Consider the following 70,380-nt stretch of genomic DNA (forward strand, 5'->3'; position numbering starts at 1 on the left):
AGAAGACCTCAATAAGATTGTAGCTGATCTGGCTACTGCTAAAACAGCTTGCCTACCTAGTATGACTCCTACCACGCAGAAGGCTAAAAGTACTTTCCCTTGGCCCTTTCATCCTCAAGGTAAAGCGTACCCAAGGTCAGGCATACCCAAAGCAAGCTCATGCTTCCAGACCTGCCAAGCCCAGACTGAAGCAAGCCTGGGCTGCCCATCAGCCTGCTTCCAAAACAGACAAGCCTGCCGCATGACGGTGCAGGCCTCCCTCTGGGGGATCCCAGGGTGGGGGGCCCGACTTCTAGGTTTGGCATAATTCTAAGCTAGAGAATTCTGTTTGGAGCTCACCTTGTACTTTGTGAAGAAATAATCAGCATTGTGGCTGAGCAGATACATGTAGTGTGTGGCTGCAAACTGCATGGATCTGCTGCGTTGTAATGCTGATACTTTTTTTTTCAAAGTACCAATAGCTTTATATAATGTTCACAATTTTTACGCAGGATCAAATAGCTCAATAGGTAGGGGGTTTGATTAGAATTCAACAGGTTATAGGTTTGAATCCTGGGTATGGTAGTTTGAGATGTGTTATTTAATAAAGTATGTTGTTCTGACTGCTGGCATCCTATCACCTGGGATATCATACTAAATAAATGGAGTTGATCAATTTTTTTTTTAATTTTTTTTTAAACTAGGGACAATTTCCAGATACTTTTCTTTATAACTGAGATTGCCCCCTGGAACTTCACATCAGTTGACAACTATGCATGAGTGGGCAGTGCTTGCTCTGGATCTGCCCACCCATTTATGTGCCGTCATAAAAGAAAGCACAACTGACAGTTATCCTGGGCGTACACTACACAATTATCTGTCAGGCTATCTATCCAGTCTGGATGGATGGAATGAAAATCTGGTAATGTATAGGAGCAAATGTCAATTAACCATTTGCTCCCAAACACTAGAAAAGTGGTCAAAAATGGTCATTACACAAATTGGTTAAACCCAAAATTTAACCAATTTGTTTAGGGGACCATTTTTGTCCATTTTCTAGTGTTTGAGAGTAAATCGTTGATGGTCATTTGCTCACATAGATAACCGGATTTCTATTCCAACCAGCCAGTGTTGGAGATATGGTCTGCCAGATTACATAATGCATACCAGAGCCATAACTAGACTTTTTGGTGCCCTGTGACAGATAATTATATGCCCCCCCCCCCCTCCCCATTTTTGCAATATGGACAAAAGGCGCATGCCTTGTGGGGAAGGGGCATAACAAGATTGGTCTCAGAGAAAGCACATGAGATATGAAGATATATCTAGTATACTTGACACTCAATGGTTTGTGGTATTGCCGGGGTGCCCTCCTTAAATGCATATACAGTCACACATGGCGTGTTTGTGCAAATGGCATATCAGCAGTCAGCACTAACTGGTGACATGCCATTTGTACAAGTAAGCCATGTGTGACTAATATATAAACATACTTTATTAAATAACACCTCAAACTATCATACCCAGGATTCAAACCTATAACCTGTTGAATTCTAATCAAATACCCTACCCATTGAGCTACTTGATCCTGCATCTATTCTAACCTCCAAAAACAGATTCAGTTGCATTTTCCAGCGTGTTTTGTTTGCGCCTTTGCAAATGTCTTACATCGACAAACTTATTTAGTACTATTTTGCAAATAGGGTTACATTGTCGCAACATTGTGTTCCCTAATTGCTTGATTTTTTTAAATGCAACAATTGATAAAGACACCTGATAATTGCTCTGTGGCGTCTTATTTTGTGTCTACTTCTTATCTATATTTAATTCCCTACCTCTAATCAAGGCATTTTTAAATGCTGGGGGCTGCCAGGACGTGAGGCCTACCTAGACTTTAGATCTGAATTTGAATGTACTTGTGAACTAACTTAATTTCCTACTTCTAAATTCATTCCTAAATTCACTACTTACATTAATCCTGTAGTTGGGCATTTTGAGCCTTCAATTGTGGGCATTGTTTTGTGTCCAGACCAGCAGCTGGTGGTGTGCATTTGCTGGAAAGGCATCGAAGACCTCCGATATGCTGCATCTCCTGATGTGTGTCTCCCTCAAGTGGCTGTCAGCAAATGCATGCTAGACACCCCATTCCAAGCTGATTGTGACATCACGGAACATGCATCATAGAACAGGCATGCTAGAATATGGGTCTTCAACCTGCGACCCTCCAGCTGCTGTGGAACTACATATACCAGCACGCCCTGCCTCAGTTTTAGCATACCTTAATAGCAAAACTGTGGCAGGGCATGCTGGGATGTGTAGTTTCACAGCAGCTGGAGGGCCACAGGATGAAGACCCATGTGCTAGAGCCAAGCCGCAGCTACATTGAATGCTAGCAAGCTGAATGTTTAAATCATTTTTGTTCCGCAGCATTCCAATGCGGAAGATTCCATGGAACCAGAGATTATTCCATTGAGAAGGACATGCTGCCTGGATGACTGCACTGTGCAAATTAAATCACGGAGCCAGTTGGCTTGTGGGTGGCTCTGGTGACTGGGTGGTTGGGTGGGCGGTGTGTCGGAGGTGAAGCACATGCAAATGTATGTGTATCATCCAGCTAGTGAGAGTGAAAACTCATGCAGGAGTGTGCCTGCTTGTCAGTGGGTTATGCACCTTGCCAGGCGTCAAATCTACATGGAGCAGCTGGAGGGGACAAGAGCAGGTTTGCAAAATATAGATAGAAGAGCATATATGCTGGCGCATTCTCCATGATTGCGTCAGCTTATGTTTTGGTGCACTGCACTTTCCTTCACTAAGTTTTAGCCATTTTGGTTAAACGCAAGTGTAGTGGCTTCTCGCCCTTTTGGCTGTGATCTTGTATCGTGGTTGAAGAGTCTGCTGGAGGGATTGTTTTCTTCATTGGCGAGAGACTGAAGATATTCCAGGATGGAAGGCTTGGGAACACTATCCGTTTTTCAGTTGTGGAAGAGTTGAAAGACCGGATTGGACTACATTCTATAGTAAAGGATATCTTTGTATTTATTAATCCTCCCTTTATATGTGTCTGTCTTTCAATAAAGCTTTGGGCTTGTGATTCCCTCACCCTCTTACACTCCACACCCATAGCCTTATTAACTGTTGTATTATTGTATTGTTTAAATGTATAGTGCAGTTCATGATTTATAGTGTAGGCTGGCCTGTGCTGTAGTTCTTGAACTGTACTATACCGACAGCATTTGTATTGTGTTTTGGCTGTGCTGCAACACGGTACTTATGTGTGTAATGTTTATGTATGTTTTTTTGCTTCTTTATGTCAATAAAGACTGCTTTTTCAATCCAATATCTGAAAACAATTAATGTTTATCTTTGATGGCAATAGAAGTGGTATGATATTTGCTGCTTTTGAAAGGCAATATCTGATATGTCCCCTATCTGGGAACCATATATTAAATGGCTTTTCAGAAAAGGGAGATGGGAGAAGAGCTTTCAGTACTTGTAGGACCGATGCTCATTTCCTATTCTAGCCTCCAAAAACAGATTCAGTTGCATTTTCCAGCGTGTTTTGGATGCGCCTTTGCAAATGTCTTACATCGACAAACTTATTTAGTACTATTTTGCAAATAGGGTTACATTGTTGCAACATTGTGTTCCCTAATTGCTTGATTTTTTAAATGCAACAATTGATAAAGACACCTGATAACTGCTCTGTGGAGTCTTATTTTGTGTCTACTTCTTATCTACATTTAATTCTCTACCTCTAATCAAGGCATTTTTAAATGCTGGGGGCTGCCAGGACGTGAGGCCTACCTAGACTTTAGATCTGAATTTGAATGTACTTGTGAACTAACTTAATTTCCTACTTCTAAATTCATTCCTAAATTCACTACTTACATGAATCCTGTAGTTGGGCATTTTGGGACTTCGATTGTGGGCATTGTTTTGTGTCCAGACCAGCAGCAGGTGGTGTGCATTTGCTGGAAAGGCATCGAAGACCTCCGATATGCTGCATCTCCTGATGTGTGTCTCCCTCAAGTGTCTGTCAGCAAATGCCTGCTAGACACCCCATTCCAAGCTGATTGTGACATCACGGTACATGCATCATAGAACAGGCATGCTAGAACATGGGTCTTCAACCTGCGACCCTCCAGCTGCTGTGGAACTACACATCCCAGCATGCCCTGCCTCAGTTTTAGCATACCTTAATAGCAAAACTGTGGCAGGGCATGCTGGGATGTGTAGTTTCACAGCAGCTGGAGGGCCACAGGATGAAGACCCATGTGCTAAAGCCAAGCCGCAGGTACATTGAATGCTAGCAAGCTGAATATTTAAATCCTTTTTGTTCCGCAGCATTCCAATGTGGAAGATTCCATGGAACCAGAGATCCTTCCATTGAGAAGGACATGCTGCCTGGATGACTACACTGTGCAAATTAAATCACGGAGCCAGTTGGTTTGTGGGTGGCTCTGGTGACTGGGTGGTTGGGTGGGTGGTGTGTCGGAGGTGGAGCACATGCAAATGATTGCGTATCATCCAGCTAGTGAGAGAGAAAACTCATGCAGGAGTGTGCCTGCTTGTCAGTGGGTTATGCACCTTGCCAGACGTCAAATCTACATAGAGCAGCTGGAGGGGACAAGAGCAGGTTTGCAAAATATAGATAGAAGAGCATATATGCTGGCACATTCTCCATGATTGTGACAGCTTATGTTTTGGTGCACTGCACTTTCCTCCACTAAGTTTTAGCCATTTTTGTTAAGCTCAAGTGTAGTTGCTTCTCTGCCTTTTGGCTGTGATCTTGTATCGTGGTTGAAGGGTCTGCTGGAGGGAGGGATTGTTTTCTTCATTGGCGAAAGACCAAAGATATTCCAGGATGGAAGGCTTGGGAACACTATCCGTTTTTCAGTTGTGGAAGAGCACAGAGGTCGGATTGGACTACATTCTATAGTAAAGGATACCTTTCTATTTATTGCCCCTCCCCTTATATGTGTCTGTGTTACAATAAAGCTTCGGTCTTGTGATTCCCTCACCCTCTTACACTCCACACACATAGCCTTATTAACTGTTGTATTATTGTATAGTTTAAATGTATAGTGCAGTTCATGATTTATAGTGTAGGCCATAGTTGCCAATTCAGTTTATAACAAGCGGAATTGGGCTTGTTTTTTCTTCTGGTTGCTTATTTTTTGGGGTGGTTGCTTGTTGCTTGTTTTTGGGCTTATAATTTTTTTTGCTGCTTGTTTTTGGGCTTCTTTTGTTTTTAGGTATCACTGATACCGACTTCCAGAGATAATTAGTCATTCATCCATATAACACAGATCCTCACACAGACATACTGTAGGTGAGACGTTGTGGATGAATAGAGTCTTAAAGAAATGATGAGTCATTCATTATGTCTATTGTTGCCGACTGCCGGTTGTGTGTATTCAGTAGGGCTAATTTGTTTTTAACAATGACAACAACAAAGACACTGACCAGACACACAACAGTGAAGCAATTTAGGACCACTTTATGTGGTATTCTTTATGTCAGATATGGTTTAAGACGCTTGGGTATTTGTTGCAAGGATTTTTAAACCAACTACCAATATGCTTCAGCGCTTCAACTCAGGAATATATAACATGGAAGCTTCTATAGACGATGGAGACAGCTCAGATGAATTTGCTTATATCCATTTTACATAAAACCTTTGTAATTCAGTGTGCTATGTACTTTACCTCGCAGTATGCCATCTGCAATGCACTTTACTTCACACAGTGTGCCATGCACTTTACCTCACACAGTGGGGGTCATTCCGAGTTCGCTCGCTAGCTGCTTTTAGCAGCATTGCACACGCTAGACCGCCGCCCTCTGGGAGTGTATCTTTGCTTAGCAGAATTGCGAACGAAAGATTAGCAGAATTGCGAATAAATAATTATTTTCAGTTTCTGAGTAGCTCGAGACTTACTCCTACACTGCGATCAGCTCAGCCCGTTTCGTTCCTGGTTTGAAGTCACAAACACGCCCTGCGTTCGGACAGCCACTCCCCCGTTTCTCCAGACACTCCTGCGTTTTATCCTGCACACTCCCAGAAAACGGTAAATTTCCGCCCAGAAACACCCACTTCCTGTCAATCACACTCCGATCACTTCAATGATGAAAATTCTTCGTTCGGACGTGAGTAAATCTACTAAGTTTTGTTCTAAATTACTTAGCGCATGCGCACTGCGTACCATACGCATGCGCATTTTTGCCTTAATCGTTCCGTTGCAAAAATCGGCAACGAGCGAACAACTCGGAATGACCCCCAGTGTGCTATCTGCAATACACTATACTTCACACAGTGTGCCATGCACTTTACCTCACATAGTATGCCATCTGCAATGCACTTTACTTCACACAGTGTACCATGCACTTTACCTCACAGTGTGCCATCTGCAATGCACTTTACCTCTCAGTAATTCCTTTGTTATTTATTGAATTGAGTTACTATTTAATATTTATATATGCATTTATTATTTTGAATTGTCTTAATAATCTTTTGTTTTGTTACCTTGATTTGGCCTCTTAATTTATTTAATAGAAGTACAAAGTTGGATGTTGTAAGATTATTTGTTTTATCTTTCCATAGAATAAATATTTCACAGTGAATACAAATGACCACAGATACAGTATATACAGTTGGCAATTTTCACTTGAGATTTTTCTTTAGAGGAAACATGAAAGCATAGTATCTTAAATTCACAACTCTAACTATAATATTTATAAAAATTCCAGTATTCTTTAAAAGCCAGTTTTGTGCTGATAAATATCATTGTAAAGACCTTAAAGGCAGATTATATAAATAATTATATGTATTTTAATAAGACAAACAATAATGTCTGTTTATATATATATATATATATATATATATAAAAAAACAACAACCTTGAGTTGGGCTTTTTTTGGGGCTTTTTAGGATTGGTTTGGGCTTGTTTTGGGCTTATTTTTCAGTCATCGGTTGCTTGTTTTCCATTTCAGAGTTGGCAACACTGGTGTAGGCTTGCCTGTGCTGTAGTTCTTGAACTGTACTATACCGACAGCATTTGTATTGTGTTTTGGCTGTGCTGCAACACAGTACTTATGTGTGTAATGTTTATGTATGTTTTTTTGCTTCTTTATGTCAATAAAGACTGCTTTTTCAATCCAATATCTGAAAACAATCAATGTTTATCTTTGATGGCAATAGAAGTGGTATGATATTTGCTGCTTTTGAAAGGCAATATCTGATATGTCCCCTATCTGGGAACCATATATTAAATGGCTTTTCAGAAAAGGAAGATGGTAGAAGAGCTTTCAGTACTCGTTGGACCGATGCACATTTCCTATTCTAGCCTCCAAAAACAGATTCAGTTGCATTTTCCAGTGTGTTTTAAATGCGCCTTTGCAAATGTCTTACATCGACAAACTTATTTAGTACTATTTTGCAAATAGGGTTACATTGTTGCAACATTGTGTTCCCTAATTGCTTGATTTTTTAAATGCAACAATTGATAAAGACACCTGATAACTGCTCTGTGGAGTCTTATTTTGCGTCTACTTCTTATCTACATTTAATTCCCTACCTCTAATCAAGGCATTTTTAAATGCTGGGGGCTGCCAGGACGTGAGGCCTACCTAGACTTTAGATCTGAATTTGAATGTACTTGTGTACTAACTTAATTTCCTACTTCTAAATTCATTCTTAAATTCACTACTTACATGAATCCTGTAGTTGGGCATTTTGGGACTTCGATTGTGGGCATTGTTTTGTGTCCAGACCAGCAGCAGGTGGTGTGCATTTGCTGGAAAGGCATCGAAGACCTCCGATATGCTGCATCTCCTGATGTGTGTCTCCCTCAAGTGGCTGTCAGCAAATGCCTGCTAGATACCCCATTCCAAGCTGATTGTGACTTCACGGAACATGCATCATAGAACAGGCATGCTAGAACATGGGTCTTCAACCTGCGACCCTCCAGCTGCTGTGGAACTACACATCCCAGCATGCCCTGCCTCAGTTTTAGCATACCTTAATAGCAAAACTGTGGCAGGGCATGCTGGGATGTGTAGTTTCACAGCAGCTGGAGGGCCACAGGATGAAGACCCATGTGCTAGAGCCAAGCCGCAGGTACATTGAATGCTAGCAAGCTGAATGTTTAAATCCTTTTTGTTCCGCAGCATTCCAATGCGGAAGATTCCATGGAACCAGAGATTATTCCATTGAGAAGGACATGCTGCCTGGATGACTGCACTGTGCAAATTAAGTTACGGAGCCAGTTGGCTTGTGGGTAGCTCTGGTGACTGGGTGGTTGGGTGGGCGGTGTGTCGGAGGTGGAGCACATGCAAATGAATGTGTATCATCCAGCTAGTGAGAGTGAAAACTCATGCAGGAGTGTGCCTGCTTGTCAGTGGGTTATGCACCTTGCCAGACGTCAAATCTACATGGAGCAGCTGGAGGGGACAAGAGCAGGTTTGCAAAATATAGATAGAAGAGCATATATGCTGGCGCATTCTCCATGATTGTGTCAGCTTATGTTTTGGTGCACTGCACTTTCCTCCACTAAGTTTTAGCTGTTTTGGTTAAACGCAAGTGTAGTTGCTTCTCGCCCTTTTGGCTGTGATCTTGTATCGTGGTTGAAGAGTCTGCTGGAGGGATTGTTTTCTTCATTGGCGAGAGACTGAAGATATTCCAGGATGGAAGGCTTGGGAACACTATCCGTTTTTAAGTTGTGGAAGAGTTGAAAGACCGGATTGGACTACATTCTATAGTAAAGGATATCTTTGTATTTATTAATCCTCCCTTTATATGTGTCTGTCTTTCAATAAAGCTTCGGGCTTGTGATTCCCTCACCCTCTTACACTCCACACCCATAGCCTTATTAACTGTTGTATTATTGTATTGTTTAAATGTATAGTGCAGTTCATGATTTATAGTGTAGGCTGGCCTGTGCTGTAGTTCTTGAACTGTACTATACCGACAGCATTTGTATTGTGTTTTATCTGTGCTGCAACACAGTACTTATGTGTGTAATGTTTATGTATGTTTTTTTGCTTCTTTATGTCAATAAAGACTGCTTTTTCAATCCAATATCTGAAAACAATCAATGTTTATCTTTGATGGCAATAGAAGTGGTATGATATTTGCTGCTTTTGAAAGGCAATATCTGATATGTCCCCTATCTGGGAACCATATATTAAATGGCTTTTCAGAAAAGGGAGATGGTAGAAGAGCTTTCAGTACTTGTAGGACCGATGCACATTTCCTATTCTAGCCTCCAAAAACAGATTCAGTTGCATTTTCCAGCGTGTTTTGGATGCGCCTTTGCAAATGTCTTACATTGACAAACTTATTTAGTACTATTTTGCAAATAGGGTTACATTGTTGCAACATTGTGTTCCCTAATTGCTTGATTTTTTAAATGCAACAATTGATAAAGACACCTGATAACTGCTCTGTGGAGTCTTATTTTGTGTCTACTTTTTATCTACATTTAATTCTCTACCTCTAATCAAGGCATTTATAAGTGCTGGGGGCTGCCAGGACGTGAGGCCTACCTAGACTTTAGATCTGAATTTGAATGTACTTGTGAACTAACTTCATTTCCTACTTCTAAATTCATTCCTAAATTCACTACTTACATGAATCCTGTAGTTGGGCATTTTGGGACTTCGATTGTGGGCATTGTTTTGTGTCCAGACCAGCAGCAGGTGGTGTGCATTTGCTGGAAAGGCATCGAAGACCTCCGATATGCTGCATCTCCTGATGTGTGTCTCCCTCAAGTGGCTGTCAGCAAATGCCTGCTAGACACCCCATTCCAAGCTGATTGTGACACCACGGTACATGCATCATAGAACAGGCATGCTAGAACATGGGTCTTCAACCTGCGACCCTCCAGCTGCTGTGGAACTACACATCCCAGCATGCCCTGCCTCAGTTTTAGCATACCTTAATAGCAAAACTGTGGCAGGGCATGCTGGGATGTGTAGTTTCACAGCAGCTGGAGGGCAACAGGATGAAGACCCATGTGCTAAAGCCAAGCCGCAGGTACATTGAATGCTAGCAAGCTGAATATTTAAATCCTTTTTATTCCGCAGCATTCCAATGTGGAAGATTCCATGGAACCAGAGATCCTTCCATTGAGAAGGACATGCTGCCTGGATGACTACACTGTGCAAATTAAATCAAGGAGCCAGTTGGCTTGTGGGTGGCTCTGGTCACTGGGTGGTTGGGTGGGTGGTGTGTCGGAGGTGGAGCACATGCAAATGATTGTGTATCATCCAGCTAGTGAGAGAGAAAACTCATGCAGGAGTGTGCCTGCTTGTCAGTGGGTTATGCACCTTTCCAGACGTCAAATCTACATGGAGCAGCTGGAGAGGACAAGAGCAGGTTTGCAAAATATAGACAGAAGAGCTCTCCAGCCTAGTTTGCTGTCTGTTTCCACTTCTCTTTTCTTGAGCCGCTCCCTTCTATGCCCTTGCGCACTATCCTGACTTCTCCCATCTGCTTACTTTGTGCCTTCCAACGCACAATGCGAACTACAGGTAGTGCTGCAGGGCCCACACCCTTTTACTTGCCATACAGAGCAGCTCTGGAGCTGTTACAGTGCCCAGCTTCTGCAAGAAATCAGCTTGAATGCTTCAGGGGCTGGGGCATAGCCAACATGAGCCCCACACCGAAGGAGGGTGGAGGTGTTTAATGCGAACTAGGGGTCATCCAAGCGCCGCAAAAGGCCGCCATGCCCTGCACGCCCCTTTTCTCTTTTCATATGCAGACGAGGGTTGAAGCCAAATTTGACCCACTGCTTGGATGACATCACCATATGCAAATCCATCTGCTGCAGGCCTTCCCCCAGGAATGCTTGCACTAGTTGTTGCATTTGGTTTGTTGTTTGGGGGTGCTTCAGTATTAGGCAGCCTTCTGCCCTCCCATGTTCATCTGAAAATATGTGTTCTCCCTGCAGTTGTTGTCCCCAGATGAGAGTTCCCTTGTGCTGCCTCAGTTGAATCTTCTTTACTTGACAGAGATGTGCCTGAGCAGCGGCCCTCCCCAGCCCTATCCCAAATCATACTTATTTTGCATAGGAGATACCATGGTCATGAAGATCGTTCTCCCAGGGTGAGGTTCATTCATTGCATTCTGGGTATGCTGACCCCTGTGATTTCCCCAAATGTGGGAAACTTGACTGCATTATTTGTGGTAGTGGGGGACTGTGTTTGTGCTTTCCTCTGGTCAGCTCTGGTAAAAGTCAGATTTCTTTATCTCAGATCTTCCTCTAGCCTTGTTCTTCTTTCGAGAGTTCCCTTGTGCTGCCTCAGTTGGATCTCCTTTACTTGACAGGGGGGTGCCCAAGCAGCGACCCTCCCCAGCTCTAGCCCAACTCCTACTTACCTGCCAGGTGAGATACTATGATCATGAAGGTGCTTCTCCCAGGGCAAGGCTCACCCATTGCACTCTGGGTGTGCTGCCCCTGTGATTTCCCCAAATATGGGAAACTTGACTGCATAATTTGTGTTTCCACTGGTCGGCTTTTATATAATTCAGATCTCTTTGTCTCAGGTCTCTCTCCAGCCTAGTTTGCAGTCTGTTTCCACTTCTTCTTTTTTTGAGCCCCTCCCTTCTATACCCTTGTGCACTATCCTGACTTCTCCTCCTGTCTGCTTACTTTGTGCCTTCCAATGCACAATGCAAACTACAGGTAGTGCTGCAGGGCCCACAAACTTTTACTTGCATTACAGAGCAGCTCTGGAGCTGTTACAGTGCCAAGCTGCTGCAAGAAATCAGCTTGAATGCTTCAGGGGCTGGGGCATTGCCAACATGAGCCCCACACCGAAGGAGGGTGGGGGTGTTTAATGCGAACTAAGGGTCATCCAAGCGCCGCAAAAGGCCGCCATTCCCTGCATACCCCTTTTCTCTTTTCATATGCAGATGAGGGTTCCAGCCAACTTTGGCCCACTGCTTGGATGACATCACTGTATGCAAATCCGTCTTCTGCTGACCTTCCCCCAGGAATGCTTGTACTAGTTGTTGCATTTGGTTTGTTGTTTGGGGGTGCTTCAGTATTAGGCAGCCTTCTGCCCTCCCATGTTCATCTGAAAATATGTGTTCTCCCTGCAGTTGTTGTCCCCAGATGAGAGTTCCCTTGTGCTGCCTCAGTTGAATCTCCTTTACTTGACAGAGATGTGCCTGAGCAGCGGCCCTCCCCAGCCCTATCCCAAATCATACTTATTTTGCATAGGAGATATCATGGTAATGAAGACTGTTATCCCAGGGTGAGGTTCATTCATTGCATTTTGGGTATGCTGACCCCTGTGATTTCCCCAAATGTGGGAAACTCGACTTCATTATTTGTGGTAGTGGGGGACTGTGTTTGTGCTTTCCTCTGGTCAGCTCTGGTAAAAGTCAGATTTATTTGTCTCAGATCTTCCTCTAGCCTTGTTCTTCTTTCGAGAGTTCCCTTGTGCTGACTCACTTGGATCTCCTTCACTTGACAGGGAAGTGCCCGAGCAGTGACCCTACCCAGCTCTAGCCCAACTCCTACTTACCTGCCAGGTGAGATACTATGATCATGAAGGTGCTTCTCCCAGGGCAAGGCTCACCCATTGCACTCTGGGTGTGCTGCTCTTGCGATTTCCCCAAATGTGGGAAACTTGACTGCATAATTTGTGTTTCCCCTGGTCGGCTCTCGTATAATTCAGATCTCTTTGTCTCAGGTCTCTCTCCAGCCTAGTTTGCTGTCTGTTTCCACTTCTCTTTTCTTGAGCCGCTCCCTTCTATGCCCTTGCGCACTATTATGACCTCTCCTGTCTGCTTACTTTGTGCCTTCCAACGTCAATGCAAACTACAGGTAGTGCTGCAGGGCCCTCACCCTTTTACATGCTTTACAGAGCAGCTCTGGAGCTGTTACAGTGCCCAGCTGCTGCAAGAAATCAGCTTGAATGCTTCAGGGGCTGGGGCATAGCCAACATGAGCCCCACACCGAAGGAGGGTGGAGGTGTTTAATGTGAATTAGGGGTCATCCAAGCGCCGCAAAAGGCCGCCATGCCCAGCACATACCTTTTTTCTTTTCATATGCAGACGAGGGTTGAAGCCAACTTTGACCCACTGCTTGGATGACATCACCATATGCAAATCCATCTGCTGCAGGCCTTCCCCCAGGAATGCTTGCACTAGTTGTTGCATTTGGTTTATTGTTTGGGGGTGCTTCAGTATTAGGCAGCCTTCTGCCCTCCCATGTTCATCTGAAAATATGTGTTCTCCCTGCAGTTGTTGTCCCCAGATGAGAGTTCCCTTGTGCTGCCTCAGTTGAATCTCCTTTACTTGACAGAGATGTGCCTGAGCAGCGGCCCTCCCCAGCTCTATCCCAAATCATACTTATTTTGCATAGGAGATACCATGCTCATGAAGATTGTTCTCCCAGGTTGAGGTTCATTCATTGCATTCTGGGTATGCTGACCCCTGTGATTTCCCCAAATGTGGGAAACTTGACTGCATTATTTGTGGTAGTGGGGGACTGTGTTTGTGCTTTCCTCTGGTCAGCTCTGGTAAAAGTCAGATTTCTTTGTCTCAGATCTTCCTCTAGCCTTGTTCTTCTTTCGAGAGTTCCCTTGTGCTGCCTCAGTTGGATCTCCTTCACTTGACAGGGGGGTGCCCGAGCTGCGACCCTCCCCAGCTCTAGCCCAACTCCTACTTACCTGCCAGGTGAGATACTATGATCATGTAGGTGCTTCTCCCAGGGCAAGGCTCACCCATTGCACTCTGGGTGTGCTGCCCCTGTGATTTCCCCAAATGTGGGAAACTTGACTGCATAATTTGTGTTTCCCCTGGTCGGCTCTCGTATAATTCAGATCTCTTTGTCTCAGGTCTCTCTCCAGCCTAGTTTGCTGTCTGTTTCCACTTCTCTTTTCTTGAGCCGCTCCCTTCTATGCCCTTGCGCACTATTCTGACCTCTCCTGTCTGTATACTTTGTGCCTTCCAACGCACAATGCAAACTACAGGTAGTGCTGCAGAGCCCACACCCTTTTACATGCTTTACAGAGCAGCTCTGGAGCTGTTACAGTGCCCAGCTGCTGCAAGAAATCAGCTTGAATGCTTCAGGGGCTGGGGCATAGCCATCATGAGCCCCACACCGAAGGAGGGTGGAGATGTTTAATGCGAATTAGGGGTCATCCAAGCGCCGCAAAAGGCCGCTATTCCCTGCACATCCCTTTTTTCTTTTCATATGCAGACGAGGGTTGAAGCCAACTTTGACCCACTGCTTGGATGACATCACCATATGCAAATCCATCTGCTGCAGGCCTTCCCCAGGAATGCTTGCACTAGTTGTTGCATTTGGTTTGTTGTTTGGGGGTGCTTCAGTATTAGGCAGCCTTCTGCCCTCCCATGTTCATCTGAAAATATGTGTTCTCCCTGCAGTTGTTGTCCCAAGATGAGAGTTCCCTTGTGCTGCCTCAGTTGAATCGCCTTTACTAGACAGAGATGTGCCTGAGCAGCGGCCCTCCCCAGCCCTATCCCAAATCATACTTATTTTGCATAGGAGATACCATGGTCATGAAGATTGTTCTCCCATGGTGAGGTTCATTCATTGCATTCTGTTTATGCTGACCCCTGTGATTTCCCCAAATGTTGGAAACTCGACTGCATTATTTGTGGTAGTGGGGGGCTGTGTTTGTGCTTTCCTCTGGTCAGCTCTGGTAAAAGTCAGATTTCTTTGTCTCAGATCTTCCTCTAGCCTTGTTCTTCTTTCGAGAGTTCCCTTGTGCTGCCTCAGTTGGATCTCCTTCACTTGACAGGGGGGTGCCCGAGCAGCGACCCTCCCCAGCTCTAGCCCAACTCCTACTTACCTGCCAGGTGAGATCCTATGATCATGTAGGTGCTTCTCCCAGGGCAAGGCTCACCCATCGCACTCTGGGTGTGCTGCCCCTGTGATTTCCCCAAATGTGGGAAACTTGACTGCATAATTTGTGTTTCCCCTGGTCGGCTCTCGTATAATTCAGATGTATTTGTCTCAGGTCTCTCTCCAGCCTAGTTTGCTGTCTGTTTCCACTTCTCTTTTCTTGAGCCGCTCCCTTCTATGCCCTTGCGCACTATCCTGACTTCTCCCGTCTGCTAACTTTGTGCCTTCCAACGCACAATGCGAACTACAGGTAGTGCTGCAGGGCCCACACCCTTTTACTTGCCTTACAGAGCAGCTCTGGAGCTGTTACAGTGCCCAGCTGCTGCAAGAAATCAGCTTGAATGCTTCAGGGGCTGGGGCATAGCCAACATGAGCCCCACACCGAAGGAGGGTGGAGGTGTTTAATAGAGATGAGCGGGTTCGGTTTCTCTGAAACCGAACCCGCACGAACTTCATGTTTTTTTCACGGGTCCGAGCAGACTCGGATCCTCCCGCCTTGCTCGGTTAACCCGAGCGCGCCCGAACGTCATCATGACGCTGTCGGATTCTCGCGAGACTCGGATTCTATATAAGGAGCCGCGCGTCGCCGCCATTTTCACACGTGCATTGAGATTGATAGGGAGAGGACGTGGCTGGCGTCCTCTCCATTAGAAATTAGATTAGAAGAGAGAGAGAGATTGTGCTGAGTCAGACAGAGTTTACCACAGTGACCAGTGCAGTTGTTGTTAGTTAACTTTTATTTATTTTAATATATATCCGTTCTCTGCTATATCCGTTCTCTGCCTGAAAAAAAACGATACACAGCAGCAGCCAGTCACACAGTGTGACTCAGTCTGTGTGCACTCAGCTCAGCCCAGTGTGCTGCACATCAATGTATAAAAGGCAAAGCTTATAATAATTGTGGGGGAGACTGGGGAGCACTGCAGGTTGTTATAGCAGGAGCCCCCAGGAGTACATAATATTATATTAATTTAAAATTAAACAGTGCACACTTTTGCTGCAGGAGTGCCACTGCCAGTGTGACTAGTGGTGACCAGTGCCTGACCACCAGTATAGTAGTATATTCATTGTTGTATGTATTGTATACTATCTCTTTATCAACCAGTCTATATTAGCAGCAGACACAGTACAGTGCGGTAGTTCACGGCTGTGGCTACCTCTGTGTCGGCAGTCGGAACTCGGCAGGCAGTCCGTCCATCCATAATTGTATTACAATATATACCACCTAACCGTGGTATTTTTTTTTCTTTCTTTATACCGTCATAGTGTCATACTAGTTGTTACGAGTATACTACTATCTCTTTATCAACCAGTGTACAGTGCGGTAGTTCACGGCTGTGGCTACCTCTGTGTCGGCAGTCGGCAGGCAGTCCGTCCATCCATAATTGTATTATTATTATAATATATACCACCTAACCGTGGTTTTTTTTCCATTCTTTATACCGTCGTCATAGTGTCATACTAGTTGTTACGAGTATACTACTATCTCTTTATCAACCAGTGTACAGTGCGGTAGTTCACGGCTGTGGCTACCTCTGTGTCGGCAGTCGGCAGGCAGTCCGTCCATCCATAATTGTATTATTATTATAATATATACCACCTAACCGTGGTTTTTTTTCCATTCTTTATACCGTCGTCATAGTGTCATACTAGTTGTTACGAGTATACTACTATCTCTTTATCAACCAGTGTACAGTGCGGTAGTTCACGGCTGTGGCTACCTCTGTGTCGGCAGTCGGCAGGCAGTCCGTCCATCCATAATTGTATTATTATTATAATATATACCACCTAACCGTGGTTTTTTTTCCATTCTTTATACCGTCGTCATAGTGTCATACTAGTTGTTACGAGTATACTACTATCTCTTTATCAACCAGTGTACAGTGCGGTAGTTCACGGCTGTGGCTACCTCTGTGTCGGCAGTCGGCAGGCAGTCCGTCCATCCATAATTGTATTATTATTATAATATATACCACCTAACCGTGGTTTTTTTTTCATTCTTTATACCGTCGTCATAGTGTCATACTAGTTGTTACGAGTATACTACTATCTCTTTATCAACCAGTGTACAGTGCGGTAGTTCACGGCTGTGGCTACCTCTGTGTCGGCAGTCGGCAGGCAGTCCGTCCATCCATAATTGTATTATTATTATAATATATACCACCTAACCGTGGTTTTTTTTCCATTCTTTATACCGTCGTCATAGTGTCATACTAGTTGTTACGAGTATACTACTATCTCTTTATCAACCAGTGTACAGTGCGGTAGTTCACGGCTGTGGCTACCTCTGTGTCGGCAGTCGGCAGGCAGTCCGTCCATCCATAATTGTATTATTATTATAATATATACCACCTAACCGTGGTTTTTTTTCCATTCTTTATACCGTCGTCATAGTGTCATACTAGTTGTTACGAGTATACTACTATCTCTTTATCAACCAGTGTACAGTGCGGTAGTTCACGGCTGTGGCTACCTCTGTGTCGGCAGTCGGCAGGCAGTCCGTCCATCCATAATTGTATTATTATTATAATATATACCACCTAACCGTGGTTTTTTTATACCACCTAACCATGGCAGTCCGTCCATAATTGTATACTAGTAAACTATCCAATCCATCCATCTCCATTGTTTACCTGAGGTGCCTTTTAGTTCTGCCTATAAAATATGGAGAACAAAAAAGTTGAGGTTCCAAAATTAGGGAAAGATCAAGATCCACTTCCACCTCGTGCTGAAGCTGCTGCCACTAGTCATGGCCGAGACGATGAAATGCCAGCAACGTCGTCTGCCAAGGCCGATGCCCAATGTCATAGTACAGAGCATGTCAAATCCAAAACACCAAATATCAGAAAAAAAAGGACTCCAAAACCTAAAATAAAATTGTCGGAGGAGAAGCGTAAACTTGCCAATATGCCATTTACCACACGGAGTGGCAAGGAACGGCTGAGGCCCTGGCCTATGTTCATGGCTAGTGGTTCAGCTTCACATGAGGATGGAAGCACTCAGCCTCTCGCTAGAAAACTGAAAAGACTCAAGCTGGCAAAAGCACCGCAAAGAACTGTGCGTTCTTTGAAATCCCAAATCCACAAGGAGAGTCCAATTGTGTCGTTTGCGATGCCTGACCTTCCCAACACTGGACGTGAAGAGCATGCGCCTTCCACTATTTGCATGCCCCCTGCAAGTGCTGGAAGGAGCACCCGCAGTCCAGTTCCTGATAGTCAGATTGAAGATGTCAGTGTTGAAGTACACCAGGATGAGGAGGATATGGGTGTTGCTGGCGCTGGGGAGGAAATTGACCAGGAGGATTCTGATGGTGAGGTGGTTTGTTTAAGTCAGGCACCCGGGGAGACACCTGTTGTCCGTGGGAGGAATATGGCCGTTGACATGCCAGGTGAAAATACCCAAAAATTCAGCTCTTCGGTGTGGAGGTATTTCACCAGAAATGCGGACAACAGGTGTCAAGCCGTGTGTTCCCTTTGTCAAGCTGTAATAAGTAGGGGTAAGGACGTTAACCACCTCGGAACATCCTCCCTTATACGTCACCTGCAGCGCATTCATAATAAGTCAGTGACAAGTTCAAAAACTTTGGGTGACAGCGGAAGCAGTCCACTGACCAGTAAATCCCTTCCTCTTGTAACCAAGCTCACGCAAACCACCCCACCAACTCCCTCAGTGTCAATTTCCTCCTTCCCCAGGAATGCCAATAGTCCTGCAGGCCATGTCACTGGCAAGTCTGACGAGTCCTTTCCTGCCTGGGATTCCTCCGATGCATCCTTGCGTGTAACGCCTACTGCTGCTGGCGCTGCTGTTGTTGCCGCTGGGAGTCGATGGTCATCCCAGAGGGGAAGTCGTAAGCCCACTTGTACTACTTCCAGTAAGCAATTGACTGTTCAACAGTCCTTTGCGAGGAAGATGAAATATCACAGCAGTCATCCTACTGCAAAGCGGATAACTGAGTCCTTGACAACTATGTTGGTGTTAGACGTGCGTCCGGTATCCGCCGTTAGTTCACAGGGAACTAGACAATTTATTGAGGCAGTGTGCCCCCGTTACCAAATACCATCTAGGTTCCACTTCTCTAGGCAGGCGATACCGAGAATGTACACGGACGTCAGAAAAAGACTCACCAGTGTCCTAAAAAATGCAGTTGTACCCAATGTCCACTTAACCACGGACATGTGGACAAGTGGAGCAGGGCAGGGTCAGGACTATATGACTGTGACAGCCCACTGGGTAGATGTATGGACTCCCGCCGCAAGAACAGCAGCGGCGGCACCAGTAGCAGCATCTCGCAAACGCCAACTCTTTCCTAGGCAGGCTACGCTTTGTATCACCGCTTTCCAGAATACGCACACAGCTGAAAACCTCTTACGGCAACTGAGGAAGATCATCGCGGAATGGCTTACCCCAATTGGACTCTCCTGTGGATTTGTGGCATCGGACAACGCCAGCAATATTGTGTGTGCATTAAATATGGGCAAATTCCAGCACGTCCCATGTTTTGCACATACCTTGAATTTGGTGGTGCAGAATTTTTTAAAAAACGACAGGGGCGTGCAAGAGATGCTGTCGGTGGCCAGAAAAATTGCGGGACACTTTCGGCGTACAGGCACCACGTACAGAAGACTGGAGCACCACCAAAAACTACTGAACCTGCCCTGCCATCATCTGAAGCAAGAAGTGGTAACGAGGTGGAATTCAACCCTCTATATGCTTCAGAGGTTGGAGGAGCAGCAAAAGGCCATTCAAGCCTATACAATTGAGCACGATATAGGAGATGGAATGCACCTGTCTCAAGTGCAGTGGAGAATGATTTCAACGTTGTGCAAGGTTCTGATGCCCTTTGAACTTGCCACACGTGAAGTCAGTTCAGACACTGCCAGCCTGAGTCAGGTCATTCCCCTCATCAGGCTTTTGCAGAAGAAGCTGGAGGCATTGAAGAAGGAGCTAACACGGAGCGATTCCGCTAGGCATGTGGGACTTGTGGATGCAGCCCTTAATTCGCTTAACAAGGATTCACGGGTGGTCAATCTGTTGAAATCAGAGCACTACATTTTGGCCACCGTGCTCGATCCTAGATTTAAAGCCTACCTTGGATCTCTCTTTCCGGCAGACACAGGTCTGCTGGGGTTGAAAGACCTGCTGGTGACAAAATTGTCAAGTCAAGCGGAACGCGACCTGTCAACATCTCCTCCTTCACATTCTCCCGCAACTGGGGGTGCGAGGAAAAGGCTCAGAATTCCGAGCCCACCCGCTGGCGGTGATGCAGGGCAGTCTGGAGCGACTGCTGATGCTGACATCTGGTCCGGACTGAAGGACCTGACAACGATTACGGACATGTCGTCTACTGTCACTGCATATGATTCTCTCAACATTGATAGAATGGTGGAGGATTATATGAGTGACCGCATCCAAGTAGGCACGTCACACAGTCCGTACTTATACTGGCAGGAAAAAGAGGCAATTTGGAGGCCCTTGCACAAACTGGCTTTATTCTACCTAAGTTGCCCTCCCACAAGTGTGTACTCCGAAAGAGTGTTTAGTGCCGCCGCTCACCTTGTCAGCAATCGGCGTACGAGGTTACATCCAGAAAATGTGGAGAAGATGATGTTCATTAAAATGAATTATAATCAATTCCTCCGCGGAGACATTGACCAGCAGCAATTGCCTCCACAAAGTACACAGGGAGCTGAGATGGTGGATTCCAGTGGGGACGAATTGATAATCTGTGAGGAGGGGGATGTACACGGTGATATATCGGAGGGTGAAGATGAGGTGGACATCTTGCCTCTGTAGAGCCAGTTTGTGCAAGGAGAGATTAATTGCTTCTTTTTTGGGGGGGGGTCCAAACCAACCCGTCATATCAGTCACAGTCGTGTGGCAGACCCTGTCACTGAAATGATGGGTTGGTTAAAGTGTGCATGTCCTGTTTTGTTTATACAACATAAGGGTGGGTGGGAGGGCCCAAGGATAATTCCATCTTGCACCTCTTTTTTCTTTTCTTTTTCTTTGCATCATGTGCTGATTGGGGAGGGTTTTTTGGAAGGGACATCCTGCGTGACACTGCAGTGCCACTCCTAGATGGGCCCGGTGTTTGTGTCGGCCACTAGGGTCGCTAATCTTACTCACACAGCTACCTCATTGCGCCTCTTTTTTTCTTTGCGTCATGTACTGTTTGGGGAGGGTTTTTTGGAAGGGACATCCTGCGTGACACTGCAGTGCCACTCCTAGATGTGCCCGGTGTTTGTGTCGGCCACTAGGGTCGCTAATCTTACTCACACAGTCAGCTACCTCATTGCGCCTCTTTTTTTCTTTGCGTCATGTGCTGCTTGGGGAGGGTTTTTTGGAAGGGCCATCCTGCGTGACACTGCAGTGCCACTCCTAGATGGGCCCGGTGTTTGTGTCGGCCACTAGGGTCGCTAATCTTACTCACACAGCTACCTCATTGCGCCTCTTTTTTTCTTTGCGTCATGTGCTGTTTGGGGAGGGTTTTTTGGAAGGGCCATCCTGCGTGACACTGCAGTGCCACTCCTAGATGGGCCCGGTGTTTGTGTCGGCCACTAGGGTCGCTAATCTTACTCACACAGCTACCTCATTGCGCCTCTTTTTTTCTTTGCGTCATGTGCTGTTTGGGGAGGGTTTTTTGGAAGGGACATCCTGCGTGACACTGCAGTGCCACTCCTAGATGGGCCCGGTGTTTGTGTCGGCCACTAGGGTCGCTTATCTTACTCACACAGCGACCTCGGTGCAAATTTTAGGACTAAAAATAATATTGTGAGGTGTGATGTGTTCAGAATAAGCTGAAAATGAGTGTAAATTATGTTTTTTGAGGTTAATAATACTTTGGGATCAAAATTACCCCCAAATTCTATGATTTAAGCTGTTTTTTAGGGTTTTTTGAAAAAAACACCCGAATCCAAAACACACCCGAATCCGACAAAAATAATTCGGTGAGGTTTTGCCAAAACGCGTTCGAACCCAAAACACGGCCGCGGAACCGAACCCAAAACCAAAACACAAAACCCGAAAAATTTCAGGCGCTCATCTCTAGTGTTTAATGCGAACTAGGGGTCATCCAAGCGCCGCAAAAGGCCGCCATGCCCTGCACGCCCCTCTTCTCTATTCATATGCAGATGAGTGTTGAAGCCAACTTTGACCCACTGCTTGGATGACATCACCATATGCAAATCCATCTGCTGCAGGCCTTCCCCCAGGAATGCTAGCACTAGTTGTTGCATTTGGTTTGTTGTTTGGGGGTGCTTCAGTATTAGGCAGCCTTCTGCCCTCCCATGTTCATCTGAAAATATGTGTTCTCCCTGCAGTTGTTGTCCCCCGATGAGAGTTCCCTTGTGCTGCCTCAGTTGAATCTCCTTTACTTGACAGAGATGTGCCTGAGCAGCGGCCCTCCCCAGCTCTATCCCAAATCATACTTATTTTGCATAGGAGATACCATGGTCATGAAGATTGTTTTCCCAGGGTGAGGTTCATTCATTGCATTCTGGGTATGCTGACCCCTGTGATTTCCCCAAATGTGGGAAACTGGACTGCATTATTTGTGGTAGTGAGGGACTGTGTTTGTGCTTTCCTCTGGTCAGCTCTGGTAAAAGTCAGATTTCTTTGTCTCAGATCTTCCTCTAGCCTTGTTCTTCTTTTGAGAGTTCCCTTGTGCTGCCTCAGTTGGATCTCCTTCACTTGACAGGGGGGTGCCCGAGCAGCGACCCTCCCCAGCTCTAGCCCAGCTCCTACTTACCTGCCAGGTGAGATACTATGATCATGAAGGTGCTTCTCCCAGGGCAAGGCTCACCCATTGCACTCTGGGTGTGCTACTCCTGCGGTTTCCCCAAATGTTGGACACTTGACTGCATAATTTGTGTTTCACCTGGTCGGCTCTCGTATAATTCAGATCTCTTTGTCTCAGGTCTCTCTCCAGCCTAATTTGCAGTCTGTTTCCACTTCTCTTTTCTTGAGTTGCTCCCTTCTATGCCCTTGCGCACTATCCTGACTTCTCCCGTCTGCTTACTTTGTGCCTTCCAACACACAATGCAAACTACAGGTAGTGCTGCAGGGCCCACACCCTTTTACTTGCCTTACAGAGCAGCTCTGGAGCTGTTACAGTGCCCAGCTGCTGCAAGAAATCAGCTTGAATGCTTCAGGGGCTGGGGCATAGCCATCATGAGCCCCACACCGAAGGAGGGTGGAGGTGTTTAATGCGAACTAGGGGTCATCCAAGCACCGCAAAAGGCCGCCATGCCCTGCATGCCAATTTTATCTTTTCATATGCAGACGAGGGTTGAAGCCAACTTTGACCCACTGTTTGGATGACATCACCATATGCAAATCCATATGCTGCAGGCCTTCCCCCAGGAATGCTTGCACTAGTTGTTGCATTTGGTTTGTTGTTTGGGGGTGCTTCAGTATTAGGCAGCCTTCTGCCCTCCCATGTTCATCTGAAAATATGTGTACCTCCTGCAGTTGTTGTCCCCAGATGAGAGTTCCCTTGTGCTGCCTCAGTTGAATCTCCTTTACTTGACAGAGATGTGCCTGAGCAGCGGCCCTCTCCAGCCCTATCCCAAATCATACTTATTTTGCATAGGAGATACCATGGTCATGAAGATTGTTCTCCCAGGGTGAGGTTCATTCATTGCATTCTGGGTATGCTGACCCCTGTTATTTTCCCAAATGTGGTAAACTTGACAGCATTATTTGTGGTAGTGGGGGACTGTGTTTGTGCTTTCCTCTGGTCAGCTCTGGTAAAAGTCAGATTTCTTTGTCTCAGATCTTCCTCTAGCCTTGTTCTTCTTTCGAGAGTTCCCTTGTGCTGCCTCAGTTGGATCTCCTTCACTTGACAGGGGGGTGCCCGAGCAGCGACCCTCCCCAGCTCTAGCCCAACTTCTACTTACCTGCTAGGTGAGATACTATGATCATGAAGGTGCTTCTCCCAGGGCAAGGCTCACCAATTGCACTCTGGGTGTGCTGCTCCTGCGATATCCCCAAATGTGGGAAACTTGACTGCATAATTTGTGTTTCCCCTGGTCGGCTCTCGTATAATTCAGATCTCTTTGTCTCATGTCTTTCTCCAGCCTAGTTTGCTGTCTGTTTACACTTCTCTTTTCTTGAGCCACTCCCTTCTATGCCCTTGCGCACTATCTTGACTTCTCCCGTCTGCTTACTTTGTGCCTTCCAACGCACAATGCGAACTACAGGTAGTGCTGCAGGGCCCACACCCTTTTAGTTGCCTTACAGAGCAGCTCTGGAGCTATTACAGTGCCCAGCTGCTGCAAGTAATCAGCTTTTTACACTTTCTCTTGGTTCTATATATATATTTTTTTATTTTTATTTTATTTTTTCCCCCTCCTTCTCCCAAAAGGCCCCCCTCCCTCCCCCCCCCCTCCCTGTTTTAAATTTTAAAATCTTTAAATATTTAAATCTTCGAATCCTTAAATTGTCTGTTTAATATTTATTTTTTCTTCAATTCTTTTTGTTGTTTAAACAGCAATGTAGTTATTCCAGGGGTTAAAATAATGAAATATAGAAATAATATTAACAAAAATTAAAGGTAAAAATGAATTGATAGAATGATCCCATTAAAAGTAAATAAATAATATGGATGTTAAGCTGAGCGGGTTGGATTCGAACATGGGACTAGCTGCATAGAGTGCATTTGATGTTTCCCCTGCGCCACAAGAACTGCTTTAGTAGTGGCATGGATTTATGTTACCCTAAAAGGTTTTATATAAGTAAATGGGGATCCTTAGTGCTGAGTCTCTGAATTATGTATATGTGATTATAGATATGAGGTATTGATTGAAAGATTATAGGTTAATCTGTATATAGATTATATATTTTCTGTTATTTTTTAAACCACCTTGTTGCTTATTTTATTATTATTTTTAATCACCATGTTGCTTATTTTTATATTATGAAATGCCTTTATATGTGCAATTGCAATTAGAAAGTTGTTCCATATGTGAGTCATTACATGTATGCATCCAATTAGTACATGTATGTATCCAATCAACTAATTAGTAATGCTATTGGTCCGGTGCATTTTAAAAAGAGCCTGCTAGGCTGCTGATGTATCCTCTGACGAAACCGCTCTTGGATAACAGCGGAGAAACGCGTAAGAAAGGTGATTACCGGACACTCTGATTGCTGAGATATAAGCCCGTTCATGAACGAGCTACATCACGGCGGACGTCTGATGTAAAGACAGCGGTGAAGGGGAAAAAGCAATTTGAGACCGAGCAAAAGGAGGTCTCTACCCCACGGCAGGGAGAAATATCCCGACCGCGAGTGCCAATAAGATCCAGCCACGGTTAACGGGGGTCGTAGCATACCGCTGTGTTTCACCAACCATCACAGCGCTCTCCCCCTGTTTTCTTTCATTACTCACGTGAGTTACATATGAACTTTAACTGCAGTAAATAATAAGAATTTACTTACCGATAATTCTATTTCTCATAGTCCGTAGTGGATGCTGGGGACTCCGTAAGGACCATGGGGAATAGCGGCTCCGCAGGAGACTGGGCACATCTAAAGAAAGCTTTAGGACTATGTGGTGTGCACTGGCTCCTCCCCCTATGACCCTCCTCCAAGCCTCAGTTAGGATACTTTGCCCGGACGAGCGTACACAATAAGGAAGGATTTTGAATCCCGGGTAAGACTCATACCAGCCACACCAATCACACCGTACAACCTGTGATCTGAACCCAGTTAACAGCATGATAACAGAGGAGCCTCTGAAAAGATGGCTCCCAACAATAATAACCCGATTTTTGTAACAATAACTATGTACAAGTATTGCAGACAATCCGCACTTGGGATGGGCGCCCAGCATCCACTACGGACTATGAGAAATAGAATTATCGGTAAGTAAATTCTTATTTTCTCTGACGTCCTAAGTGGATGCTGGGGACTCCGTAAGGACCATGGGGATTATACCAAAGCTCCCAAACGGGCGGGAGAGTGCGGATGACTCTGCAGCACCGAATGAGAGAACTCCAGGTCCTCCTCAGCCAGGGTATCAAATTTGTAGAATTTAGCAAACGTGTTTGCCCCTGACCAAGTAGCTGCTCGGCAAAGTTGTAAAGCCGAGACCCCTCGGGCAGCCGCCCAAGATGAGCCCACTTTCCTTGTGGAACGGGCTTTTACAGATTTTAGCTGTGGCAGGCCTGCCACAGAATGTGCAAGCTGAATTGTACTACAAATCCAACGAGCAATAGTCTGCTTAGAAGCAGGAGCACCCAGCTTGTTGGGTGCATACAGGATAAACAGCGAGTCAGATTTCCTGACTCCAGCCGTCCTGGAAACATATTTTCAGGGCCCTGACAACATCCAGCAACTTGGATTCCTCCAAGTCCCTAGTAGCCGCAGGCACCACAATAGGTTGGTTCAGGTGAAAACGCTGGAACCACCTTAGGGAGAAACTGAGGACGAGTCCTCAATTCCGCCCTGTCCGAATGGAAAATCAGATAAGGGCTTTTACAGGATAAAGCCGCCAATTCTGACACGCGCCTGGCCCAGGCCAGGGCCAACAGCATGACCACTTTCCATGTGAGATATTTTAACTCCACAGATTTAAGTGGTTCAAACCAATGTGACTTTTGGAACCCAAACTACATTGAGATCCCAAATTGCCACTGGAGGCACAAAAGGAGGCTGTATATGCAGTACCCCTTTTACAAACGTCTAAACTTCAGGGACTGAAGCTAGTTCTTTTTTGGAAGAAAATTGACAGGGCCGAAATCTGAACCTTAATGGACCCCAATTTCAGGCCCATAGACACTCCTGTTTGCAGGAAATGTAGGAATCGACCCAGTTGAATTTCCTCCATCGGGCCTTACTGGCCTCGCACTACGCAACATATTTTCGCCAATTGCGGTGATAATGTTTTTGCGGTTACATCCTTCCTGGCTTTAGATCAGGATATGGATGACTTCATCCGGAATGCCCTTTTTCCTTCAGGATCCGGTGTTCAACCGGCATGCCGTCAAACGCAGCCGCGGTAAGTCTTGGAACAGACAGGGTCCTTGCTGGAGCAGGTCCCTTCTTAGAGGTAGAGGCCACGGATCCTCCGTGAGCATCTCTTGAAGTTCCGGTTACCAAGTCCTTCTTGGCCAATCCGGAGCCACGAATATAGTGCTTTCTCCTCTCCATCTTATCAATCTCAGTACCTTGGGTATGAGAGGCAGAGGAGGGAACACATACACTGACTGGTACACCCACGGTGTTACCAGAGCGTCTACAACTATTGCCTGAGGGTCTCTTGACCTGGCGCAATACCTGTCGAGTTTTTTAATCATGTGGACGACTTCTGGGTGAAGTCCCCACTCTCCCGGGTGGAGGTCGTGCTGAGGAAGTCTGCTTCCCAGTTGTCCACTCCCGGAATGAATACTGTTGACAGTGCTATCACATGATTTTCCGCCCAGCGAAGAATCCCTGCAGCTTCTGCCATTGCCCTCCTGCTTCTTGTGCCACCCTGTCTGTTTACGTGGGTGACTGCCATGATGTTGTCCGACTGGATCAACACCGGCTGACCTTGAAGCAGAGGTCTTGCTAAGCTTAGAGCATTGTAAATGGCCCTTAGCTTCAGGATATTTATGTGAAGTGATGTATCCAGGCTTGACCCTAAGCCCTGGATATTCCTTCCCTGTGTGACTGCTCACCAGCCTCGCAGGCTGGCATCCGTGGTCACCAGGACCCAGTTCTGAATGCCGAATCTGCGGCCCTCTAGAAGATGAGCACTCTGCAACCACCACAGGATGGATACCCTTGTCCTTGGTGACAGGGTTATCCGCTGATGCATCTGAAAATGCGACCCGGACCATTTGTCCAGTAGGTTCCACTGGAAAGTTCTTGCGTGGAATCTAACGAATGGGATTGCTTCGTAGGAAGCCACCATTTTTACCCAGAACCCTTGTGCATTGATGCACTGAGACTTGGTTCGGTTTTAGGAGGTTCCTGACTAGCTCGGATAACTCCCTGGCTTTCTCTTCCGGGAGAAACACCTTTTTTCTGGACTGTGTCCAGGAACATCCCTAGGAAACAGAAGACAAGTCGTCGGAACCAGCTGCGATTTTGGAATATTGAGAATCCAATCGTGCTGCCGCAACACTACCTGAGATAGTGCTACACCGACTTCCAACTGTTCCCTGGATCTTACCCTTATCAGGGAATCGTCCAAGTAAGGGATAACTAAAATTCCCTTCCTTCGAAGGGATATCATTTCGGCCATTACCTTGGTAAAGACCCGGGGTGCCGTAGACCATCCCTACGGCAGCGTCTGAACTGATAGTGACAGTTCTGTACCATAACCTGAGGTACCCTTGGTGAGAAGGGTAAATTTTGACATGAAGGTAAGCATCCTTGATGTCCCGAGACATCATGTAGTCCCCTTCTTCCAGGTTCGCAATCACTGCTCTGAGTGACTCAATCTTGAATTTGAACCTCTGTATGTAAGTGTTCAAAGATTTTAGATTTTAGATTTAGAATCGGTCTCACCGAGCCGTCTGGCTTCGGTACCACAATAGTGTGGAATAATACCCCGTTCCCTGTTGCAGGAGGGGTACCTTGATTATCACCTGCTGGGAATACAGCTTGTGAATGGCTTCCAAAACTGCCTCCCTGTCAGAGGGAGACGTCGGTAAAGCCGACTTTTGGAAACGGCGAGGGGGAGACGTCTCGAATTCCAATATGTACCCTTGAGATATTACCTGAAGGATCCAGGGGTCTACTTGCGAGTGAGCCCACTGCGCACTGAAATTCATTGAGAACGGGCCCCCACCGTGCCTGAGCTTGTAAGGCCCTAGCGTCATACTGAGGGCTTGGCAGAGGCGGGAAAGGGTTTCTGTTCCTGGGAACTGGCTAATCTCTTCAGCCTTTTTCCTCTCCCTCTGTCACGAGCAGAAAAGAGGAATCTTTTGTCCGCTTGCCAACAAAGGACTGCGCCTGATAATACGGCGTCTTATTTTGAGAGGCGACCTGGGGTACAAACGTGGATTTCCCAGTTGTTGCCGTGGCCACCAGGTCTAAAATACCGACCCCAAATGTCCCCTTTCAAAGGCAATACTTCCAAATGCCGTTTGGAATCCGCATCACCTGACCATTTTACTGGTAGAATTGGACAACGCACTTATACTTGATGCCAGTCGGCAAATATTCCGCTGTGCATCATGCATATATAGAAATGCATCTTTTAAATGCTCTATAGGCAATAATATACTATCCTTATCTAGGATATCAATATTTCCAGTCAGGGAATCCGACCATGCCAACCCAGCACTGCACCTCCAGGCTGAGGCGATTGCTGGTCGCAGTATAACACCAGTATGTGTGTGAATACATTTTTGGATACCCTCCTGCTTTCTATCAGCAGGATCCTTAAGGGCGGCCATCTCATGAGAGGGTAGAGCCCTTGTTCTTACAAGCGTGTGAGCGCCTTATCCCCCCTAGGGGGTGTTTCCCAACGCACCCTAACCTCTGGCGGGAAAGGGTATACAGCCAATACTTTTTAAGAAATTATCAATTGTTATCGGGGGGAAACCCACGCATCATCACACACCTCATTTTATTTCTCAGATTCAGGAAAACTACAGGTAGTTTTTCCCTCACCGAACATAATACCCCTTTTTGGTGGTACTCGTATTATCAGAAATGTATAAAACATTTTCCATTGTCTCAATCATGTAACGTGTGGCCCTACTGGAAATCACGGTTGTCTCTTCACCGTCGACACAGGAGTCAGTATCCGTGTCGGCGTCTGTATCTGCCATCTGAGGTAACGGGCGCTTTAGAGCCCCTGACGGCCTATGAGACGTCTGGACAGGCACAAGCTGAGTAGCCGGCTGTCTCATGTCAACCACTGTTTTTTTTTTTTTTTTTTTATACAGAGCTGACACTGTCATGTAATTTTCTACAGTACATCCACTCAGGTGTCGACCCCCTAGGTGGTGACATCACTGTTACAGACACTCTGCTCCGTCTCCACATCATTTTTCTCCTCATACATGTCGACACAAACGTGCCGACACACAGCACACACACAGGGAATGCTCTGATAGAGGACAGGACCCCACTAGCCCTTTGGGGAGACAGAGGGAGAGTATGCCAGCACACACCAGAGCGCTATATATATATATACAGGGATAACCTTATATAAGTGTTTTTCCCCTTATAGCTGCTGTATGTTTTAATACTGCGCCTAATTAGTGCCCCCCTCTCTTTTTTTAACCCTTTCTGTAGTGTAGTGACTGCAGGGAAGAGCCAGGGAGCTTCCGTCCAACTGAGCTGTGAGGGAAAATGGCGCCAGTGTGCTGAGGAGATAGTCTTCGCCCCCTTTTCGGCGGCCTTATCTCCCGTTTTTCTGTATATTCTGGCAGGGGTTAAATGCATCCATATAGCCCAGGAGCTATATGTGATGTATTTTTTGCCATGTAAGGTATTTTTATCATGTTTTATTGCGTCTCAGGGCGCCCCCCCCAGCGCCCTGCACCCTCAGTGACCGGAGTATGAAGTGTGCTGAGAGCAATGGCGCACAGCTGTGCGCTACCTTATTGAAGACAGGAACGTCTTCTGCCGCCGATTTTTCCGGACCTCTTCGCTCTTCTGGCTCTGTAAGGGGGCCGGCGGCGAGGCTCCGGGACCCATCCAGGCTGGGCCTGTGATCGTCCCTCTGGAGCTAATGTCCAGTAGCCAAGAAGCCCAATCCACTCTGCACGCAGGTGAGTTCGCTTCTTCTCCCCTTAGTCCCTCGATGCAGTGAGCCTGTTGCCAGCAGGTCTCACTGAAAATAACAAACCTAAACTAAAACTTTCACTAAGAAGCTCAGGAGAGCCCCTAGTGTGCACCCTTCTCGTCGGGCACAGAAATCTAACTGAGGCTTGGAGGAGGGTCATAGGGGGAGGAGCCAGTGCACACCACATAGTCCTAAAGCTTTCTTTAGATGTGCCCAGTCTCCTGCGGAGCCACTATTCCCCATGGTCCTTACGGAGTCCCCAGCATCCACTTAGGACGTTAGAGAAAAGAGGCGTTGGTTACAACTGTTGCTGTTCATCCACAAGAAGGAATTTAATGTATCAATTACAATTGGAAAGTAACGTGTAACCCTGATTTAGGGTTTAAACAACACTTATACTGAGGTAGTTATAATATGGTGACTAAAATGGAGTATAAGCATATATATTATTCATATAAAAGTTAATGGATGTTGTAATACTGTATGCATGTTGTGAGGTAAATAATACAGTTCACATATATGTAATTGTATGTACATTGATGTAAATGTAGTGGTGAATACAATGAAGGCTTATTTTATGGTTTCACAGTGTATCTAAAGGGTTAATGTCCTTGTGCTCCTAACTGTCAATCACCTAATGAGGTGATTGCCAGTGGGCGGGGCATCACCTCAGAGTGGGTCATGTGACTACTAGAGAGGAGTGGAGAGGTGCTGTGAGTGTAGCTGAGAGAGAGACTGCATATCCCTTGGTGAGAGGACATAGTTTTTTGCTGCTCCGGCCGTCGCCCGCATTAGAGCTGAGCGGTATACATTGCGGCGGCCGGAGGGGGCTTAGTGTGTGAAGCCAGAACAGGGCTTCCTTACTGTAAAGGTGGTGACAGCAGCATTGAGACTCAGAACTGTTCATAGAACCCAAGATCAGCGCTAGTCAACTCACCCAGCAGTATTGGAAGGGCACATCTGTGACAGGGACACAGAGAGGGTTCCTTCCTACCTATTACCGGCACAGACTCTGACAGCCACAACAAAGAAGCCAGGACCAGCAGCAGAGGCTCCATTCTGTGTGGCTGTAAGTGTAAGGGAGGAGTCGGGGGAGCATCCTGCAGCAGCATCACTAGATGGTAGAAGTGTGAGTGCATAATCCAGCCATTTATATTACCCCTACACTAAGCACAGCAAGCCATAGGTGACTATTGTACATAGTCAATTTCATATTGGGACTAAGTACTCCAGGGCTAGGCCGCAATAATGGCTATTAAGCAGGAGGATAGTAATGGGTCACAGTAGTCAGAGTGACCTATAATTACAGTTCCATGTATGGCTTAATCATAGTGCTAAGGAGAAGGTAGAAAGCACTGGGTATATATATGTAACAGGAGGAGTGGAGTGAAACTTGAACTGTTTAACGCTTCATAAATAGTTTTAAAACTCCCCCATATATCAGCATCACATCAGTCAAAGGAGAGCCAGAGACATTGTTCCGCAGCGCTAAATAGAAAGTAACACCCTAAAGCTGCCACCTAATGTGTGTATTTATGCCCCTGAATTAGCAGAATTAGAGTCAAGGACATTAAAGGTAGCCATACTACAGTGACATTGGATGGATGTTAAAGCCTCTTAGCCACAAAGGATTAGAATATCATCCCGATTCAAGGACTAGCTTGTGGCACTTTAATACAACTGTGTTATATGTATATTCGTGAACCCGTAAGAAGGACTGACACGTAAGAGACTATTAGTTATAAAGTTAAAGGATTTGAGCTCGCTGTGACTATGATAAGAGAAACCATCTCTTGCAGATATATTTAATATAGACTCATCCTAAGAGACAACAATAATTTGAGGCATACAGGAATCGAAAAGCTATATATGCTCTGAAATATAGAAAGCATCAGCTACTTCAAATGGACACAAGGACGCAGCATAACAAAGGTTTATCATACCAGCTTCTTAGGAGTTTAGTTTAATACTGGACAACTACAGTAACATTTTTACTGAGGAAAGGATACAGATTCCTTGGTAATCAACTGTTGATGTTACTATCTATGAGCTAAATAGATACTTTCTGTTATCTGCCAAGGAGGAACTATAAGTAACCTTATAGGAGAAAGTAATCGCTACCATAAGTAGACTGAGCCAAACATCTTTCTCTTTAACTGAAGGGAAAACTGATAGTTGATACTAAAACATAGTGTCAGACATTCTGTATTAACTGCTGTTATTTTTAGGAAGTTTATGGGCCCTTATAGTGCACTATCATATTAAGAGTACCCGGGTCACTCTAACACCTAAGGGTGTCTTGAAAAGAAAAAGGATTTGTTGTATTGCATGCAGGTACTGTGTATAGGCCTAATTGACAGGCTGTTAGCATGGATTAATGACTTAAAGGGGAATGTGTAATTGATGAAATGTTAATGTATACTTAATCCATTTGGTACTGGTCATTAAAGTGTTATACTTTCCATGTGTGTCTGGTCCGTCTGGAAGTTGATCTGAAGATCCTGGAAGAAAGAGACAGGTATATTAGATAATATATCTATGATATAAGGGAATCATCCCCTAAGGATAGAGATCAGGCTTACTCAAGCAAGCCTTAACGGTAGTTAAATACTACACATAGCTTGAGTGGAGGCACAGCTATTAGGTAACCATCCCTTAATAGAATACATAGACAGCTCTCGTTCAAGGTAATGAGGGTAGGGTTACATTTGGAGGCACCGCGTGAGATAGAAGTTACACTCAGGCCCTGTTACACCACAGGTGTCAGCTGCCATTAATTATTATTGATAAAGTCCTCACATCCCTAAAAATAAAATACAAATATGGGAAAGAAGCAAAGGAACAGGGAGAAGGTTGGACATAAAGCCATTGCTGTATCAGTTGGGAGAGTTGAAGCCATTAGAGAATGTAAAAGTATGGACAAACAAGAGTACCGTAAGGGACCAGGCTTAAAGGAAGAGGTGACATGCAAGTTTGTGGGAACTTTTGTAAATAACCTAGGTGTGAAAAATGAAAAAATATTAGATATCCCTGTAGAGTTGGAGAAGAGAAAGAAAAAATCAAAGGACAAGAAAGTCAAACTTGATCCCCACCTAAAGGATAGTGAGGGAGGTGTTAGTGACAACCTTGCTCATACTTTGGTCGCTAACATGGATTATGGAATGAAAGGAGATAAGAATGTTCTACCACTGAAAGAGAGAGTTCCAGGGGAAGTGAAGATAGATGTAGGTATACAGAGATTAGAAACTGTGCTAAAGCAAATAGCTGAGGATTATAAGAAACATGGACAATTAGTATTAGCTCTTCCAAAAGATCAACAGAAGGACCTGCTTTCCCGGTTTCCAACTTCCATTGAGGAACCAACAAGAAGAGATAGCCCAGTGGATCTACAGACCCCGATAGAGGTGATAAGACATATAGCACTGGACAGGTCTAAACATCAGTTGTTGGAGGTTCTAGATGAAACCCAATGGAAGCTAAAAGAAGAACAGATGTTTAACACCAAAATTGATGAGAGGAACAAAGAGCTTGAGAGAGAACTTTGGTTTATACAGAGAGAGATGGAAACCATGGCATCTGATGAAAGACAAACCAGAGTGGATCAGGAGCAACAAAAGTTGATAATGTACCAGCAGCAGGAAGACAATATTCATTCTCTGGAATCAAAAATAACTGAGTTGTCTGAATTATTGGAAGTGGGTAAAGAAACTGAAAAGGAGGATCATATTTGTCTGAATGAAATGAAAGAAAGACTGTCTCAGCTAGAATCTGAGAATAAAATACTCAAGGATGCCAACTTCCTAAACAACTGTCCTGAAGACCGTATCCATGAATTTTCTATGCGACCGGATACTAAGGACATAGCATTACAGACTGAGGTAGTGGATGGTATATTGCTGAGACAATCTTCTATGAATAAAGTTGATAGTAAAGGGACACAGTATATGTCTCTTAAAATGACTGGCACAGTAATATGGTTCCATGTGAAGAAAGGCTATGGCTTCATTAAAAGGCATGACACCGGAGAAGACATATTTGTACATTGGACATCCATAACGAAGAATAACCCCCTAAAACTGTTGTACAGTGTAGGAGATGGAGAGAAAGTAGAATTTGAAGTGTTGGAAGGGGAAAAGGGTGTACATGAAGCAAATGTGACTGGCATAGGTGGAGTACCAGTGAAAGGGAGTCGATTTGCTCCAAACCGACGAGGATCATACAGTTATTGTTATCAACCACGAGAAAAAGTGGTTGATGAAGGAAGTGCATATTCAGAACAAAGGCAAGGGAGAGATCCAGCTCCATGTCATCCTTCTACAACCTTACATTACCGACCTCTCTCGAGATTCAATGGTAGAGTAAATCAGTCCCAGGATCAAGAAACGGAAAATTCAGATGCTAAAGACTTGATAACTTTAGAGGCTTCGTCAGAGAAAGAAACTAGTCTCAGTGAAAATCGTAGTGAGGTACATGATAACTTTACCCTAGCACAATCTCTTAAATCTTCCATCCGAAGTCCAGTACTAAAAGAAGTCAATAAATCAGGTGTAGAAGAGCAAGGGAAACCAGCACGATCAGAGAACACTATCCCTGGGAGGCATGAAGGCTATGTAGTTCCATCCCTCCCTATTTGGCCAACAGTTAAAATGGTTGAGATGAGGTGGCTTGCTAATGGATGTGAATGAATATATACTATTTTAGCATAGTGAGTAAGGTAGATGGTGCATTGGCACCTAAAGATGTTAAACAGTGACAATGCACCAGGGGGAGAAATGTAACCCTGATTTAGGGTTTAAACAACACTTATACTGAGGTAGTTATAATATGGTGACTAAAATGGAGTATAAGCATATATATTATTCATATAAAAGTTAATGGATGTTGTAATACTGTATGCATGTTGTGAGGTAAATAATACAGTTCACATATATGTAATTGTATGTACATTGATGTAAATGTAGTGGTGAATACAATGAAGGCTTATTTTATGGTTTCACAGTGTATCTAAAGGGTTAATGTCCTTGTGCTCCTAACTGTCAATCACCTAGTGAGGTGATTGCCAGTGGGCGGGGCATCACCTCAGAGTGGGTCATGTGACTACTAGAGAGGAGTGGAGAGGTGCTGTGAGTGTAGCTGAGATAGAGACTGCATATCCCTTGGTGAGAGGACATAGTTTTTTGCTGCTCCGGCCGTCGCCCGCATTAGAGCTGAGCGGTATACATTGCGGCGGCCGGAGGGGGCTTAGTGTGTGAAGCCAGAACAGGGCTTCCTTACTGTAAAGGTGGTGACAGCAGCATTGAGACTCAGAACTGTTCATAGAACCCAAGATCAGCGCTAGTCAACTCACCCAGCAGTATTGGAAGGGCACATCTGTGACAGGGACACAGAGAGGGTTCCTTCCTACCTATTACCGGCACAGACTCTGACAGCCACAACAAAGAAGCCAGGACCAGCAGCAGAGGCTCCATTCTGTGTGGCTGTAAGTGTAAGGGAGGAGTCGGGGGAGCATCCGGCAGCAGCATCACTAGATGGTAGAAGTGTGAGTGCATAATCCAGCCATTTATATTACCCCTACACTAAGCACAGCAAGCCATAGGTGACTATTGTACATAGTCAATTTCATATTGGGACTAAGTACTCCAGGGCTAGGCCGCAATAATGGCTATTAAGCAGGAGGATAGTAATGGGTCACAGTAGTCAGAGTGACCTATAATTACAGTTCCATGTATGGCTTAATCATAGTGCTAAGGAGAAGGTAGAAAGCACTGGGTATATATATGTAACAGGAGGAGTGGAGTGAAACTTGAACTGTTTAACGCTTCATAAATAGTTTTAAAACTCCCCCATATATCAGCATCACATCAGTCAAAGGAGAGCCAGAGACATTGTTCCGCAGCGCTAAATAGAAAGTAACACCCTAAAGCTGCCACCTAATGTGTGTATTTATGCCCCTGAATTAGCAGAATTAGAGTCAAGGACATTAAAGGTAGCCATACTACAGTGACATTGGATGGATGTTAAAGCCTCTTAGCCACAAAGGATTAGAATATCATCCCGATTCAAGGACTAGCTTGTGGCACTTTAATACAACTGTGTTATATGTATATTCGTGAACCCGTAAGAAGGACTGACACGTAAGAGACTATTAGTTATAAAGTTAAAGGATTTGAGCTCGCTGTGACTATGATAAGAGAAACCATCTCTTGCAGATATATTTAATATAGACTCATCCTAAGAGACAACAATAATTTGAGGCATACAGGAATCGAAAAGCTATATATGCTCTGAAATATAGAAAGCATCAGCTACTTCAAATGGACACAAGGACGCAGCATAACAAAGGTTTATCATACCAGCTTCTTAGGAGTTTAGTTTAATACTGGACAACTACAGTAACATTTTTACTGAGGAAAGGATACAGATTCCTTGGTAATCAACTGTTGATGTTACTATCTATGAGCTAAATAGATACTTTCTGTTATCTGCCAAGGAGGAACTATAAGTAACCTTATAGGAGAAAGAAATCGCTACCATAAGTAGACTGAGCCAAACATCTTTCTCTTTAACTGAAGGGAGAACTGATAGTTGATACTAAAACATAGTGTCAGACATTCTGTATTAACTGCTGTTATTTTTAGGAAGTTTATGGGCCCTTATAGTGCACTATCATATTAAGAGTACCCGGGTCACTCTAACACCTAAGGGTGTCTTGAAAAGAAAAAGGATTTGTTGTATTGCATGCAGGTACTGTGTATAGGCCTAATTGACAGGGGGTTAGCATGGATTAATGACTTAAAGGGGAATGTGTAATTGATGAAATGTTAATGTATACTTAATCCATTTGGTACTGGTCATTAAAGTGTTATACTTTCCATGTGTGTCTGGTCCGTCTGGAAGTTGATCTGAAGATCCTGGAAGAAAGAGACAGGTATATTAGATAATATATCTATGATATAAGGGAATCATCCCCTAAGGATAGAGATCAGGCTTACTCAAGCAAGCCTTAACGGTAGTTAAATACTACACATAGCTTGAGTGGAGGCACAGCTATTAGGTAACCATCCCTTAATAGAATACATAGACAGCTCTCGTTCAAGGTAGGGTTACAAACGATTAAATTACAACAGCTGTATCCAGTAGGATTTTGTGGACCCTTTAATAAACATTCCGTTGTCATCAAGGGCAATATGAAATAGATCCTGATTACATTTAGATATGGATAGTGGTGCCTATATATGTTGACTCCATTGTATTTTATTGAATGTGGGTTTCTTCTGTCTATATATATTTTTTAAAAATAAGGAGCTTGTATATTTTATTTTTTGCGCTCCCTTGATAACAAGTGTGATTATCTTTAAAATTTGGTTTATTATTGGTAGAACAGTACTACCTATGGGAGCAGCATTTTATAATATATGGTGAAAATTAATAGATGTATAAAGATTAAATAAGCAACAAATTGGTGAAATAGATAAGTTTTGATAAGAGCACTGGGTTCTATATATATATATTGACATTTGGTTATATATATGTATAGACTTTATAAATTCTTGACAGAGATGTGCCTGAGCAGCGGCCCTCCCCAGCCCTATCCCAAATCATACTTATTTTGCATAGGAGATACCATGGTCATGAAGATTGTTCTCCCAGGGTGAGGTTCATTCATTGCATTCTGGGTATGCTGACCCCTGTGATTTCCCCAAATGTGGGAAACTCGACTGCATTATTTGTGGTAGTGGGGGACTGTGTTTGTGCTTTCCTCTGGTCAGCTCTGGTAAAAGTCAGATTTATTTGTCTCAGATCTTCCTCTAGCCTTGTTCTTCTTTCGAGAGTTTCCATGTGCTGCCTCAGTTGGATCTCCTTCACTTGACAGGGGGGTGCCCGAGCAGCGACCCTCCCCAGCTCTAGCCCAACTCCTACTTACCTGCCAGGTGAGATACTATGATCATGAAGATGCTTCTCCCAGGGCAAGGCTCACCCATTGCACTCTGGGTGTGCTGCTCCTGCGGTTTCCCCAAATGTTGGACACTTGACTGCATAATTTGTGTTTCCCCTGGTCGGCTCTCGTATAATTCAGATCTCTTTGTCTCAGGTCTCTCTCCAGCCTAGTTTGCTGTCTGTTTCCACTTCTCTTTTCTTGAGTTGCTCCCTTCTATGCCCTTGCGCACTATCCTGACTTCTCCCGTCTGCTTACTTTGTGCCTTCCAACGCACAATGCAAACTACAGGTAGTGCTGCAGGGCCCACACCCTTTTACTTGCCTTACAGAGCAGCTCTGGAGCTGTTACAGTGCCCAGCTGCTGCAAGAAATCAGCTTGAATGCTTCAGGGGCTGGGGCATAGCCCCACACCGAAGTAGGGTGGAGGTGTTTAATGCGAACTAGGGGTCATCCAAGCGCCGCAAAAGGCCGCCATGCCCTGCACGCCCCTTTTCTCTTTTCATATGCAGACGAGGGTTGAAGCCAACTTTGACCCACTGCTTGGATGACATCACCATATGCAAATCCATCTGCTGCAGGCCTTCCCCCAGGAATGCTTGCACTAGTTGTTGCATTTGGTTTGTTGTTTGGGGGTGCTTCAGTATTAGGCAGCCTTCTGCCCTCCCATGTTCATCTGAAAATATGTGTTCTCCCTGCAGTTGTTGTCCCCAGATGAGAGTTCCCTTGTGCTGCCTCAGTTGAATCTCCTTTACTTGACAGAGATGTGCCTTAGCAGCGGCCCTCCCCAGCCCTATCCTAAGTCATACTTATTTTGCATAGGAGATACCATGGTCATGAAGATTGTTCTCCCAGGGTGAGGTTCATTCATTGCATTCTGGGTATGCTGACCCCTATGATTTCCCCAAATGTGGGAAACTCGACTGCATTATTTGTGGTAGTGGGGGACTGTGTTTGTTCTTTCCTCTGGTCAGCTCTGGTAAAAGTCAGATTTATTTGTCTCAGATCTTCCTCTAGCCTTGTTCTTCTATCGAGAGTTTCCTTGTGCTGCCTCAGTTGGATCTACTTCACTTGACAGCCCGAGCAGCGACCCTCCCCAGAACTATCCCAAATCCTACTTACCTGCCAGGTGAGATACTATGATCATGAAGGTGCTTCTCCCAGGGCAAGTCTCACCCATTGCACTCTGGGTGTGCTGCTCCTGCGATTTCCCCAAATGTGGGAAACTTGACTGCATAATTTGTGTTTCCCCTGGTCGGCTCTCGTATAATTCAGATCTCTTTGTCTCAGGTCTCTCTCCAGCCTAGTTTGCTGTCTATTTCCACTTCTTTTTTCTTGAGCCGCTCCCTTCTATGCCCTTGCGCACTATCCTGACTTCTCCCGTCTGCTTAATTTGTGCCTTCCAACGCACAATGCGAACTACAGGTAGTGCTGCAGGGCCCACGCCCTTTTACTTGCCTTACAGAGCAGCTCTGGAGCTGTTACAGTGCCTAGCTGCTGCAAGAAATCAGCTTGAATGCTTCAGGGGCTGGGGCATAGCCAACATGAGCCCCACACCGAAGGAGGGTGGATGTGTTTAATGCGAACTAGGGGTCATCCAATCGCCGCAAAAGGCCGCCATGCCCTGCACGCCCCTTTTCTCTTTTCATATGCAGACGAGGGTTGAAGCCAACTTTGACCCACTGCTTGGATGACATCACCATATGCAAATCCATCTGCTGCAGCCTTCCCCCAGGAATGCTTGCACTAGTTGTTGCATTTGGTTTGTTGTTTGGGGGTGCTTCAGTATTAGGCAGCCTTCTGCCCTCCCATGTTCATCTGAAAATATGTGTTCTCCCTGCAGTTGTTGTCCCCAGATGAGAGTTCCCTTGTGCTGCCTCAGTTGAATCTTCTTTACTTGACAGAGATGTGCCTGAGCAGCGGCCCTCCCCAGCCCTGTTAGGCCATCATCTACACGGCATAGCCCTGAATTTTCCAATGCGCAGCTCTTTGCAAAAGAGAGATATTGGCAAGGAAAAGCTGTCTTGTACCTTTGCATTTTTCTCCCAAACGAAGGACACTAGAACATTTTTTTTAAAGCCTCCTGTTAGGCCATCATCTACACGGCATAGCCCTGAATTTTCCAATGCGCAGCTCTTTGCAAAAGAGAGATATTGGCAAGGAAAAGCTGTCTTGTACCTTTGCATTTTTCTCCCAAACGAAGGACACTAGAATGAAAATTTTAAAGCCTCCTGTTAGTGCTTCATCTACACGGTATAGCCCTGAATTTTCCAATGCGTAGCTCTTTGCAAAAGAGAGATATTGGCAAGGAAAAGCTGTCTTGTACCTTTGCATTTTTCTCCCAAACGAAGGACACTAGAAAGAAAATTTTAAAGCCTCCAGTTAGGCCATCATCTACACGGCATAGCCCTGAATTTTCCAATGCGCAGCTCTTTGCAAAAGAGAGATATTGGCAAGGAAAAGCTGTCTTGTACCTTTGCATTTTTCTCCCAAACGAAGGACACTAGAAAATTTTTTTTAAAGCCTCCTGTTAGGCCATCATCTACACGGCATAGCCCTGAATTTTCCAATGCGCAGCTCTTTGCAAAAGAGAGATATTGGCAAGGAAAAGCTGTCTTGTACCTTTGCATTTTTCTCCCAAACGAAGGACACTAGAAAGAAAATTTTAAAGCCTCCTGTTAGGCCATCATCTACACGGCATAGCCCTGAATTTTCCAATGCGCAGCTCTTTGCAAAAGAGAGATATTGGCAAGGAAAAGCTGTCTTGTACCTTTGCATTTTTCTCCCAAACGAAGGACACTAGAAAGAAAATTTTAAAGCCTCCTGTTAGGCCATCATCTACACGGCATAGCCCTGAATTTTCCAATGCGCAGCTCTTTGCAAAAGAGAGATATTGGCAAGGAAAAACTGTCTTGTACCTTTGCATTTTTCTCCCAAACGAAGGACACTAGAAAGAAAATTTTAAAGCCTCCTGTTAGGCCATCATCTACACGGCATAGCCCTGAATTTTCCAATGCGCAGCTCTTTGCAAAAGAGAGATATTGGCAAGGAAAAGCTGTCATGTACCTTTGCATTTTTCTCCCAAACGAAGGACACTAGAAAGAAAATTTTAAAGCCTCCTGTTAGGACATCATCTACACGGCATAGCCCTGAATTTTCCAATGCGCAGCTCTTTGCAAAAGAGAGATATTGGCAAGGAAAAGCTGTCTTGTACCTTTGCATTTTTCTCCCAAACGAAGGACACTAGAAAGAAAATTTTAAAGCCTCCTGTTAGGTGATCATCTACACGGCAGAGCCCTGAATTTTCCAATGCGCAGCTCTTTGCAAAAGAGAGATATTGGCAAGGAAAAGCTGTCTTGTACCTTTGCATTTTTCTCCCAAACTAAGGACACTAGAAAGAAAATTTTAAAGCCTACTGTTAGGCCATCATCTACACGGCATAGCCCTGAATTTTCCAATGCGCAGCTTTGTGCAAAAGAGAGATATTGGCAAGGAAAAGCTGTCTTGTACCATTGGATTTTTCTCCCAAACGAAGGACACTAGAAAGAAAATTTTAAAGCCTCCTGTTAGGCCATCATCTACACGGCATAGCCCTGAATTTTCCAATGCGCAGCTCTTTGCAAAAGAGAGATATTGGCAAGGAAAAGCTGTCTTGTACCTTTGCATTTTTCGCCCAAACGAAGGACACTAGAAAGAAAATTTTAAAGCCTCCTGTTAGGCCATCATCTACACGGCATAGCCCTGAATTTTCCAATGCGCAGCTCTTTGCAAAAGAGAGATATTGGCAAGGAAAAGCTGTCTTGTACCTTTGCATTTTTCTCCCAAACGAAGGACACTAGAATGAAATTTTTAAAGCCTCCTGTTAGTGCTTCATCTACACGGTATAGCCCTGAATCTTCCAATGCGTAGCTCTTTGCAAAAGAGAGATATTGGCAAGGAAAAGCTGTCTTGTACCTTTGCATTTTTCTCTCAAACGAAGGACACTAGAAAGAAAATTTTAAAGCCTCCAGTTAGGCCATCATCTACACGGCATAGCCCTGAATTTTCCAATGCGCAGCTCTTTGCAAAAGAGAGATATTGGCAAGGAAAAGCTGTCTTGTACCTTTGCATTTTTCTCCCAAACGAAGGACACTAGATAGAAAATTTTAAAGCCTCCTGTTAGGCCATCATCTACACGGCATAGCCCTGAATTTTCCAATGCGCAGTTCTTTGCAAAAGAGAGATATTGGCAAGGAAAAGCTGTCTTGTACCTTTGCATTTTTCTCCCAAACGAAGGACACTAGAAAGAAAATTTTAAAGCCTCCAGTTAGTCCATCATCTACACGGCATAGCCCTGAATTTTCCAATGCGCAACTCTTTGCAAAAGAGAGATATTGGCAAGGAAAAGCTGTCTTGTACCTTTGCATTTTTCTCCCAAACGAAGGACACTACAAAGAAAATTTTAAAGCCTCCTGTTAGGCCATCATCTACACGGCATAGCCCTGAATTTTCCAATGCGCAGCTTTGTGCAAAAGAGAGATATTGGCAAGGAAAAGCTGTCTTGTACCAATGGATTTTTCTCCCAAACGAAGGACACTAGAAAGAAAATTTTAAAGCCTCCTGTTAGGCCATCATCTACACGGCAGAGCCCTGAATTTTCCAATGCGCAGCTCTTTGCAAAAGAGAGATATTGGCAAGGAAAAGCTGTCTTGTACCTTTGCATTTTTCTCCCAAACTAAGGACACTAGAAAGAAAATTTTAAAGCCTCCTGTTAGGCCATCATCTACACGGCATAGCCCTGAATTTTCCAATGCGCAGCTTTGTGCAAAAGAGAGATATTGGCAAGGAAAAGCTGTCTTGTACCATTGGATTTTTCTCCCAAACGAAGGACACTAGAAAGAAAATTTTAAAGCCTCCTGTTAGGCCATCATCTACACGGCATAGCCCTGAATTTTCCAATGCGCAGCTCTTTGCAAAAGAGAGATATTGGCAAGGAAAAGCTGTCTTGTACCTTTGCATTTTTCTCCCAAACGAAGGACACTAGAAAGAAAATTTTAAAGCCTCCTGTTAGGCCATCATCTACACGGCATAGCCCTGAATTTTCCAATGCGCAGCTCTTTGCAAAAGAGAGATATTGGCAAGGAAAAGCTGTCTTGTACCTTTGCATTTTTCTCCCAAACGAAGGACACTAGAAAGAAAATTTTAAAGCCTCCAGTTAGTCCATCATCTACACGGCATAGCCCTGAATTTTCCAATGCGCAACTCTTTGCAAAAGAGAGATATTGGCAAGGAAAAGCTGTCTTGTACCTTTGCATTTTTCTCCCAAACGAAGGACACTACAAAGAAAATTTTAAAGCCTCCTGTTAGGCCATCATCTACACGGCATAGCCCTGAATTTTCCAATGCGCAGCTTTGTGCAAAAGAGAGATATTGGCAAGGAAAAGCTGTCTTGTACCAATGGATTTTTCTCCCAAACGAAGGACACTAGAAAGAAAATTTTAAAGCCTCCTGTTAGGCCATCATCTACACGGCAGAGCCCTGAATTTTCCAATGCGCAGCTCTTTGCAAAAGAGAGATATTGGCAAGGAAAAGCTGTCTTGTACCTTTGCATTTTTCTCCCAAACTAAGGACACTAGAAAGAAAATTTTAAAGCCTCCTGTTAGGCCATCATCTACACGGCATAGCCCTGAATTTTCCAATGCGCAGCTTTGTGCAAAAGAGAGATATTGGCAAGGAAAAGCTGTCTTGTACCATTGGATTTTTCTCCCAAACGAAGGACACTAGAAAGAAAATTTTAAAGCCTCCTGTTAGGCCATCATCTACACGGCATAGCCCTGAATTTTCCAATGCGCAGCTCTTTGCAAAAGAGAGATATTGGCAAGGAAAAGCTGTCTTGTACCTTTGCATTTTTCTCCCAAACGAAGGACACTAGAAAGAAAATTTTAAAGCCTCCTGTTAGGCCATCATCTACACGGCATAGCCCTGAATTTTCCAATGCGCAGCTCTTTGCAAAAGAGAGATATTGGCAAGGAAAAGCTGTCTTGTACCTTTGCATTTTTCTCCCAAACGAAGGACACTAGAATGAAAATTTTAAAGCCTCCTGTTAGTGCTTCATCTACACGGTATAGCCCTGAATCTTCCAATGCGTAGCTCTTTGCAAAAGAGAGATATTGGCAAGGAAAAGCTGTCTTGTACCTTTGCATTTTTCTCCCAAACGAAGGACACTAGAAAGAAAATTTTAAAGCCTCCAGTTAGGCCATCATCTACACGGCATAGCCCTGAATTTTCCAATGCGCAGCTCTTTGCAAAAGAGAGATATTGGCAAGGAAAAGCTGTCTTGTACCTTTGCATTTTTCTCCCAAACGAAGGACACTAGATAGAAAATTTTAAAGCCTCCTGTTAGGCCATCATCTACACGGCATAGCCCTGAATTTTCCAATGCGCAGTTCTTTGCAAAAGAGAGATATTGGCAAGGAAAAGCTGTCTTGTACCTTTGCATTTTTCTCCCAAACGAAGGACACTAGAAAGAAAATGTTAAAGCCTCCAGTTAGTCCATCATCTACACGGCATAGCCCTGAATTTTCCAATGCGCAACTCTTTGCAAAAGAGAGATATTGGCAAGGAAAAGCTGTCTTGTACCTTTGCATTTTTCTCCCAAACGAAGGACACTACAAAGAAAATTTTAAAGCCTCCTGTTAGGCCATCATCTACACGGCATAGCCCTGAATTTTCCAATGCGCAGCTTTGTGCAAAAGAGAGATATTGGCAAGGAAAAGCTGTCTTGTACCAATGGATTTTTCTCCCAAATGAAGGACACTAGAATGAAAATTTTAAAGCCTCCTGTTAGTGCTTCATCTACACGGTATAGCCCTGAATTTTCCAATGCGTAGCTCTTTGCAAAAGAGAGATATTGGCAAGGAAAAGCTGTCTTGTACCTTTGCATTTTTCTCCCAAACGAAGGACACTAGTAATAAAATTTTAAAGCCTCCTGTTAGGCCATCATCTACACGGCATAGCCCTGAATTTTCCAATGCGCAGCTCTTTGCAAAAGAGAGATATTGGCAAGGAAAAGCTGTCTTGTACCTTTGCATTTTTCTCCCAAACGAAGGACACTAGATAGAAAATTTTAAAGCCTCCTGTTAGGCCATCATCTACACGGCATAGCCCTGAATTTTCCAATGCGCAGCTCTTTGTAAAAGAGAGATATTGGCAAGGAAAAGCTGTCTTGTACCTTTGCATTTTTCTCCCAAACGAAGGACACTAGAAAGAAAATTTTAAAGCCTCCTGTTAGTGCTTCATCTACACGGCATAGCCCTGAATTTTCCAATGCGTAGCTCTTTGCAAAAGAGAGATATTGGCAAGGAAAAGCTGTCTTGTACCTTTGCATTTTTCTCCCAAACGAAGGACACTAGAAAGAAAATTTTAAAGCCTCCTGTTAGGCCATCATCTACACGGCATAGCCCTGAAATTTCCAGTGCGCAGCTCTTTGCAAAAGAGAGATATTGGCAAGGAAAAGCTGTCTTGTACCTTTGCATTTTTCTCCCAAACGAAGGACACTTCAAAGAAAATTTTAAAGCCTCCTGTTAGGCCATCATCTACACGGCATAGCCCTGAATTTTCCAATGCGCAGCTTTGTGCAAAAGAGAGATATTGGCAAGGAAAAGCTGTCTTGTACCAATGGATTTTTCTCCCAAATGAAGGACACTAGAAATAAAATTTTAAAGCCTCCCGTTAGGCCATCATCTACACGGCATAGCCCTGAATTTTCCAATGCGCAGCTCTTTGCAAAAGAGAGATATTGGCAAGGAAAAGCTGTCTTGTACCTTTGCATTTTTCTCCCAAACGAAGGAAACTAGAAAGAAAATTTTAAAGCCTCCTGTTAGGCCATCATCTACACGGCATAGCCCTGAATTTTCCAATGCGCAGCTCTTTGTAAAAGAGAGATATTGGCAAGGAAAAACTGTCTTGTACCATTGGATTTTTCTCCCAAACGAAGGACACTAGAATGAAAATTTTAAAGCCTCCTGTTAGTGCTTCATCTACATGGTATAGCCCTGAATTTTCCAATGCGCAGCTCTTTGCAAAAGAGAGATATTGGCAAGGAAAAGCTGTCTTGTACCTTTGCATTTTTCTCCCAAACGAAGGACACTAGAAATAAAATTTTAAAGCCTCCAGTTAGGCCATCATCTACACGGCATAGCCCTGAATTTTCCAATGCGCAGCTCTTTGCAAAAGAGAGATATTGGCAAGGAAAAGCTGTCTTGTACCTTTGCGTTTTTCTCCCAAACGAAGGACACTAGAAAGAAAATTTTAAAGCCTCCTGTTAGGCCATCATCTACACGGCATAGCCCTGAATTTTCCAATGCGCAGCTCTTTGCAAAAGAGAGATATTGGCAAGGAAAAGCTGTCTTGTACCTTTGCATTTTTCTCCCAAACGATGGACACTAGAAAGAAAATTTTAAAACCTCCTGTTAGGCCATCATCTACACGGCATAGCCCTGAATTTTCCAATGCGCAGCTCTTTCAAAAGAGAGATATTGGCAAGGAAAAGCTGTCTTGTACCTTTGCATTTTTCTCCCAAACGAAGGACACTAGAAAGAAAATTTTAAAGCCTCCTGTTAGGCCATCATCTACACGGCATAGCCCTGAATTTTCCAATGCGCAGCTCTTTGCAAAAGAGAGATATTGGCAAGGAAAAGCTGTCTTGTACCATTGGATTTTTCTCCCAAACGAAGGACACTAGAATGAACATTTTAAAGCCTCCTGTTAGTGCTTCATCTACACGGTATAGCCCTGAATTTTCCAATGCGTAGCTCTTTGCAAAAGAGAGATATTGGCAAGGAAAAGCTGTCTTGTACCTTTGCATTTTTCTCCCAAACGAAGGACACTAGAAAGAAAATTTTAAAGCCTCCAGTTAGGCCATCATCTACACGGCATAGCCCTGAATTTTCCAATGCGCAGCTCTTTGCAAAAGAGAGATATTGGCAAGGAAAAGCTGTCTTGTACCTTTGCATTTTTCTCCCAAACGAAGGACACTACAAAGAAAATTTTAAAGCCTCCTGTTAGGCCATCATCTACACGGCATAGCCCTGAATTTTCCAATGCGCAGCTTTGTGCAAAAGAGAGATATTGGCAAGGAAAAGCTGTCTTGTACCAATGGATTTTTCTCCCAAATGAAGGACACTAGAATGAAAATTTTAAAGCCTCCTGTTAGTGCTTCATCTACACGGCATAGCCCTGAATTTTCCAATGCGCAGCTCTTTGCAAAAGAGAGATATTGGCAAGGAAAAGCTGTCTTGTACCTTTGCATTTTTCTCCCAAACGAAGGACACTAGAAAGAAAATTTTAAAACCTCCTGTTAGGCCATCATCTACTCGGCATAGCCCTGAATTTTCCAATGCGCAGCTCTTTCAAAAGAGAGATATTGGCAAGGAAAAGCTGTCTTGTACCTTTGCATTTTTCTCCCAAACGAAGGACACTACAAAGAAAATTTTAAAGCCTCCTGTTAGGCCATCATCTACACGGCATAGCCCTGAATTTTCCAATGCGCAGCTTTGTGCAAAAGAGAGATATTGGCAAGGAAAAGCTGTCTTGTGCCAATGGATTTTTCTCCCAAATGAAGGACACTAGAATGAAAATTTTAAAGCCTCCTGTTAGTGCTTCATCTACACGGTATAGCCCTGAATTTTCCAATGCGTAGCTCTTTGCAAAAGAGAGATATTGGCAAGGAAAAGCTGTCTTGTACCTTTGCATTTTTCTCCCAAACGAAGGACACTAGAAAGAAAATTTTAAAGCCTCCTGTTAGGCCATCATCTACACGGCATAGCCCTGAATTTTCCAATGCGCAGCTCTTTGCAAAAGAGAGATATTGGCAAGGATAAGCTGTCTTGTACCTTTGCATTTTTCTCCCAAACGAAGGACACTAGAAAGAAAATTTTAAAGCCTCCTGTTAGGCCATCATCTACACGGCATAGCCCTGAATTTTCCAATGCGCAGCTCTTTGCAAAAGAGAGATATTGGCAAGGAAAAGCTGTCTTGTACCTTTGCATTTTTCTCCCAAACGAAGGACACTAGAAAGAAAATTTTAAAGCCTCCAGTTAGGCCATCATCTACACGGCATAGCCCTGAATTTTCCAATGCGCAGCTCTTTGCAAAAGAGAGATATTGGCAAGGAAAAGCTGTCTTGTACCTTTGCATTTTTCTCCCAAACGAAGGACACTACAAAGAAAATTTTAAAGCCTCCTGTTAGGCCATCATCTACACGGCATAGTTCTGAATTTTCCAACGCGCAGCTTTGTGCAAAAGAGAGATATTGGCAAGGAAAAGCTGTCTTGTACCAATGGATTTTTCTCCCAAATGAAGGACACTAGAATGAAAATTTTAAAGCCTCCTGTTAGTGCTTCATCTACACGGCATAGCCCTGAATTTTCCAATGCGCAGCTCTTTGCAAAAGAGAGATATTGGCAAGGAAAAGCTGTCTTGTACCTTTGCATTTTTCTCCCAAACGAAGGACACTAGAAAGAAAATTTTAAAACCTCCTGTTAGGCCATCATCTACTCGGCATAGCCCTGAATTTTCCAATGCGCAGCTCTTTCAAAAGAGAGATATTGGCAAGGAAAAGCTGTCTTGTACCTTTGCATTTTTCTCCCAAACGAAGGACACTACAAAGAAAATTTTAAAGCCTCCTGTTAGGCCATCATCTACACGGCATAGCCCTGAATTTTCCAATGCGCAGCTTTGTGCAAAAGAGAGATATTGGCAAGGAAAAGCTGTCTTGTACCAATGGATTTTTCTCCCAAACGAAGGACACTAGAATGAAAATTTTAAAGCCTCCTGTTAGTGCTTCATCTACATGGTATAGCCCTGAATTTTCCAATGCGTAGCTCTTTGCAAAAGAGAGATATTGGCAATGAAAAGCTGTTGTACCTTTGCATTTTTCTCCCAAACGAAGGACACTAGAAATAAAATTGTAAAGCCTCCTGTTAGGCCATCATCTACACGGCATAGCCCTGAATTTTCCAATGCGCAGCTCTTTGCAAAAGAGAGATATTGGCAAGGAAAAGCTGTCTTGTACCTTTGCGTTTTTCTCCCAAACGAAGGACACTAGAAAGAAAATTTTAAAGCCTCCTGTTAGGCCATCATCTACACGGCATAGCCCTGAATTTTCCAATGCGCAGCTCTTTGCAAAAGAGAGATATTGGCAAGGAAAAGCTGTCTTGTACCTTTGCATTTTTCTCCCAAACGAAGGACACTAGAAAGAAAATTTTAAAGCCTCCTGTTAGGCCATCATCTACTACACGGCATAGCCCTGAATTTTCCAATGCGCAGCTCTTTGCAAAAGAGAGATATTGGCAAGGAAAAGCTGTCTTGTACCTTTGCATTTTTCTCCCAAACGAAGGACACTAGATTTTTTTTTTTAAAGCCTCCTGTTAGGCCATCATCTACACGGCATAGCCCTGAATTTTCCAATGCGCAGCTCATTGCAAAAGAGAGATATTGGCAAGGATAAGCTGTCTTGTACCTTTGCATTTTTCTCCCAAACGAAGGACACTAGAAAGAAAATTTTAAAGCCTCCTGTTAGGCCATCATCTACACGGCATAGCCCTGAATTTTCCAATGCGCAGCTCTTTGCAAAAGAGAGATATTGGCAAGGAAAAGCTGTCTTGTACCTTTGCATTTTTCTCCCAAACGAAGGACACTAGAAAGAAAATTTTAAAGCCTCCTGTTAGGCCATCATCTACACGGCATAGCCCTGAATTTTCCAATGCGCAGCTCTTTGCAAAACAGAGATATTGGCAAGGAAAAACTGTCTTGTACCTTTGCATTTTTCTCCCAAACGAAGGACACTAGAAAGAAAATTTTAAAGCCTCCTGTTAGGCCATCATCTACACGGCATAGCCCTGAATTTTCCAATGCGCAGCTCTTTGCAAAAGAGAGATATTGGCAAGGAAAAGCTGTCATGTACCTTTGCATTTTTCTCCCAAACGAAGGACACTAGAAAGAAAATTTTAAAGCCTCCTGTTAGGCCATCATCTACACGGCATAGCCCATAATTTTCCAATGCGCAGCTCTTTGCAAAAGAGAGATATTGGCAAGGAAAAGCTGTCTTGTACCTTTGCATTTTTCTCCCAAACGAAGGACACTAGAAAGAAAATTTTAAAGCCTCCTGTTAGGCCATCATCTACACGGCATAGCCCTGAATTTTCCAATGCGCAGCTCTTTGCAAAAGAGAGATATTGGCAAGGAAAAGCTGTCTTGTACCTTTGCATTTTTCTCCCAAACGAAGGACACTAGAAAAAATTTTTTAAAGCCTCCTGTTAGGCCATCATCTACACGGCATAGCCCTGAATTTTCCAATGCGCAGCTCTTTGCAAAAGAGAGATATTGGCAAGGATAAGCTGTCTTGTACCTTTGCATTTTTCTCCCAAACGAAGGACACTAGAAAGAAAATTTTAAAGCCTCCTGTTAGGCCATCATCTACACGGCATAGCCCTGAATTTTCCAATGCGCAGCTCTTTGCAAAAGAGAGATATTGGCAAGGAAAAGCTGTCTTGTACCTTTGCATTTTTCTCCCAAACGAAGGACACTAGAAAGAAAATTTTAAAGCCTCCTGTTAGGCCATTATCTACACGGCATAGCCCTGAATTTTCCAATGCGCAGCTCTTTGCAAAAGAGAGATATTGGCAAGGATAAGCTGTCTTGTACCTTTGCATTTTTCTCCCAAACGAAGGACACTAGAAAGAAAATTTTAAAGCCTCCTGTTAGGCCATCATCTACACGGCATAGCCCTGAATTTTCCAATGCGCAGCTCTTTGCAAAAGAGAGATATTGGCAAGGAAAAGCTGTCTTGTACCTTTGCATTTTTCTCCCAAACGAAGGACACTAGAAATAAAATTGTAAAGCCTCCTGTTAGGCCATCATCTACACGGCATAGCCCTGAATTTTCCAATGCGCAGCTCTTTGCAAAAGAGAGATATTGGCAAGGAAAAGCTGTCTTGTACCTTTGCGTTTTTCTCCCAAACGAAGGACACTAGAAAGAAAATTTTAAAGCCTCCTGTTAGGCCATCATCTACACGGCACAGCCCTGAATTTTCCAATGCGCAGCTCTTTGCAAAAGAGAGATATTGGCAAGGAAAAGCTGTCTTGTACCTTTGCATTTTTCTCCCAAACGAAGGACACTAGAATTTTTTTTTTAAAGCCTCCTGTTAGGCCATCATCTACACCGCATAGCCCTGAATTTTCCAATGCGCAGCTCTTTGCAAAAGAGAGATATTGGCAAGGAAAAGCTGTCTTGTACCTTTGCATTTTTCTCCCAAACGAAGGACACTAGAAAGAAAATTTTAAAGCCTCCTGTTAGGCCATCATCTACACGGCATAGCCCTGAATTTTCCAAAGCGCAGCTCTTTGCAAAAGAGAGATATTGGCAAGGAAAAGCTGTCTTGTACCTTTGCATTTTTATCCCAAACGAAGGACACTAGAAAAATTTTTTTAAAGCCTCCTGTTAGGCCATCATCTACACGGCATAGCCCTGAATTTTCCAATGCGCAGCTCTTTGCAAAAGAGAGATATTGGCAAGGAAAAGCTGTCTTGTACCTTTGCATTTTTCTCCCAAACGAAGGACACTAGAAAGAAAATTTTAAAGCCTCCTGTTAGGCCATCATCTACACGGCAGAGCCCTGAATTTTCCAATGCGCAGCTCTTTGCAAAAGAGAGATATTGGCAAGGAAAAGCTGTCATGTACCTTTGCATTTTTCTCCCAAACTAAGGACACTAGAAAGAAAATTTTAAAGCCTCCTGTTAGGCCATCATCTACACGGCATAGCCCTGAATTTTCCAATGCGCAGCTTTGTGCAAAAGAGAGATATTGGCAAGGAAAAGCTGTCTTGTACCATTGGATTTTTCTCCCAAACGAAGGACACTAGAAAGAAAATTTTAAAGCCTCCTGTTAGGCCATCATCTACACGGCATAGCCCTGAATTTTCCAATGCGCAGCTCTTTGCAAAAGAGAGATATTGGCAAGGAAAAGCTGTCTTGTACCTTTGCATTTTTCGCCCAAACGAAGGACACTAGAAAGAAAATTTTAAAGCCTCCTGTTAGGCCATCATCTACACGGCATAGCCCTGAATTTTCCAATGCGCAGCTCTTTGCAAAAGAGAGATATTGGCAAGGAAAAGCTGTCTTGTACCTTTGCATTTTTCTCCCAAACGAAGGACACTAGAATGAAAATTTTAAAGCCTCCTGTTAGTGCTTCATCTACACGGTATAGCCCTGAATCTTCCAATGCGTAGCTCTTTGCAAAAGAGAGATATTGGCAAGGAAAAGCTGTCTTGTACCTTTGCATTTTTCTCCCAAACGAAGGACACTAGAATGAAAATTTTAAAGCCTCCTGTTAGTGCTTCATCTACACGGTATAGCCCTGAATCTTCCAATGCGTAGCTCTTTGCAAAAGAGAGATATTGGCAAGGAAAAGCTGTCTTGTACCTTTGCATTTTTCTCTCAAACGAAGGACACTAGAAAGAAAATTTTAAAGCCTCCAGTTAGGCCATCATCTACACGGCATAGCCCTGAATTTTCCAATGCGCAGTTCTTTGCAAAAGAGAGATATTGGCAAGGAAAAGCTGTCTTGTACCTTTGCATTTTTCTCCCAAACGAAGGACACTAGAAAGAAAATTTTAAAGCCTCCAGTTAGTCCATCATCTACACGGCATAGCCCTGAATTTTCCAATGCGCAACTCTTTGCAAAAGAGAGATATTGGCAAGGAAAAGCTGTCTTGTACCTTTGCATTTTTCTCCCAAACGAAGGACACTACAAAGAAAATTTTAAAGCCTCCTGTTAGGCCATCATCTACACGGCATAGCCCTGAATTTTCCAATGCGCAGCTTTGTGCAAAAGAGAGATATTGGCAAGGAAAAGCTGTCTTGTACCAATGGATTTTTCTCCCAAACGAAGGACACTAGAAAGAAAATTTTAAAGCCTCCTGTTAGGCCATCATCTACACGGCAGAGCCCTGAATTTTCCAATGCGCAGCTCTTTGCAAAAGAGAGATTATTGGCAAGGAAAAGCTGTCTTGTACCTTTGCATTTTTCTCCCAAACTAAGGACACTAGAAAGAAAATTTTAAAGCCTCCTGTTAGGCCATCATCTACACGGCATAGCCCTGAATTTTCCAATGCGCAGCTTTGTGCAAAAGAGAGATATTGGCAAGGAAAAGCTGTCTTGTACCATTGGATTTTTCTCCCAAACGAAGGACACTAGAAAGAAAATTTTAAAGCCTCCTGTTAGGCCATCATCTACACGGCATAGCCCTGAATTTTCCAATGCGCAGCTCTTTGCAAAAGAGAGATATTGGCAAGGAAAAGCTGTCTTGTACCTTTGCATTTTTCTCCCAAACGAAGGACACTAGAAAGAAAATTTTAAAGCCTCCTGTTAGGCCATCATCTACACGGCATAGCCCTGAATTTTCCAATGCGCAGCTCTTTGCAAAAGAGAGATATTGGCAAGGAAAAGCTGTCTTGTACCTTTGCATTTTTCTCCCAAACGAAGGACACTAGAATGAAAATTTTAAAGCCTCCTGTTAGTGCTTCATCTACACGGTATAGCCCTGAATCTTCCAATGCGTAGCTCTTTGCAAAAGAGAGATATTGGCAAGGAAAAGCTGTCTTGTACCTTTGCATTTTTCTCCCAAACGAAGGACACTAGAAAGAAAATTTTAAAGCCTCCAGTTAGGCCATCATCTACACGGCATAGCCCTGAATTTTCCAATGCGCAGCTCTTTGCAAAAGAGAGATATTGGCAAGGAAAAGCTGTCTTGTACCTTTGCATTTTTCTCCCAAACGAAGGACACTAGATAGAAAATTTTAAAGCCTCCTGTTAGGCCATCATCTACACGGCATAGCCCTGAATTTTCCAATGCGCAGTTCTTTGCAAAAGAGAGATATTGGCAAGGAAAAGCTGTCTTGTACCTTTGCATTTTTCTCCCAAACGAAGGACACTAGAAAGAAAATGTTAAAGCCTCCAGTTAGTCCATCATCTACACGGCATAGCCCTGAATTTTCCAATGCGCAACTCTTTGCAAAAGAGAGATATTGGCAAGGAAAAGCTGTCTTGTACCTTTGCATTTTTCTCCCAAACGAAGGACACTACAAAGAAAATTTTAAAGCCTCCTGTTAGGCCATCATCTACACGGCATAGCCCTGAATTTTCCAATGCGCAGCTTTGTGCAAAAGAGAGATATTGGCAAGGAAAAGCTGTCTTGTACCAATGGATTTTTCTCCCAAATGAAGGACACTAGAATGAAAATTTTAAAGCCTCCTGTTAGTGCTTCATCTACACGGTATAGCCCTGAATTTTCCAATGCGTAGCTCTTTGCAAAAGAGAGATATTGGCAAGGAAAAGCTGTCTTGTACCTTTGCATTTTTCTCCCAAACGAAGGACACTAGTAATAAAATTTTAAAGCCTCCTGTTAGGCCATCATCTACACGGCATAGCCCTGAATTTTCCAATGCGCAGCTCTTTGCAAAAGAGAGATATTGGCAAGGAAAAGCTGTCTTGTACCTTTGCATTTTTCTCCCAAACGAAGGAAACTAGAAAGAAAATTTTAAAGCCTCCTGTTAGGCCATCATCTACACGGCATAGCCCTGAATTTTCCAATGCGCAGCTCTTTGTAAAAGAGAGATATTGGCAAGGAAAAGCTGTCTTGTACCTTTGCATTTTTCTCCCAAACGAAGGACACTAGAAAGAAAATTTTAAAGCCTCCTGTTAGTGCTTCATCTACACGGCATAGCCCTGAATTTTCCAATGCGTAGCTCTTTGCAAAAGAGAGATATTGGCAAGGAAAAGCTGTCTTGTACCTTTGCATTTTTCTCCCAAACGAAGGACACTAGAAAGAAAATTTTAAAGCCTCCTGTTAGGCCATCATCTACACGGCATAGCCCTGAAATTTCCAGTGCGCAGCTCTTTGCAAAAGAGAGATATTGGCAAGGAAAAGCTGTCTTGTACCTTTGCATTTTTCTCCCAAACGAAGGACACTTCAAAGAAAATTTTAAAGCCTCCTGTTAGGCCATCATCTACACGGCATAGCCCTGAATTTTCCAATGCGCAGCTTTGTGCAAAAGAGAGATATTGGCAAGGAAAAGCTGTCTTGTACCAATGGATTTTTCTCCCAAATGAAGGACACTAGAAATAAAATTTTAAAGCCTCCCGTTAGGCCATCATCTACACGGCATAGCCCTGAATTTTCCAATGCGCAGCTCTTTGCAAAAGAGAGATATTGGCAAGGAAAAGCTGTCTTGTACCTTTGCATTTTTCTCCCAAACGAAGGAAACTAGAAAGAAAATTTTAAAGCCTCCTGTTAGGCCATCATCTACACGGCATAGCCCTGAATTTTCCAATGCGCAGCTCTTTGTAAAAGAGAGATATTGGCAAGGAAAAACTGTCTTGTACCATTGGATTTTTCTCCCAAACGAAGGACACTAGAATGAAAATTTTAAAGCCTCCTGTTAGTGCTTCATCTACATGGTATAGCCCTGAATTTTCCAATGCGCAGCTCTTTGCAAAAGAGAGATATTGGCAAGGAAAAGCTGTCTTGTACCTTTGCATTTTTCTCCCAAACGAAGGACACTAGAAATAAAATTTTAAAGCCTCCAGTTAGGCCATCATCTACACGGCATAGCCCTGAATTTTCCAATGCGCAGCTCTTTGCAAAAGAGAGATATTGGCAAGGAAAAGCTGTCTTGTACCTTTGCGTTTTTCTCCCAAACGAAGGACACTAGAAAGAAAATTTTAAAGCCTCCTGTTAGGCCATCATCTACACGGCATAGCCCTGAATTTTCCAATGCGCAGCTCTTTGCAAAAGAGAGATATTGGCAAGGAAAAGCTGTCTTGTACCTTTGCATTTTTCTCCCAAACGATGGACACTAGAAAGAAAATTTTAAAACCTCCTGTTAGGCCATCATCTACACGGCATAGCCCTGAATTTTCCAATGCGCAGCTCTTTCAAAAGAGAGATATTGGCAAGGAAAAGCTGTCTTGTACCTTTGCATTTTTCTCCCAAACGAAGGACACTAGAAAGAAAATTTTAAAGCCTCCTGTTAGGCCATCATCTACACGGCATAGCCCTGAATTTTCCAATGCGCAGCTCTTTGCAAAAGAGAGATATTGGCAAGGAAAAGCTGTCTTGTACCATTGGATTTTTCTCCCAAACGAAGGACACTAGAATGAAAATTTTAAAGCCTCCTGTTAGTGCTTCATCTACACGGTATAGCCCTGAATTTTCCAATGCGTAGCTCTTTGCAAAAGAGAGATATTGGCAAGGAAAAGCTGTCTTGTACCTTTGCATTTTTCTCCCAAACGAAGGACACTAGAAAGAAAATTTTAAAGCCTCCAGTTAGGCCATCATCTACACGGCATAGCCCTGAATTTTCCAATGCGCAGCTCTTTGCAAAAGAGAGATATTGGCAAGGAAAAGCTGTCTTGTACCTTTGCATTTTTCTCCCAAACGAAGGACACTACAAAGAAAATTTTAAAGCCTCCTGTTAGGCCATCATCTACACGGCATAGCCCTGAATTTTCCAATGCGCAGCTTTGTGCAAAAGAGAGATATTGGCAAGGAAAAGCTGTCTTGTACCAATGGATTTTTCTCCCAAATGAAGGACACTAGAATGAAAATTTTAAAGCCTCCTGTTAGTGCTTCATCTACACGGCATAGCCCTGAATTTTCCAATGCGCAGCTCTTTACAAAAGAGAGATATTGGCAAGGAAAAGCTGTCTTGTACCTTTGCATTTTTCTCCCAAACGAAGGACACTAGAAAGAAAATTTTAAAGCCTCCTGTTAGGCCATCATCTACACGGCATAGCCCTGAATTTTCCAATGCGCAGCTCTTTGCAAAAGAGAGATATTGGCAAGGATAAGCTGTCTTGTACCTTTGCATTTTTCTCCCAAACGAAGGACACTAGAAAGAAAATTTTAAAGCCTCCTGTTAGGCCATCATCTACACGGCATAGCCCTGAATTTTCCAATGCGCAGCTCTTTGCAAAAGAGAGATATTGGCAAGGAAAAGCTGTCTTGTACCATTGGATTTTTCTCCCAAACGAAGGACACTAGAATGAAAATTTTAAAGCCTACTGTTAGTGCTTCATCTACACGGTATAGCCCTGAATTTTCCAATGCGTAGCTCTTTGCAAAAGAGAGATATTGGCAAGGAAAAGCTGTCTTGTACCTTTGCATTTTTCTCCCAAACGAAGGACACTAGAAAGAAAATTTTAAAGCCTCCAGTTAGGCCATCATCTACACGGCATAGCCCTGAATTTTCCAATGCGCAGCTCTTTGCAAAAGAGAGATATTGGCAAGGAAAAGCTGTCTTGTACCTTTGCATTTTTCTCCCAAACGAAGGACACTACAAAGAAAATTTTAAAGCCTCCTGTTAGGCAATCATCTACACGGCATAGTTCTGAATTTTCCAACGCGCAGCTTTGTGCAAAAGAGAGATATTGGCAAGGAAAAGCTGTCTTGTACCAATGGATTTTTCTCCCAAATGAAGGACACTAGAATGAAAATTTTAAAGCCTCCTGTTAGTGCTTCATCTACACGGCATAGCCCTGAATTTTCCAATGCGCAGCTCTTTGCAAAAGAGAGATATTGGCAAGGAAAAGCTGTCTTGTACCTTTGCATTTTTCTCCCAAACGAAGGACACTAGAAAGAAAATTTTAAAACCTCCTGTTAGGCCATCATCTACTCGGCATAGCCCTGAATTTTCCAATGCGCAGCTCTTTCAAAAGAGAGATATTGGCAAGGAAAAGCTGTCTTGTACCTTTGCATTTTTCTCCCAAACGAAGGACACTACAAAGAAAATTTTAAAGCCTCCTGTTAGGCCATCATCTACACGGCATAGCCCTGAATTTTCCAATGCGCAGCTTTGTGCAAAAGAGAGATATTGGCAAGGAAAAGCTGTCTTGTACCAATGGATTTTTCTCCCAAACGAAGGACACTAGAATGAAAATTTTAAAGCCTCCTGTTAGTGCTTCATCTACATGGTATAGCCCTGAATTTTCCAATGCGTAGCTCTTTGCAAAAGAGAGATATTGGCAATGAAAAGCTGTTGTACCTTTGCATTTTTCTCCCAAACGAAGGACACTAGAAATAAAATTGTAAAGCCTCCTGTTAGGCCATCATCTACACGGCATAGCCCCGAATTTTCCAATGCGCAGCTCTTTGCAAAAGAGAGATATTGGCAAGGAAAAGCTGTCTTGTACCTTTGCGTTTTTCTCCCAAACGAAGGACACTAGAAAGAAAATTTTAAAGCCTCCTGTTAGGCCATCATCTACACGGCATAGCCCTGAATTTTCCAATGCGCAGCTCTTTGCAAAAGAGAGATATTGGCAAGGAAAAGCTGTCTTGTACCTTTGCATTTTTCTCCCAAACGAAGGACACTAGAAAGAAAATTTTAAAGCCTCCTGTTAGGCCATCATCTACTACACGGCATAGCCCTGAATTTTCCAATGCGCAGCTCTTTGCAAAAGAGAGATATTGGCAAGGAAAAGCTGTCTTGTACCTTTGCATTTTTCTCCCAAACGAAGGACACTAGATTTTTTTTTTTAAAGCCTCCTGTTAGGCCATCATCTACACGGCATAGCCCTGAATTTTCCAATGCGCAGCTCATTGCAAAAGAGAGATATTGGCAAGGATAAGCTGTCTTGTACCTTTGCATTTTTCTCCCAAACGAAGGACACTAGAAAGAAAATTTTAAAGCCTCCTGTTAGGCCATCATCTACACGGCATAGCCCTGAATTTTCCAATGCGCAGCTCTTTGCAAAAGAGAGATATTGGCAAGGAAAAACTGTCTTGTACCATTGGATTTTTCTCCCAAACGAAGGACACTAGAATGAAAATTTTAAAGCCTCCTGTTAGTGCTTCATCTACATGGTATAGCCCTGAATTTTCCAATGCGCAGCTCTTTGCAAAAGAGAGATATTGGCAAGGAAAAGCTGTCTTGTACCTTTGCATTTTTCTCCCAAACGAAGGACACTAGAAATAAAATTTTAAAGCCTCCAGTTAGGCCATCATCTACACGGCATAGCCCTGAATTTTCCAATGCGCAGCTCTTTGCAAAAGAGAGATATTGGCAAGGAAAAGCTGTCTTGTACCTTTGCGTTTTTCTCCCAAACGAAGGACACTAGAAAGAAAATTTTAAAGCCTCCTGTTAGGCCATCATCTACACGGCATAGCCCTGAATTTTCCAATGCGCAGCTCTTTGCAAAAGAGAGATATTGGCAAGGAAAAGCTGTCTTGTACCTTTGCATTTTTCTCCCAAACGATGGACACTAGAAAGAAAATTTTAAAACCTCCTGTTAGGCCATCATCTACACGGCATAGCCCTGAATTTTCCAATGCGCAGCTCTTTCAAAAGAGAGATATTGGCAAGGAAAAGCTGTCTTGTACCTTTGCATTTTTCTCCCAAACGAAGGACACTAGAAAGAAAATTTTAAAGCCTCCTGTTAGGCCATCATCTACACGGCATAGCCCTGAATTTTCCAATGCGCAGCTCTTTGCAAAAGAGAGATATTGGCAAGGAAAAGCTGTCTTGTACCATTGGATTTTTCTCCCAAACGAAGGACACTAGAATGAAAATTTTAAAGCCTCCTGTTAGTGCTTCATCTACACGGTATAGCCCTGAATTTTCCAATGCGTAGCTCTTTGCAAAAGAGAGATATTGGCAAGGAAAAGCTGTCTTGTACCTTTGCATTTTTCTCCCAAACGAAGGACACTAGAAAGAAAATTTTAAAGCCTCCAGTTAGGCCATCATCTACACGGCATAGCCCTGAATTTTCCAATGCGCAGCTCTTTGCAAAAGAGAGATATTGGCAAGGAAAAGCTGTCTTGTACCTTTGCATTTTTCTCCCAAACGAAGGACACTACAAAGAAAATTTTAAAGCCTCCTGTTAGGCCATCATCTACACGGCATAGCCCTGAATTTTCCAATGCGCAGCTTTGTGCAAAAGAGAGATATTGGCAAGGAAAAGCTGTCTTGTACCAATGGATTTTTCTCCCAAATGAAGGACACTAGAATGAAAATTTTAAAGCCTCCTGTTAGTGCTTCATCTACACGGCATAGCCCTGAATTTTCCAATGCGCAGCTCTTTACAAAAGAGAGATATTGGCAAGGAAAAGCTGTCTTGTACCTTTGCATTTTTCTCCCAAACGAAGGACACTAGAAAGAAAATTTTAAAACCTCCTGTTAGGCCATCATCTACTCGGCATAGCCCTGAATTTTCCAATGCGCAGCTCTTTCAAAAGAGAGATATTGGCAAGGAAAAGCTGTCTTGTACCTTTGCATTTTTCTCCCAAACGAAGGACACTACAAAGAAAATTTTAAAGCCTCCTGTTAGGCCATCATCTACACGGCATAGCCCTGAATTTTCCAATGCGCAGCTTTGTGCAAAAGAGAGATATTGGCAAGGAAAAGCTGTCTTGTACCAATGGATTTTTCTCCCAAATGAAGGACACTAGAATGAAAATTTTAAAGCCTCCTGTTAGTGCTTCATCTACACGGTATAGCCCTGAATTTTCCAATGCGTAGCTCTTTGCAAAAGAGAGATATTGGCAAGGAAAAGCTGTCTTGTACCTTTGCATTTTTCTCCCAAACGAAGGACACTAGAAAGAAAATTTTAAAGCCTCCTGTTAGGCCATCATCTACACGGCATAGCCCTGAATTTTCCAATGCGCAGCTCTTTGCAAAAGAGAGATATTGGCAAGGATAAGCTGTCTTGTACCTTTGCATTTTTCTCCCAAACGAAGGACACTAGAAAGAAAATTTTAAAGCCTCCTGTTAGGCCATCATCTACACGGCATAGCCCTGAATTTTCCAATGCGCAGCTCTTTGCAAAAGAGAGATATTGGCAAGGAAAAGCTGTCTTGTACCATTGGATTTTTCTCCCAAACGAAGGACACTAGAATGAAAATTTTAAAGCCTACTGTTAGTGCTTCATCTACACGGTATAGCCCTGAATTTTCCAATGCGTAGCTCTTTGCAAAAGAGAGATATTGGCAAGGAAAAGCTGTCTTGTACCTTTGCATTTTTCTCCCAAACGAAGGACACTAGAAAGAAAATTTTAAAGCCTCCAGTTAGGCCATCATCTACACGGCATAGCCCTGAATTTTCCAATGCGCAGCTCTTTGCAAAAGAGAGATATTGGCAAGGAAAAGCTGTCTTGTACCTTTGCATTTTTCTCCCAAACGAAGGACACTACAAAGAAAATTTTAAAGCCTCCTGTTAGGCCATCATCTACACGGCATAGTTCTGAATTTTCCAACGCGCAGCTTTGTGCAAAAGAGAGATATTGGCAAGGAAAAGCTGTCTTGTACCAATGGATTTTTCTCCCAAATGAAGGACACTAGAATGAAAATTTTAAAGCCTCCTGTTAGTGCTTCATCTACACGGCATAGCCCTGAATTTTCCAATGCGCAGCTCTTTGCAAAAGAGAGATATTGGCAAGGAAAAGCTGTCTTGTACCTTTGCATTTTTCTCCCAAACGAAGGACACTAGAAAGAAAATTTTAAAACCTCCTGTTAGGCCATCATCTACTCGGCATAGCCCTGAATTTTCCAATGCGCAGCTCTTTCAAAAGAGAGATATTGGCAAGGAAAAGCTGTCTTGTACCTTTGCATTTTTCTCCCAAACGAAGGACACTACAAAGAAAATTTTAAAGCCTCCTGTTAGGCCATCATCTACACGGCATAGCCCTGAATTTTCCAATGCGCAGCTTTGTGCAAAAGAGAGATATTGGCAAGGAAAAGCTGTCTTGTACCAATGGATTTTTCTCCCAAACGAAGGACACTAGAATGAAAATTTTAAAGCCTCCTGTTAGTGCTTCATCTACATGGTATAGCCCTGAATTTTCCAATGCGTAGCTCTTTGCAAAAGAGAGATATTGGCAATGAAAAGCTGTTGTACCTTTGCATTTTTCTCCCAAACGAAGGACACTAGAAATAAAATTGTAAAGCCTCCTGTTAGGCCATCATCTACACGGCATAGCCCCGAATTTTCCAATGCGCAGCTCTTTGCAAAAGAGAGATATTGGCAAGGAAAAGCTGTCTTGTACCTTTGCGTTTTTCTCCCAAACGAAGGACACTAGAAAGAAAATTTTAAAGCCTCCTGTTAGGCCATCATCTACACGGCATAGCCCTGAATTTTCCAATGCGCAGCTCTTTGCAAAAGAGAGATATTGGCAAGGAAAAGCTGTCTTGTACCTTTGCATTTTTCTCCCAAACGAAGGACACTAGAAAGAAAATTTTAAAGCCTCCTGTTAGGCCATCATCTACTACACGGCATAGCCCTGAATTTTCCAATGCGCAGCTCTTTGCAAAAGAGAGATATTGGCAAGGAAAAGCTGTCTTGTACCTTTGCATTTTTCTCCCAAACGAAGGACACTAGATTTTTTTTTTTAAAGCCTCCTGTTAGGCCATCATCTACACGGCATAGCCCTGAATTTTCCAATGCGCAGCTCATTGCAAAAGAGAGATATTGGCAAGGATAAGCTGTCTTGTACCTTTGCATTTTTCTCCCAAACGAAGGACACTAGAAAGAAAATTTTAAAGCCTCCTGTTAGGCCATCATCTACACGGCATAGCCCTGAATTTTCCAATGCGCAGCTCTTTGCAAAAGAGAGATATTGGCAAGGAAAAGCTGTCTTGTACCTTTGCATTTTTCTCCCAAACGAAGGACACTAGAAAGAAAATTTTAAAGCCTCCTGTTAGGCCATCATCTACACGGCATAGCCCTGAATTTTCCAATGCGCAGCTCTTTGCAAAAGAGAGATATTGGCAAGGAAAAACTGTCTTGTACCTTTGCATTTTTCTCCCAAACGAAGGACACTAGAAAGAAAATTTTAAAGCCTCCTGTTAGGCCATCATCTACACGGCATAGCCCTGAATTTTCCAATGCGCAGCTCTTTGCAAAAGAGAGATATTGGCAAGGAAAAGCTGTCATGTACCTTTGCATTTTTCTCCCAAACGAAGGACACTAGAAAGAAAATTTTAAAGCCTCCTGTTAGGCCATCATCTACACGGCATAGCCCATAATTTTCCAATGCGCAGCTCTTTGCAAAAGAGAGATATTGGCAAGGAAAAGCTGTCTTGTACCTTTGCATTTTTCTCCCAAACGAAGGACACTAGAAAGAAAATTTTAAAGCCTCCTGTTAGGCCATCATCTACACGGCATAGCCCTGAATTTTCCAATGCGCAGCTCTTTGCAAAAGAGAGATATTGGCAAGGAAAAGCTGTCTTGTACCTTTGCATTTTTCTCCCAAACGAAGGACACTAGAAAAAATTTTTTAAAGCCTCCTGTTAGGCCATCATCTACACGGCATAGCCCTGAATTTTCCAATGCGCAGCTCTTTGCAAAAGAGAGATATTGGCAAGGATAAGCTGTCTTGTACCTTTGCATTTTTCTCCCAAACGAAGGACACTAGAAAGAAAATTTTAAAGCCTCCTGTTAGGCCATCATCTACACGGCATAGCCCTGAATTTTCCAATGCGCAGCTCTTTGCAAAAGAGAGATATTGGCAAGGAAAAGCTGTCTTGTACCTTTGCATTTTTCTCCCAAACGAAGGACACTAGAAAGAAAATTTTAAAGCCTCCTGTTAGGCCATCATCTACACGGCATAGCCCTGAATTTTCCAATGCGCAGCTCTTTGCAAAAGAGAGATATTGGCAAGGATAAGCTGTCTTGTACCTTTGCATTTTTCTCCCAAACGAAGGACACTAGAAAGAAAATTTTAAAGCCTCCTGTTAGGCCATCATCTACACGGCATAGCCCTGAATTTTCCAATGCGCAGCTCTTTGCAAAAGAGAGATATTGGCAAGGAAAAGCTGTCTTGTACCTTTGCATTTTTCTCCCAAACGAAGGACACTAGAAATAAAATTGTAAAGCCTCCTGTTAGGCCATCATCTACACGGCATAGCCCTGAATTTTCCAATGCGCAGCTCTTTGCAAAAGAGAGATATTTGCAAGGAAAAGCTGTCTTGTACCTTTGCGTTTTTCTCCCAAACGAAGGACACTAGAAAGAAAATTTTAAAGCCTCCTGTTAGGCCATCATCTACACGGCATAGCCCATAATTTTCCAATGCGCAGCTCTTTGCAAAAGAGAGATATTGGCAAGGAAAAGCTGTCTTGTACCTTTGCATTTTTCTCCCAAACGAAGGACACTAGAAAGAAAATTTTAAAGCCTCCTGTTAGGCCATCATCTACACGGCATAGCCCTGAATTTTCCAATGCGCAGCTCTCTGCAAAAGAGAGATATTGGCAAGGAAAAACTGTCTTGTACCTTTGCATTTTTCTCCCAAACGAAGGACACTAGAAAGAAAATTTTAAAGCCTCCTGTTAGGCCATCATCTACACGGCATAGCCCTGAATTTTCCAATGCGCAGCTCTTTGCAAAAGAGAGATATTGGCAAGGAAAAGCTGTCATGTACCTTTGCATTTTTCTCCCAAACGAAGGACACTAGAAAGAAAATTTTAAAGCCTCCTGTTAGGCCATCATCTACACGGCATAGCCCATAATTTTCCAATGCGCAGCTCTTTGCAAAAGAGAGATATTGGCAAGGAAAAGCTGTCTTGTACCTTTGCATTTTTCTCCCAAACGAAGGACACTAGAAAGAAAATTTTAAAGCCTCCTGTTAGGCCATCATCTACACGGCATAGCCCTGAATTTTCCAATGCGCAGCTCTTTGCAAAAGAGAGATATTGGCAAGGAAAAGCTGTCTTGTACCTTTGCATTTTTCTCCCAAACGAAGGACACTAGAAAAAATTTTTTAAAGCCTCCTGTTAGGCCATTATCTACACGGCATAGCCCTGAATTTTCCAATGCGCAGCTCTTTGCAAAAGAGAGATATTGGCAAGGATAAGCTGTCTTGTACCTTTGCATTTTTCTCCCAAACGAAGGACACTAGAAAGAAAATTTTAAAGCCTCCTGTTAGGCTATCATCTACACGGCATAGCCCTGAATTTTCCAATGCGCAGCTCTTTGCAAAAGAGAGATATTGGCAAGGAAAAGCTGTCTTGTACCTTTGCATTTTTCTCCCAAACGAAGGACACTAGAATTTTTTTTTTAAAGCCTCCTGTTAGGCCATCATCTACACGGCATAGCCCTGAATTTTCCAATGCGCAGCTCATTGCAAAAGAGAGATATTGGCAAGGATAAGCTGTCTTGTACCTTTGCATTTTTCTCCCAAACGAAGGACACTAGAAAGAAAATTTTAAAGCCTCCTGTTAGGCCATCATCTACACGGCATAGCCCTGAATTTTCCAATGCGCAGCTCTTTGCAAAAGAGAGATATTGGCAAGGAAAAGCTGTCTTGTACCTTTGCATTTTTCTCCCAAACGAAGGACACTAGAAAGAAAATTTTAAAGCCTCCTGTTAGGCCATCATCTACACGGCATAGCCCTGAATTTTCCAATGCGCAGCTCTTTGCAAAAGAGATATTGGCAAGGAAAAACTGTCTTGTACCTTTGCATTTTTCTCCCAAACGAAGGACACTAGAAAGAAAATTTTAAAGCCTCCTGTTAGGCCATCATCTACACGGCATAGCCCTGAATTTTCCAATGCGCAGCTCTTTGCAAAAGAGAGATATTGGCAAGGAAAAGCTGTCTTGTACCTTTGCATTTTTCTCCCAAAACGAAGGACACTAGAAAAATTTTTTTAAAGCCTCCTGTTAGGCCATCATCTACACGGCATAGCCCTGAATTTTCCAATGCGCAGCTCTTTGCAAAAGAGAGATATTGGCAAGGATAAGCTGTCTTGTACCTTTGCATTTTTCTCCCAAACGAAGGACACTAGAAAGAAAATTTTAAAGCCTCCTGTTAGGCCATCATCTACACGGCATAGCCCTGAATTTTCCAATGCGCAGCTCTTTGCAAAAGAGAGATATTGGCAAGGATAAGCTGTCTTGTACCTTTGCATTTTTCTCCCAAACGAAGGACACTAGAAAGAAAATTTTAAAGCCTCCTGTTAGGCCATCATCTACACGGCATAGCCCTGAATTTTCCAATGCGCAGCTCTTTGCAAAAGAGAGATATTGGCAAGGAAAAGCTGTCTTGTACCTTTGCATTTTTCTCCCAAACGAAGGACACTAGAAATAAAATTGTAAAGCCTCCTGTTAGGCCATCATCTACACGGCATAGCCCTGAATTTTCCAATGCGCAGCTCTTTGCAAAAGAGAGATATTGGCAAGGAAAAGCTGTCTTGTACCTTTGCGTTTTTCTCCCAAACGAAGGACACTAGAAAGAAAATTTTAAAGCCTCCTGTTAGGCCATCATCTACACGGCATAGCCCTGAATTTTCCAATGCGCAGCTCTTTGCAAAAGAGAGATATTGGCAAGGAAAAGCTGTCTTGTACCTTTGCATTTTTCTCCCAAACGAAGGACACTAGAAAGAAAATTTTAAAGCCTCCTGTTAGGCCATCATCTACACGGCATAGCCCTGAATTTTCCAATGCGCAGCTCTTTGCAAAAGAGAGATATTGGCAAGGAAAAGCTGTCTTGTACCTTTGCATTTTTCTCCCAAACGAAGGACACTAGAATTTTTTTTTTAAAGCCTCCTGTTAGGCCATCATCTACACGGCATAGCCCTGAATTTTCCAATGCGCAGCTCTTTGCAAAAGAGAGATATTGGCAAGGATAAGCTGTCTTGTACCTTTGCATTTTTCTCCCAAACGAAGGACACTAGAAAGAAAATTTTAAAGCCTCCTGTTAGGCCATCATCTACACGGCATAGCCCATAATTTTCCAATGCGCAGCTCTTTGCAAAAGAGAGATATTGGCAAGGAAAAGCTGTCTTGTACCTTTGCATTTTTCTCCCAAACGAAGGACACTAGAAAGAAAATTTTAAAGCCTCCTGTTAGGCCATCATCTACACGGCATAGCCCTGAATTTTCCAATGCGCAGCTCTTTGCAAAAGAGAGATATTGGCAAGGAAAAGCTGTCTTGTACCTTTGCATTTTTCTCCCAAACGAAGGACACTAGAAAGAAAATTTTAAAGCCTCCTGTTAGGCCATCATCTACTACACGGCATAGCCCTGAATTTTCCAATGCGCAGCTCTTTGCAAAAGAGAGATATTGGCAAGGAAAAGCTGTCTTGTACCTTTGCATTTTTCTCCCAAACGAAGGACACTAGATTTTTTTTTTTAAAGCCTCCTGTTAGGCCATCATCTACACGGCATAGCCCTGAATTTTCCAATGCGCAGCTCATTGCAAAAGAGAGATATTGGCAAGGATAAGCTGTCTTGTACCTTTGCATTTTTCTCCCAAACGAAGGACACTAGAAAGAAAATTTTAAAGCCTCCTGTTAGGCCATCATCTACACGGCATAGCCCTGAATTTTCCAATGCGCAGCTCTTTGCAAAAGAGAGATATTGGCAAGTAAAAGCTGTCTTGTACCTTTGCATTTTTCTCCCAAACGAAGGACACTAGAAAGAAAATTTTAAAGCCTCCTGTTAGGCCATCATCTACACGGCATAGCCCTGAATTTTCCAATGCGCAGCTCTTTGCAAAAGAGAGATATTGGCAAGGAAAATCTGTCTTGTACCTTTGCATTTTTCTCCCAAACGAAGGACACTAGAAAAATTTTTTTAAAGCCTCCTGTTAGGCCATCATCTACACGGCATAGCCCATAATTTTCCAATGCGCAGCTCTTTGCAAAAGAGAGATATTGGCAAGGAAAAGCTGTCTTGTACCTTTGCATTTTTCTCCCAAACGAAGGACACTAGAAAGAAAATTTTAAAGCCTCCTGTTAGGCCATCATCTACACGGCATAGCCCTGAATTTTCCAATGCGCAGCTCTTTGCAAAAGAGAGATATTGGCAAGGAAAAGCTGTCTTGTACCTTTGCATTTTTCTCCCAAACGAAGGACACTAGAAAGAAAATTTTAAAGCCTCCTGTTAGGCCATCATCTACACGGCATAGCCCTGAATTTTCCAATGCGCAGCTCTTTGCAAAAGAGAGATATTGGCAAGGATAAGCTGTCTTGTACCTTTGCATTTTTCTCCCAAACGAAGGACACTAGAAAGAAAATTTTAAAGCCTCCTGTTAGGCCATCATCTACACGGCATAGCCCTGAATTTTCCAATGCGCAGCTCTTTGCAAAAGAGAGATATTGGCAAGGAAAAGCTGTCTTGTACCTTTGCATTTTTCTCCCAAACGAAGGACACTAGAAATAAAATTGTAAAGCCTCCTGTTAGGCCATCATCTACACGGCATAGCCCTGAATTTTCCAAAGCGCAGCTCTTTGCAAAAGAGAGATATTGGCAAGGAAAAGCTGTCTTGTACCTTTGCATTTTTCTCCCAAACGAAGGACACTAGAAAGAAAATTTTAAAGCCTCCTGTTAGGCCATCATCTACACGGCATAGCCCTGAATTTTCCAATGCGCAGCTCTCTGCAAAAGAGAGATATTGGCAAGGAAAAACTGTCTTGTACCTTTGCATTTTTCTCCCAAACGAAGGACACTAGAAAGAAAATTTTAAAGCCTCCTGTTAGGCCATCATCTACACGGCATAGCCCTGAATTTTCCAATGCGCAGCTCTTTGCAAAAGAGAGATATTGGCAAGGAAAAGCTGTCATGTACCTTTGCATTTTTCTCCCAAACGAAGGACACTAGAAAGAAAATTTTAAAGCCTCCTGTTAGGCCATCATCTACACGGCATAGCCCATAATTTTCCAATGCGCAGCTCTTTGCAAAAGAGAGATATTGGCAAGGAAAAGCTGTCTTGTACCTTTGCATTTTTCTCCCAAACGAAGGACACTAGAAAGAAAATTTTAAAGCCTCCTGTTAGGCCATCATCTACACGGCATAGCCCTGAATTTTCCAATGCGCAGCTCTTTGCAAAAGAGAGATATTGGCAAGGATAAGCTGTCTTGTACCTTTGCATTTTTCTCCCAAACGAAGGACACTAGAAAAAAATTTTTAAAGCCTCCTGTTAGGCCATTATCTACACGGCATAGCCCTGAATTTTCCAATGCGCAGCTCTTTGCAAAAGAGAGATATTGGCAAGGATAAGCTGTCTTGTACCTTTGCATTTTTCTCCCAAACGAAGGACACTAGAAAGAAAATTTTAAAGCCTCCTGTTAGGCTATCATCTACACGGCATAGCCCTGAATTTTCCAATGCGCAGCTCTTTGCAAAAGAGAGATATTGGCAAGGAAAAGCTGTCTTGTACCTTTGCATTTTTCTCCCAAACGAAGGACACTAGAATTTTTTTTTTAAAGCCTCCTGTTAGGCCATCATCTACACGGCATAGCCCTGAATTTTCCAATGCGCAGCTCATTGCAAAAGAGAGATATTGGCAAGGATAAGCTGTCTTGTACCTTTGCATTTTTCTCCCAAACGAAGGACACTAGAAAGAAAATTTTAAAGCCTCCTGTTAGGCCATCATCTACACGGCATAGCCCTGAATTTTCCAATGCGCAGCTCTTTGCAAAAGAGAGATATTGGCAAGGAAAAGCTGTCTTGTACCTTTGCATTTTTCTCCCAAACGAAGGACACTAGAAAGAAAATTTTAAAGCCTCCTGTTAGGCCATCATCTACACGGCATAGCCCTGAATTTTCCAATGCGCAGCTCTTTGCAAAAGAGAGATATTGGCAAGGAAAAACTGTCTTGTACCTTTGCATTTTTCTCCCAAACGAAGGACACTAGAAAGAAAATTTTAAAGCCTCCTGTTAGGCCATCATCTACACGGCATAGCCCTGAATTTTCCAATGCGCAGCTCTTTGCAAAAGAGAGATATTGGCAAGGAAAAGCTGTCTTGTACCTTTGCATTTTTCTCCCAAAACGAAGGACACTAGAAAATTTTTTTTAAAGCCTCCTGTTAGGCCATCATCTACACGGC

General features: G+C 43.5%; 16 non-coding genes across 16 annotated transcripts; all 16 read left to right on the forward strand.

The window, feature by feature from the left end:
- The first annotated feature begins 11,032 nt into the window (after window positions 1–11,032).
- On the forward strand, window positions 11,033–11,196 carry LOC134988212 (U1 spliceosomal RNA). The gene has a single exon (XR_010193723.1). It is a non-coding gene; the product is annotated as a U1 spliceosomal RNA (small nuclear RNA).
- Window positions 11,197–11,348: 152 nt separating this feature from the next.
- On the forward strand, window positions 11,349–11,511 carry LOC134988211 (U1 spliceosomal RNA). Its single transcript, XR_010193722.1, has one exon. It is a non-coding gene; the product is annotated as a U1 spliceosomal RNA (small nuclear RNA).
- Window positions 11,512–12,186: 675 nt separating this feature from the next.
- On the forward strand, window positions 12,187–12,350 carry LOC134988205 (U1 spliceosomal RNA). The gene has a single exon (XR_010193717.1). It is a non-coding gene; the product is annotated as a U1 spliceosomal RNA (small nuclear RNA).
- Window positions 12,351–12,502: 152 nt separating this feature from the next.
- LOC134988207 (U1 spliceosomal RNA) lies at window positions 12,503–12,665 on the forward strand. The gene has a single exon (XR_010193719.1). It is a non-coding gene; the product is annotated as a U1 spliceosomal RNA (small nuclear RNA).
- Window positions 12,666–13,335: 670 nt separating this feature from the next.
- LOC134988222 (U1 spliceosomal RNA) lies at window positions 13,336–13,499 on the forward strand. Its single transcript, XR_010193732.1, has one exon. It is a non-coding gene; the product is annotated as a U1 spliceosomal RNA (small nuclear RNA).
- Window positions 13,500–13,651: 152 nt separating this feature from the next.
- LOC134988214 (U1 spliceosomal RNA) lies at window positions 13,652–13,814 on the forward strand. Its single transcript, XR_010193725.1, has one exon. It is a non-coding gene; the product is annotated as a U1 spliceosomal RNA (small nuclear RNA).
- Window positions 13,815–14,484: 670 nt separating this feature from the next.
- On the forward strand, window positions 14,485–14,648 carry LOC134988204 (U1 spliceosomal RNA). Its single transcript, XR_010193716.1, has one exon. It is a non-coding gene; the product is annotated as a U1 spliceosomal RNA (small nuclear RNA).
- Window positions 14,649–14,800: 152 nt separating this feature from the next.
- On the forward strand, window positions 14,801–14,963 carry LOC134988217 (U1 spliceosomal RNA). The gene has a single exon (XR_010193728.1). It is a non-coding gene; the product is annotated as a U1 spliceosomal RNA (small nuclear RNA).
- A 7,321-nt stretch (window positions 14,964–22,284) lies between these two features.
- Window positions 22,285–22,448, forward strand: LOC134988203 (U1 spliceosomal RNA). The gene has a single exon (XR_010193715.1). It is a non-coding gene; the product is annotated as a U1 spliceosomal RNA (small nuclear RNA).
- Window positions 22,449–22,600: 152 nt separating this feature from the next.
- LOC134988216 (U1 spliceosomal RNA) lies at window positions 22,601–22,763 on the forward strand. The gene has a single exon (XR_010193727.1). It is a non-coding gene; the product is annotated as a U1 spliceosomal RNA (small nuclear RNA).
- A 671-nt stretch (window positions 22,764–23,434) lies between these two features.
- On the forward strand, window positions 23,435–23,598 carry LOC134988202 (U1 spliceosomal RNA). The gene has a single exon (XR_010193714.1). It is a non-coding gene; the product is annotated as a U1 spliceosomal RNA (small nuclear RNA).
- Window positions 23,599–23,750: 152 nt separating this feature from the next.
- Window positions 23,751–23,913, forward strand: LOC134988218 (U1 spliceosomal RNA). Its single transcript, XR_010193729.1, has one exon. It is a non-coding gene; the product is annotated as a U1 spliceosomal RNA (small nuclear RNA).
- A 14,278-nt stretch (window positions 23,914–38,191) lies between these two features.
- LOC134988201 (U1 spliceosomal RNA) lies at window positions 38,192–38,355 on the forward strand. The gene has a single exon (XR_010193713.1). It is a non-coding gene; the product is annotated as a U1 spliceosomal RNA (small nuclear RNA).
- A 152-nt stretch (window positions 38,356–38,507) lies between these two features.
- On the forward strand, window positions 38,508–38,670 carry LOC134988215 (U1 spliceosomal RNA). Its single transcript, XR_010193726.1, has one exon. It is a non-coding gene; the product is annotated as a U1 spliceosomal RNA (small nuclear RNA).
- Window positions 38,671–39,331: 661 nt separating this feature from the next.
- On the forward strand, window positions 39,332–39,495 carry LOC134988221 (U1 spliceosomal RNA). Its single transcript, XR_010193731.1, has one exon. It is a non-coding gene; the product is annotated as a U1 spliceosomal RNA (small nuclear RNA).
- Window positions 39,496–39,640: 145 nt separating this feature from the next.
- On the forward strand, window positions 39,641–39,803 carry LOC134988210 (U1 spliceosomal RNA). The gene has a single exon (XR_010193721.1). It is a non-coding gene; the product is annotated as a U1 spliceosomal RNA (small nuclear RNA).
- Window positions 39,804–70,380: the final 30,577 nt, after the last annotated feature.

This window comes from Pseudophryne corroboree, unplaced genomic scaffold, assembly GCF_028390025.1.
Source record: "Pseudophryne corroboree isolate aPseCor3 unplaced genomic scaffold, aPseCor3.hap2 scaffold_1031, whole genome shotgun sequence".
Lineage (NCBI taxonomy): Eukaryota > Metazoa > Chordata > Amphibia > Anura > Myobatrachidae > Pseudophryne > Pseudophryne corroboree.